Consider the following 72089-nt stretch of genomic DNA (forward strand, 5'->3'; position numbering starts at 1 on the left):
TTGACTATATAATGGACGATTTGTGAACTGCAATGTATATGTTTTCTGAACCGTTTTGTTTGTTTATGTTATACAATTTCATGAATAGTTTAAGATTGGCACTGGTTGCTTGTTTGGGGCACGTTTCACTCATTCCCCAAGGGTTTAGCAATCCTAGGGGCTAGGGTGTAGTATGGTTCAAGCAACGCAACCGTAACTAAAGTCCACGAGTATCAGTCCTTCTTCTATGGTTTAGTTATCAGCGTCGCTAGGGTAGTAGTTTAAGCCGATACACATAATGCACCAAATTGTATTAGGTAATGCATGTTATTGACTATATAATGGACGATTTGTGAACTGCAATGTATATATTTTCTAAACCGTTTTGTTTGTTTATGTTATACAATTTCAGGAATAATTTAAGATTGGCACTGGTTGCTTGTTTGGGGCACGTTTCACTCATTCCCCAAGGGTTTAGCAATCCTAGGGGCTAGGGTGTAGTATGGTTCAAGCAACGCAACCGTAACTAAAGTCCACGAGTATCAGTCCTTCTTCTATGGTTTAGTTATCAGCGTCGCTAGGGTAGTAGTTTAAGCCGATACACATAATGCACCAAATTGTATTAGGTAATGCATGTTATTGACTATATAATGGACGATTTGTGAACTGCAATGTATATATTTTCTAAACCGTTTTGTTTGTTTATGTTATACAATTTCAGGAATAATTTAAGATTGGCACTGGTTGCTTGTTTAGGGCACATTTCAATTATTCCCCAAGGGTTTAGCAATCCTTGGGGCTAGGGTGTAGTATGGTTTAAGCAACGCAACCATAACTAAAGTCCACGAGTATCAGTCCTTCCTCTGGGGTTTATTTATCATCTCCACTAGGGGGTAGTATTAATCGATAAATGTAATGTACAAATAATATCGTAAACTGTAATCTATCTAATCAGTGATGTACAATGTATGTACTGTAATGTATAATTTTTCCTGATATGTTTTTGTTATTATTGTATACAACAATTTAGTTTGCTCAGCACTTTCCCACCAGTGGCCATATCTGAGGCTGTATAGATGGTCGACCTTCCCCCCTTGGTTTCCTATGCTCAAGCTCTTCCTGAGCTGTACTTGTCCGCGCCTCTGCTAATCTCTCCCGGAATTTCTGGGCAATTCCAACTGGAATTACATCATCGACCGCTTCGTCGATGTCCAATCTAAGCTGCTTAACTGTTGTCCAACACACAACATCAAAACATGATTGAATGTATAATACTTGATGGTCGATGTATAATACTTGCTAAATAATGTACAGAAGCAATCAGATAATGCACAACGGAATATTACATTGCACCAACTAGATTCATATACACAAGCAGTCAAATAATGCATAATACTTGAGAAATAATGTATAAAAATAGATAAATAATGTACAAAGGCATTCAAAGGAATATGACATTCACCTATTCACCCATGTACACAAGCAGTCACATAATACCCAATACATGATAAATAATGTAAACTATTAGTTAAATAATGTACAGATACAATAAAATAATTCACACAAGAATATTGCATTCAGCCATTCACCCAAGTACACAAGCAGTCAAATAATGTCTAATACTTGATAAATAATGTAAACTTCTAGCTACATAATGTACAGATTCAATCAAAAATGCACACAGGAATAATGCATTCACATATTCACTCATGTATACAAGCAATCACATAATACTCAATACTTGACAAATAATGTAAATAACTAGCTAAATAATGTACAGATTCAATAAAATAATGCACACAGAAATATTGCATTCACCCATTTACCCATGTACACAAGCAGTTAAATAATACCTATTAATTGATAAATAATGAATACTAATAGTTAAATAATGTATAGATTCAATCAAATAATGCGCATATGAATATTGCATTCACCCAATCACCCGTATACACAATCAGTCAAATAATGGATAATACTTGACGAATAATGTGTAAACAGTGACTAATAATGTACCCAATCAATCAAGTAATGCACAACAGAAAATTACATTCACCTACCCCCCATTTACAAAAAAACCGCCGACGAATGCACCAAGGAATACTAAATGATGTACATCAACACCAGGAATTCTACATGCAAATGAAATAGATCCCTCACCTTCAGCCGGCGTTGGTTGAGATCTTGAAGGTCGGCCTCTCTTCATCATAATGTATCTGCGAAACGAAACAAATATCAAAACCCGCTAAGATTTCGTCTACAAAATCTGCAACTAAAGCATGGTAAACCAGAAAATAATTTCACACCCAATAATAGGCAGAACCCTAACAAAAAAGGAAAACGAATTTATGATTTCAGCAAATCGAGACCAAGGTGGGTTTGAAAACAGAGACTTTTTTGGGGATAAATTATTGAATCGACGAGAAGGTAGAGTGGTAGGCGGCGGATATTGCCGATTCACGGTGAGTATTACATAAAAATTAACCTTTTTGAAACCCTACCTTTTCGTCGCCTTCAACAAGATGGTCGCGCACTACGGGAATAATGTTTGGACGTCAAACCTTCCAAAAATCGCGGTCTCTTTGTAGATTTCCGGTTGCTTCAGGTGGCGGCTAGGGTTTAGAGAGTGGTGGGAATGTGGGGAGACAATTTGCAGTGATGAATTGAGGGAGTAGATGGAAGGTGATAGCAAAATCCCTCTTAAATTTCGCACATTCTGTTTTTGGGCGGTTTTGGTACTGTACATTTACTAATTTACCTATATAATGCACAAAAGGGCCCTAATAATGCGAGGGCGGGATCATTAGTAACCTTCTCATCCGGATCGTCCATCCCTCAAATCTAACAGTTCCAATTAAGAATGAACTTAAATCTAAGGGAGGAAAAGGAGATTAACACTACCATATATATATATATATATATATATATATATATATATATATATATATATATAAGGGTATGATCAAAATAAAAATGCATTTAAATCCAGAAATGCAGCCCAAATCTTGGCCCTATGATTAGATGATCTAATGGTCAATAATTAACTAAAAACACGGAAGGTCATAATTAAGCAATTTTAGGTCATATTATAATATTTGGGTTTAATGTCATGCTAAGATCATTTTAGGTCATGCTTTGTTAGCATGACCTAAAAATTAACTAACTATGACCTAAAAGTGCCCTACGTATGATATTGTTCTGCGTTTCTATATTTAAATTTAGTTTTGCATACATCAAAACCCTATATATATATATATATATATATAGGGGAGCGTTATTCTCCTATTCATCCGTTAGATCCTTTATTCTTCTTAATATTGGCCGTTAGATCTCATTCATCAGCGGTCCAGATGATCTGCATTATTACACTATTATGGTGCATTATTAGTCGGTGTGTATTATTCAACTGAAAATCTGCATTATTACACTATAATGGTGCATTATTAGTCGATGTGCATTATTCAACTGAAAATCTGCATTATTAAATGACACGTGGCACCAATCTAACCGTCGGATAACAAAATCGTGGGGCTGAGATTAAAAAGAACAAAGAACAAAAGATACAAAAAGGAAATGAATATATCCATATATATATATATATATATAAAAGTGAGACTCATATTCCATTGACTTATTCAACTCACTTATCTTTACATTTCGTAAAATTCGTGTCAAAATCAAATAGAACTCGGAGGGAGTACAAATAATCATAATTTCCTCCTTCATATATATGATATAAATATATGAAGTTAATTTAAAAAAAAAAAAAAAAAAAAAAAAAAAAAAAAAAAACATTAGTTTCTTGACAGAGATGAATGTGTATTAAATTATTTTTCTTCAGTTGATGATTTAAACGTTAACTTATTTGGACTGATCTCATCTAGGCTTCAACACCCAAATTACCTAATGTTTTGAACACTTTCCATCATTGCGAAGTGATAATGAGCTCATATAATTTGTTGGTATTGATTATAAATTACTCCATAATGGTATAGAATTATGAGTATTTGTAGACGTTAATTATTGAATTCAACATATTTACGTATGCAATCGGCAACCACCTATTCTCTTTTTTCTCTCCTGAAATACCAAGGTGAAAATTAATGGGCTAGATTAGGATATATAATGAATGAATTCATAATAGTTGGGCTTCAAAGTTGTTAATGACAAAACTTTGTAACATTATCAAAATCCTAACTTATATTTTTATTTTCAATAATACATGATTTATTTACGAAGCAACATTAATAGTTGTTCAAAACTACTACTGTATTAGGTTTAGTGGTTTACAACAAGGGCAATCAAATGTTTCATAAGTCATCAATATAATTGAGGAGGCTGCATGCAGTCATAAGGTGATAAAATATTTCCTTGTTCAAGTATTTCATCAAATGACATAAAAGAATGCATGAATATACAATAACACTCTGAACAATTTAGGAACATACATATATAAAGTATAAACCATCAATCATGCACACTGCACACACCTAAAAGTACATAAAATATTATGATAAATAAATCAAAGCATTAATTTTTCTAGTACTCTTGCATAACTAAATTACTTGGACGATAGATGCTAACTATATGCAAATAGTAAAAAACTAAAAATTACTGAATCTTTCAGTAGAAGCCATGCACCCAATGAATCAATATATAGGATTTCTATTTTGTATTTCTCTAGTACATAAATCTTATGATTAATTAAATTAATGCAATAGTTTCTCTAGTACATAACTGAATTACTACATGGTAAATAAATTTTAGTCTTGAAACTTTCAACAGAAGCCAAGCCTCATGCAATATATAGAAACTCTACACTCTGCCTCTTCATCATGTTCTCTCCTCATTCTTTCTTCCTCCTCTCTGATTATACTTACTAAGCAACATTGATATCTTTCAGCAGAAGCTTTCTGTTCATCAAAAATACTTTCTTGTTTCTTCCATCCCCTCTCGCATTCAGCATTGCAATGTCTTCTTCCTCAAGCAGCAGGTCAAGCGATAGCAGTGTAAATCTCAACAAGAAAAAGACGAACAGCGCAGAAAAGAAGAAGAAGGCCATTGCTGACTATTCCTGTGATTGGAATATTGGTGTGGTTGAGGTTCTGATCAACGTATACAAGCAATACGTTGATAAAAAAGTCGAGGCCGGTCACTCCAGCCACATCCATTTCGAGTGCAAGGAATGGAGGAGTATGTGTGACACATTCCAAGCCGAACTGAGACACCATTTCTGGTTCGACGAGAATCAGCCTATTGAAGTTTCAGAAATGCGCAGCAAGATAACGGCTATGAAAAACGCTCCATCTCCTGAACTGGTACGTTGGCTTCTATCCTTTAAAGGAATACATAAAAAGTGATGTTGAATATTGATGCAGGAGGCTATTAAAAATGATAATGTTGAGCTGTGGGAGAAGTGGTGCAAGTGTTGTTCTCTTACGGAAAACACTGGTAAGAGCGGCTCGATCAAAACACAAAGCTCCCGTAAAACAAGTACAACCAGAGCTGTGAAATCTGGTCTCCAAAAACTGGAAGTGACAAAGGTGTGTGATGATGCATTTGCAATCCTGAATGATATGGATATCAAACCTGATGTCTACATGCGAGCTGCGACAATGATAGTCAATACTGAAGATCATTATATAGTTAAGGAGTTCACTCAACTCAACAAATCTGACCGACTTTCCTATTTGATGAACGTCATGCTTCAAAACTAGATGTTCAAATTTGCTATCTACTACTCCTTTTATGATTTTTATCGCTGTTCAAATTTGGTAGCGTTTTCATTTTGTGGAAAATCGTTTAGTATTTTTTCCTATTAAAATATATTATCCGCTTTATGGAGAGAAGATAGATTCTCAGTGAGACAGGCCATATGGATAGACGAAAGATATAAACAACTGAAACAGGGAGTGACCTCATGGTGAATTAATAGTACATTTGCTTAAAATTAAGTTGAATCAATTGTATTATTTTAATTTTAATATTTTAATGTATTTAATCAATTATAAAACATGTAAAGTGATACAGGTATTCTCAAGCAATGGGAAGAATACAAACTGATGTTTTTATGGACAAATGGCCCAATGACTTCAAATAAAATGTTGATGGATTAAAGCTAGGACAATATTTTAGGAATCAGTTAATATACAAAAAGGCATAAAGTCTATTAATGATAAAGAGTACTAATAAGGCATAAAGGATGATTATTGATAAAATGAAGATAGAAAACTTATAACACAACTAACCCATTACTAAACAAGAAAAGTCAAGAATCAATAGAAGAAAAGATAATTTTACTATCTACTGAAGTTGTTGCTGTTGATGTGCTAGCTGATAAAACTTTTTATAACAATAGCGTTTATAATAGTCATATTCGTGATCTTCAACTTCGAAGGCAGAAGTACCAAATGGATCGCCACCATTGCAATTAGGCAACGGTACATCTAGTTGCACAATCTCCTGATATGAAAAAGCAAAGTTACAAGTTTAGGTCGTTTGAGATTTGGTGATCTGTAGAACAACAAATGATTAGATAACGTTAACAAATAGTAAAAAGAAGCTACTTTACAATGCTTATGTGATAAAATCAAGAGAAATGTTCAAAACAACTCAAATATCTTCTCACGTCTACTACATTATACTCCATTCTTGAACTAAAAATAGTCCCATGGGCAGGCAACTGAGTTTCAATGCTAAAGTAAAAGAGAAAAGGAGAAAAAATGTGTAAAATATGAAAAAAAGAAAAAAGTAGTATTTGAGAGAATCTTTTGATTTTTGGATGGACCATTTCTTATGGATGGATCAATTAAAATAAAAGATAAACTATTTTTCATGAACGGAGAAAATATGATCAATCGGGCAAATATAAGCTAAATTGAAGTAGAACGATAAATTCAATAAAAAAATGATTCTTTCTATCTACTAGAATGATACCACTATATAAAATTTACTAAGGCGAAGCAATACACAGACTTTTCACACGCCAATACCTGTTGTTGGAATAAATAGCAAAAAAAATAAAAATTGATCAAATCCTATTTCAACAATTACTCTTGAACACAATGAACATAAACACATTAAAATAAGGGCAAATTGTTGGAATAAACATGAATTTTGGTAAATTCACAACTTCGAAAATGAATGACAAAAGTATAATTTTACCGATCGGCGATGTAGTCCATGAGTGCATCGTCGCCGAACTACTGGATAGTGAGGTCGACCAACCGTCCTTGGCTACAATCCGCTGCGCAGCGACACATAGCATTGTATACGTCGTTGAAAAGCCCTTGCCTAGGGTTGGAGATATCGATGACTCCCACAAGACAGGATCCTTGGAAACTCTCAGCATCTCCTCCGCCCCCAGCCTCTGCAGAATATTGGCCGTTACATCACCAGGCAGTTCAATCCACGGAGGCGGAGGAGAGACTGAGGCGATGGATTAAAGTTCCGATTTTTGGTAAGAGACACTTTTGTACCTTCGATTTTTGCCATAAAAACACCACATAGTCGACGATTCACAGTTTTGTACCAACCAATTTCATGCTTTGCACAAATATTTGTTCGATTTTTTCTATAAATCATGAATTGGTGTTCATTTGTTTTAGTTTTCTGACCATTAATGAAGTTTTTAGTTGATTACTAATTTATATTTGTGTTTTGTTCGATTTTGTTGAGGAAAACTTACTGATTTTGGGTTGCGGTTGACTGTCAGTGGTTTGAATATAGTACTAATCAATCTTGTACTAAACGATTTCACGATTTTGCACAAACGTTTGTTTGATATTTGTTGTAATTCATGAAATGGTGTTCATTTGTTTTATAATTCTATCCATTATTAAATTTTTTAGTTGATTACTGTTTATATTAGTGTTTTGATCGATTTTGTTGAGAAAATCTTACTGATTTTGGAATGTGGTTGACGGACAGTGGTTTGAATAGCCAATATACAAAGATATGTCGAAGAGAGGGAGACCTTTTAAGAGCCAACCCTCCCAAAATGCAGGTGAGTAATGGCTTGGTGTCCTGTTTTTTATGCAGAATATCCTTATTTTGCCTATGTATTTTTCGTTTGCTTATACATTTTGGTAGGCAGAGGTGTTCATTATGTTGGTTTTAAAACCTACATGTATCGTTTTCGTAGAATTTTCTGTCCAACATGGTTGTGGTGCTGTAATTGCTTAATTGATGTTATCTCATGCGTACATTGATTGATTTAGTACCTTTTATAAGAGACATTATGTATACCCTCTTATACATTATTCATATAATTCTTGTAATAGAGTGGATGTTGTATTCAACTGGGCATTATTTGCTTCATGTTGTACATTATTTATTCAATTGTATGCATTACATTAGATTAATGTGACACATTATTGATTCTGCCGATTTAAATTCTGTATTGATGTCTTGTTTTGCACATCACCGAAGCAGCAAAAGGTGAATCTGGTATGTGTATTCATACAGTAGTTGTACATTATTGTAGACATGTGTTCACATTATTTTTAATACTTCTCTGCATTATTTGCGTGCTTGTGTACAGTATGTATCAAATATTTTGCATTACATTATAATCATGTGATACATTATTGAAACCGTCGAATTTAATTCCTTGCTTGTTGGAAAGCAGCGAAGCAGCCTAGGATGGACTTCGAGGAAGCTGTAGACGATGTTATACCTATAGCTTTAGCACAGAAGTACGAATTGCGATTGTTGTCCCCAAGTTTGTAGGTGTCAACCATATCTGTAGATGAAAAACCCAAAACGCAGCATCTGTCATTACCCTCAACAATTTCCTCTTGTATTTTCTTGAACATACTATCGGTGTACATCGTCGAAGCATGTTTCTCAAATGGCAAGGTAGTGGCCAATATGGGCAGGGCAGTTGCATCGTGGTAGTCCAACTTTGTTCTACTGTTTCGCTGAAATTCCATAGCATTGTTGAAATTCAAGTAGAATTCGGCGATGTTGGCGCGTGGCTTCAAAAAGTTTTTATAGAAGCTGTTCTCCGATTCAGATATCGAGGTAGTCCTAATCATCGACCCAAGTGGAAAATCTCTGAAGTACGCAGGTATCCAGACATGCCTACAGTCGTACAAGGGGTTGAACCAGTCAATGTCTTCCAGGCCATAACGTTCCACTACTCCATTCCACTCTTCTTCGAATTTGTGGGGTTCAAGCAAGTCCGATCAGACACATGCATTGAATTCTTTCTTGAAATCTCTGTCCCTCAGTAACCACTAACCTGTTCGGAACTTTGATGGCTAACTTATGCATAATATGCCACATACACCATCTATGGCGAGTCCCGACAATAACCTCTTCAATAACTGATCTCATCTCCAAATCTTGATCTGTTACGATCGTCTTTAGAGCAACACCCATGCATTCAACGAAATGTTTAAATAACCAAGCAAAAGCCCATGTTTTGTTGCACACCAAACCAGCGGCGAAAGTTACAGGTCTTCCATGATTGTCCTTTCCCGTGAATGGCGTGAAGATCATACAATACCTATGTATCAGAAGCACAGAAAAATGCATCATTACCTACGAATAATGTATAAGAGATGTGTTGTAATGCAGAGAGTAATGCACATATCCCAGTGTTGTAATGTAACCGTAAGTAATGCAGTTTAATAAGTAAATAATGTATACCTGTTTGGGTTGTAGGTAGAGTCAAACGCCACAATATCACCAAACATATGGTAATTCGTCTTCATCAAACCATCGCACCAAAACAGAGCAACCAACTGGTTAATAGCATTAACCTCATAGTGATATGTGAACGCCTCGGACAGTTCCTTCTTCTTAGCCATATCATCCAACACCATTTGTACGTCTAGCCATGTGCGTATGCTTTGATGTCTCGAGAAGCGTTCCTGATATCCCCGACATTGCAACCAACAAGATCAAAACCATCGAGAATTTCCTTCAACACCTTGAAGGTAAGTGTGGGGCCTATATTAGCCTTCGAACAATCAAGAATGAATTTGTGATGTACATCATCCAACTTTCGATTAAGTGACATAAACTGCTGATGCTGAACCTCAACCATATAATTGTTATGAACCTCATTGAACTCCTGAATAATATAACCTGGAAGACCTCCTTCAGGGAAGAACTTGAACAATATGCTCGCTTTACAACGACAACGCTTGGATAACCGTCTGCGTTTCATAGAAAATCCAGAACGTGCATTCATTTGGTCATCCTCATTTGTCTTCTTGATGTCTTCCCTACTGCATACAACATGATACAAAGTAGTAACACCGTCCGTCTTCCTTATTCCTTGTTTGCGCATATCAAATCCAACAGCGCGTGCATACACATCGTAAAATGCAAAAGCAAAATCTAGTGATTGGAACTTTTGACCGACGACGGGCTTCAATTCTGGAGAACACTCAAGTATAACCAACACTGTATAAAATCACAACAACAATGGCTCAGAAAAAATATACATTACAGAACACAAATCGTCCATTATTGAGTACATAAAATACATTACACTGAAATATTTGTACATTATATGTATCAGTTAAAACGATTCCTTAGATGAAAGGATATCTAAACCCTAAAGGAATGACTGAAACTCATGGACTTTGGCGACGTTGTGTTACTTACTCCATACTACACCCTAGCCCCATAGATTTCTAAACTCTAGGGGATTAAATTAAAACTTGCGACATACAATCACACACTGTTGTAAAACTTGCGACATACAAGAAAAATGGCTCAGCAGAATTTACATTACAAAACACACATATCGTCCATTACTCAGTTCATAAAATACATTACACTGAAAATTTTGTACATTATATTCATCGGTTAAAACTACTCCCTGACAGAGATGATATCTAAACCCTAGAGGAATGACTGAAACTCGTGGTCTTTGGCGACGTTGTGTTAGTTACTCCGTACAACACCCTAGCCCCAAAGATTTCTAAACCCTAGGGGAATAAGTTTGAACTTGCGACATACAACCAAACACTGTCAATGTTAAACTACTCATCAAGATTGTATAACATAACCAAACAAAAGATACCGTAAGTTTCTGCAATGAACGATAACTCCAACAAATAGGTATTTAGGTGAACAAATCAGATTCATACTGAGTAAAGTAAAAAATAAAATTACATTCTTCCATTGTTGAAGAAAACGCAAACAATAAACCAGTGATCCAACAAGTTGCGATTTTTAACAAGGATAAAAAAATGAAAAAAGTATAGAGAGAATGGATTCAGAAGCGCTCGTCTTCAACGAAGAATGTCTTCAACGTAGAAAAAAAGATGAAAGATTAGAGAGAGGAAATATTGTATCGTGTAATCTGTAGAGAAACTGTCGTAATATTTGATAGAGATAATCAAGGAACTTACCATAACCAACTGATTTGTGTATACCAACAACACCCTTTTCGGTTTTTTTATTAATTTAATTAAATACAAGTGGCACTATTTTTTGCCATTAGAACTTCAAATTGCGGGGCTGAGATTTAAGGAGAAAGTTGAACAAAAATTAGAAAATGGATATAAATACATCCCCTTATTGTTAATATTACATTTAAGTTTTAGTAGTAGTGCACGATCAATTTTATTTTTCTGAAACTAATTTTGAATTGTGAAATAATTTTATAAAATGATACTCCTCCGTATTCAAAAAATAGAAACATTTGAAACGGCACGGGTTTAAATGCACAATTGGTAAAGTAAGTGAGAAAAATTGGTAACGTAAGAGAAAAGAAAAGAAAAATGAGTAAAGTAAGAGAGAGGAAGAGAAAAAGTAAGAGAGAGGAAAAGAAAAAGTAGTGAAAGTAGAATTAGTGGATTGTGGGGCACATGTCCTAAAATAGAAAGATTCTAAAGTTTCTATTTTTTAGGAACGACCCAAAATGGAAATAGTTGTTATTTTTAAAAAGCGGAGGGAGTAATTTATATCATTATGACATTATACACAATCTAAAATCATAAATGTATACAAATTGGAGGAGGAATAAGATGTGATAATGCAACTTATTATTAAATTTGTATAAAATTGAACGATACGAATAGGCACGTTTAGGATTTGGGTCCTTATAGGGTCGACTCAATAAGAACCCGAAGGTAACGGGTCAGGTTGGGTCGGATTTGAGTTATTCGTTAAGAAAAAAATAATTATTTTATTGATTAAAAATATTAAACTTTAATATTACCTATTTTTATTAATTAAAAAATATTGTACTTTAATAATTAATTAAAAATTGTATCCTTTAATTTTATTAATTACCCAATCCACATAATTTTGATAGCCTTAATGAAAAATTTAAGAAACATGTTATTTTTTAATTTTTCTAATTTTGAAATATCGTAGTATCATTTTATTGAATTTGATCAAACATCATGTAATTAATTAATTAATTAATAATACAATTAAATATATGAAGTCAATATCTATGGATTACAGATCCCTACTAATTAAACTCATTAGCATTATTGTTCCTCCATTCAAATATATTACTCCCTACTTCCTTGAAAAATATAAATATTTGGTTTAACATGAGTTTTAATGCATAATTGGTAAAATAAGAGAGATAAATAGAAAAAAAAAATTTAAAATATTGTTAGTGGAGAATGAGTTTCATCTCATCAAATAATTTTTTTTTCAAAATTAGAATGTTCATACTTTACATGGATACTAAAAAAGAAAAAGTTCATACTTTTGATAGACGGATGGAATAATAGTTTTCTAATTCTCATAAATTAAATTCATTAATCATGTCTAAACATAAACAAAAGTCCATTTAATTCTGGAATTGATTTTGATTGCTGTTGAAATATGCTATCTACTACTCTTATGATTTTGATTGTTGTTGAAACTTGATAGGATTTTCTTTTGTGGAAAAGCATCAAGAATTATGCCACCGTTAGAGTAATATATTATCCGCTTTAGATTAATCCAGTCATGGTTTTGTTTTTAAAACACAAACCAAGAGGCTTCAGACTGATGTGAGATAGTTTGCAGAATTAAAAGAATAAATTGGTACGAAAAGAAAATCCAACGCCTTGATTGAATGAGAACGATAGAGAAACATGGGTTCGATGAGTTATCGCAATAATGAGATTGCAGAAATATAACATCTGGATTTGTCCTAATTTCACTACTAAAAAGCAACTCCTCAATAATCGAACTATTTAGCTTCTGTAAAACTAATTACAGAAATATAACATCTGGATTTTGCCCAACAAACCACATACCACAGTAACATCAAAGCCACTTGTTAAAATACAATTTTTTTTTCAAGGGAAAAAAAGAAGAGAAAGAAATGCAGCAGCATATACTTCCAAGACTACAAGGATGTGAAGAGCAACAAGCAGCAGCTCAGACATACCCGTTGAGAAAACCGTAGAATACCTCAGTTATCAACATTTTGTGTTGACTCTAACCTCATGGGTTGGGATGTCTCTGTATAATGCTTACGAGTTTTTGCACGATCTCTGACATCGGTGGCCTAAACTCGGGCTCAGGCTGTCCCACAAAAATAACATCATCAGAATAAGCCAATCTATGATATAATGTCAACTGATGCAGCTGAAAATAAGAAGGAAAGTAGCACCTGAATACATAGCGAGATTATATCTGCAACCCGTGATAAGGACTTGGACGGATAAGCGCCCTTCAGGGAGGGATCGACCATTCTGGATAACGCGTCTATATCATAAAGCTGCGTGAATGCCCATCTAACCAGATATTGCTCTCCCCGGGGACGTGACCTGAGTTGTTAGTACATGCTTGGTGTCAGTTTAACACATTTTTTCACTGTAAATATCATATTTAACACATCCTTTTGATGTTTTAATGACCTGTCATACGCTTTTCGCCCTGTTAAAAGCCGCAACATCACAACTCCGAAGCTGTATACATCGCTTTGGTAAGAATAACTTCCAAAGTCGAGCTCTGGAGCGCCATATCCAGAATTTTGCAGCTAAGAAAGGACTAATGTCAGCTGGAGTTGAAGAAGTTGCAAAATAAAAGTATCAATTTTTTTAACATGAGATTACCTGAACAACGGAATTGGCCGGCATAAGAGAAGACAAACCACAGTCCGAAACTTTTACAGAGAGATCGTCACTGAGCAGCAGGTTGCAGGACTTGAAGGTGCGGTGCATGATGGGTGGCTGGTGTGTCTCGTGCAAATATCTTCAAAGTGACATGAAATAGTCAATCTCCTAGTAATAGTACTCTAGAATTGACTGAAATTTAATTAAGAATTTAAGATGGAAGCAAATATAGAAAATAAAAGAACATAAATGGGTGAGTTTTTGCAATTACTGTTGCAGATTCTGTGTAGCACCAAATCCAACTGATTGGAAAGAACCACATAATAAAATGACAATGAAATTTCTCTGATGGACATACATAACAAAATGACAACGAAATTTTTCTGTGGACATACTCTAGGGCTTTGGCAGCTTGAAGCGCTAGAATCATGCGAGTGTTCCACGAGAGCTTTTTGTTGATCTCGTCATCCAAATTTAGTGCTTCATCGAGTGTCCCGTTGCCACAGTAGTTGTAGACAAGAAGGCGCTCTCCATGCTCAAGGCAATAACCTACAAGTTCAACAATATTTGCATGCCGAAGTTTAGAGATACTTGACACCAGTTCAAGGAACTCTTGGTCACTTAGATGCGCTGATGCAGCCTTATCCAGCTTCTTCACTGCTAGAACCTAGTGATGAAGAGAAGATTCTCAGTGAGACAGACCATATGGATAGACGAAAGATAGAAACAGCTGAAACAGGGATGCATAGTAGATGATTCATATGTGGTTAGCTCACCTATTGCTTCACATATAGCATGAATGATAACAATCAAGGCAGTTAAAATACTAAACCATTACTATGCAGCATACGTTTTCATATAAACAGAAACAAAAGATGCATTACTATCTGATACGGCAGGGGCGTGGAGGGTCTACCGCCGAGGAAATCGGGGGGTGGTTTGGCCAGCAGAGAAGAGTGAGGAAGCAGGCGAGAAGAATAAGGAAGCAAGCGCGGCAGACACGGCCTGCGGAGGAAAATAAGGAGGAAATCAAAGGAAACGGGAAGCGGCTAGTTGTTAAGTTTGTTCCTATTTTAGTGTGATTCAATTATTTCCTGTTATGTCCATAGTCTATAAATATGGAGACTCTAGTCAGATTAATGATCGAGTAGTGATCATTTGTATTGGACGACAGATTGTCGTAGGCCTCCGTAGTGAGGATTGTCTTTCGGTTCTTGAATTCTATCAATAAAGTCCGCAAATTTCCCTACAAACAATATTGTGAGTGTGCGTGCGTGTGGAGGGTACAATCAAAGGGGTACAACTGCCCAGCTCAATCGTGCTGCCTTTACTCCGCTAACAATTGGTGCGGTGAACGATGGTGAACTCTCGAGGTGATTCTCGCCTTGACGCAGTGGAGAAGGCAAACGAGGAACTCAACGAACGGGTCACATCATTGGAGTCCAAGCTCGACTCCTTGTTGGTCGAAATGCGCACGGGATTCGCGTCCCTCACCCCCGGTACCAAAGTCCCTCCGGAGGACGGGGCTTCTTCCGAGCACCGGGAATCAAATTCGATTTCAACTGGCAACAATCCCCCATCCCCTATGCCGACGTTTGACGGCACCGACGCCCTCGCATGGCTGGCACGGGCGGAGCAATACTTCCTGATTTCGGATACGGCGCCCGAGAAGCGGGTGGGCGTAGCCATGGTGGCGTTGGCTGGCGCCGCCCTCCCCTGGTATCAGCTTCTGCGGAGACGGAATCCAGACCTCTCCTGGGCCCGGTTTGCTCGCGAGTTGATGAAACGTTTCGGGGGAAATGGGGCCCTGGACGAATACGAGGCTTTTGCAGCAGTCCGGCACACGGGCTCCCTCGCAGAATATGTAGCAGCATTCGAGGCACGCCTCGCTCAGGTACCGGATATAGCCTGCCACCAGTACCTCGGATTTTTCATGGCGGCCCTCCGCCCGGAGGTGCGCCTCCAGATGAAGGCTGCAAAGATCACATCATATGAAGATGCAGTAGAGTTGGCACTGGACATAGATGTGCTCGCATCACAGCATCCTCAGAGGACAGCCCCTGCCCCCTCCCACACGGGGTCGCAGCCCTACACCGGGCAACAGCGTCGCCCGTCGACCACCGGTTACTCAAGCGCGCCCTCTCAGCTCTCTTCCACAGGATCGTCCCGGCCAATGTCCAAACGCTTCCGGAATATCTCCCCGGAAGAATATAGGCGGCATATCGCGGCTGGCACCTGTGTCAAGTGCGGTCTCAAGTTTAGCCCGACTCACAAGTGCCCGCCCAAGACCCTCAATGTCCTCATCTGCGACGACGACGAGCTGCCAACAGAGGACCTGGAGCTAGAGGAGGAGCTGGAAGATGCGAATAAACCGGAACTCTCCGTTCTATCCCTACATGGCTTGGACACGGCAAATACCATGAAATTGTTCGGCCATGTGGGGCAGCAGCAGGTCAAGATTATGGTGGATAGCGGGGCAAACTACTGTTTCATCTCCGAGCAATGCGCCCAACAGCTCCAACTGCGGATCACCCCCAACGTCTCCCCTACTCAGTCGTTCTAGGGGACGGCTCCACACGGCGTGCGGCTGGAATCTGCAAAGGGGTCACAGTGACAATGGCAAACGAGGACTTCACCATATCTTGCTATGTATTTCCCCTTCGCAACATCGACATCATCTTGGGAGTGTCGTGGCTCGCCTCCCTGGGGTACGTCATGGTTAATTGGCAACATTCCTCGATGGATTTCTCCATCCACGGCAGACCCGTGGCCCTCAAGGGGAATCCATCCCTCATGCGGCGGGCCTGCTCCACCGGGGACCTCCGTCGCCTGGAGGAAGGCGACTGCGGATGGGTCCTCCACTCAATAGACGCCACGCCATCAGCCTCTCCTTTCGGCATCGACCCGACCCTAGCGACCGAAGCCGTGGACCAGTTACAGCAGCTGATCAGGCAATACCCCGAAATCACAGAATCCGCAACCGACCTACCGCCCCGCCGCCAGACAGACCACAGGATACCGCTTCTACCAGGTACGGAGCCCGTCTCCGTTCGTCCATATCGTTACAATCATCTACAGAAGGACGAAATGGAAAAGCTCGTCGCGGAAATGCTGGAGTCAGGCGTGATCCAGCCCAGCACAAGTCCATTTTCCAGCCCGGTACTCCTCGTTCGCAAGAAGGATGGCTCGTGGAGATTTTGCGTGGACTACCGGGAGTTGAACAAAGGACGGTCCCGGATAAATACCACCCATTCCGGTGATACAGGAGCTGTTGGATGAGCTACATGGGGCTCGATGGTTCAGCAAGATCGATTTAAAGGCGGGGTACCACCAAATCCGGGGTGGCGACCGAGGACGTCCCCAAAACCGCATTCCGAACCCACTCCGGCCATTACGAGTTCTTGGTAATGCCGTTCGGCCTCACCAACGCCCCGGCAACCTTCCAGAGCCTCATGAATGATATTTTCAGACCGGCATTGCGGAAGTACGTCTTTGGTTTTTTTCGACGATATCCTCGTCTACAGTACCTCGTGGCCCGACCATCTGCACCACCTACACTTGGGTTTTTACGGCACTGCAGGCTCACTCCCTCGTGGTGAACGCAAAGAAGTGCCTCCTGGGCCGAGACAAGCGTCGAATACTTAGGCCACATCGTATCCCTCGAGGGCGTAAAGATGGACCCGGCCAAGATCTCAGCAGTCCTCCGCTGGCCCACCCCATCCTCGTTGAAGGGCGTGCGCGGGGTTCCTTGGCCCTAACCGGGGTATTACCGCCGTTTCATCCGGGACTACGGCAAAATTGCAGCGCCCCTCACGGATCTACTGAAAAAACCGCAGTCCGCGACCCCGAAGCGACCATGGGCATGGCCACCGGCGGCAGCCATCGGCATTTGAGGCACTCAAGACGGCTCTGACGTCAGCCCCCCTCCTCAAAATGCCAGACTTTTCCAAGGATTTCGTGATCGAATGCGATGCCTCCGGCCGTGGCCTCGGAGCGGTTCTCATGCAAGATCGACAACCGATTGCTTATTTCAGCAAGACCCTGGCCGGCCGCTGGTTAGCCAAGTCCGCGTACGAGAAGGAGCTTATGGCTCTCGTCCTCGCCATTCATCATTGGCGGCCTTACTTGCTAGGCCGCAGGTTTGTGGTCCACACCGACCAACGCAGCTTGCGGCAACTCCTAGCCCACCCTTTGGCGACCCCGGCACAACAAAATTGGGCAGCGAAGCTGCTGGGCTACGACTTCACAATTGTCTATAAGGAGGGACGGTTGAACAGGGCGGCCGATGCCCTCTCCCGACAAACGACGAGCCATTGGAACTCTCGGTCCTGTCCCGTCCAGCGTGGCCGGAGTGGTCAACCGTCCAGAGCGACTTAGCCGCGGATCCCGCGCTCCGAGGCATCAGAACGGCCCTGGAGGCGGGCCAGCCAGCCGCCCGGCACTACGAGCTGTTGCACGGCACCCTGTTCTACAAAGGGCGGATCGTCGTCCCTCCCCACTCACCATGGGTACCCAAGCTCCTCGCCGAGTTCCACGTGACCCCAACAGGGGGGCATTCGGGGGCATACCGTACCTATCGCCGGCTAGCCTCCAACGTCTATTGGCCAGGCATGATGAAGAGGGTCTCCCAGTTCGTCGCGGCATGTGCGACGTGCCAGAGGCACAAGTCCGACACGAGATCGCCGGCGGGCTTGCTGCAGCCACTTCCGATTCCAGCTCGGGTTTGGGAAGATATAAGCATGGATTTCATCTCGGGGTTACCTCGAGCCGGCGGGTTCGATTGCATCTTCGTCGTCGTCGACCGCCTGTCCAAGTATGGGCACTTCATCGGATTGCGACACCCCTTCACAGCCAGACAGGTAGCAGAGCTGTTTACCAATGAGGTTGTTCGCCTCCACGGCATACCCCGGTCCATCGTATCCGATCGCGACCCCCATATTCTTGAGCTCATTCTGGAAGGAGCTTTTCCGCGCCACGGGAACTAAACTAAAGATGAGCTCCGCGTATCACCCGGAAACAGACGGCCAAACCGAGGTACTTAACAGATGTTTGCAAACGTACTTACGTTGTTTCTCGTCGGACCGGCCGAAGCAATGGAATAAATGGCTTGCTTGGGCGGAGTACTGCTACAACACCAGCGTTCACTCTGCCTCGGGGATGACGCCATTCGAAGTGGTCTACGGGCGACCCCCCCTACCTTGCACTCGTTCATTCCCGGAGAGATTCGAGCGCAGGCAGTAGTCGACACCCTTCGCATCCGCGACGAAGTGCTTGGAATTATTACGTCATCACCTCCGGCGAGCACAGGACCGAATGACTGCCTCAGCCAACAAGAAGCGGCGGGATGTGGAGTTTGCCGCCGGGGATATGGTCTATGTCCGGTTCCGACCACACCGGCAGTCCACTCTGTTCTCCTTCCGCAACAGGAAGATGGCGCCTCGTTTCTTCGGGCCGTTTCGAATAGAGTCCCGCATCGGGGCAACAGCTTATCGCCTCCAGCTGCCCGAATCGACACGCATACACCCCGTGTTCCATGTGTCGCTGCTCAAACGGGCCGTAGGGGACGCCGCGGCAGAGGCTACTCTGCCCGAAGGCCTAGGCGGTAATGACCCCCCTTTTCTGCCGGAAAAGGTGCTGGACACCCGAACCGACCACCGGGAAGGGGAGGACCACAGCCAAGTCCTCATCAAGTGCAAGGGATGAACGATGATGACTCCACATGGATGGACGTGGCGGACGTACAAGGCCAATTCCCCTTCTTCAGCCTTGCGGACAAGGCTGTTTCGACGGGTGGGGCAGTTGATACGGCAGGGGCGTGGAGGGTCTACCGCCGAGGAAATCGGGGGGTGGTTTGGCCAGCAGAGAAGAGTGAGGAAGCAGGCGAGAAGAATAAGGAAGCAAGCGCGGCAGACACGGCCTGCGGAGGAAAATAAGGAGGAAATCAAAGGAAACGGGAAGCGGCTAGTTGTTAAGTTTGTTCCTATTTTAGTGTGATTCAATTATTTCCTGTTATGTCCATAGTCTATAAATATGGAGACTCTAGTCAGATTAATGATCGAGTAGTGATCATTTGTATTGGACGACAGATTGTCGTAGGCCTCCGTAGTGAGGATTGTCTTTCGGTTCTTGAATTCTATCAATAAAGTCCGCAAATTTCCCTACAAACAATATTGTGAGTGTGCGTGCGTGTGGAGGGTACAATCAAAGGGGTACAACTCGTGCCCAGCTCAATCGTGCTGCCTTTACTCCGCTAACACTATCACTACAACATCCATAGCACAAACAAATGATGGGCGATGACATATCAAATCCCATCAGATATAGTTCTACAAATGAGAGGAAAATCAGTCATAAAATTATGTTAGATTACATGCTTTGATATACTGACAATCAGGCGAAGCCTAGACAAATAATATCTCACGATTCTCACCAAACCAAGATGAACTAGTAGATGCTAACCTTTCCTTTCGGAAGCTGCATACTATAGACGGTCCCAAGCATGCCTTTCCCGATTAGATTTTCTTCAGAGAAACTATTTGTGTATTGTTGAAGCATTCCGATAGTGAAGAGCTTTGCAGATTCTACAATTTTACCAGCACTTCCTGCTGGAGTCAATGAAGTAAAAGTAGGATCCGCAGAAATCCTTTCAGCAGGAAGAAGTGGAAAAGGAAGAGGGCTTGGCCGTGGATGAGTGTCACTCAATCTTGTCATATCTATACTATGATCTGTTCCCTGCTTTAGTAATGGATTCCTCGTCTGACCTGCTTCAGCTGGCTGCTTATCCGCTTTTTTCAGACCTGCTTGGGAGCCTCAAAAGAGTTATTTACTCTATTTATTTAATTATTTATTGTGTGAAAGAAATTACAGTAGGGAATGAGATAAGAAGTTCAGCACCTTGGGGTATTTTATGAAATTGTGAAGACTCATCTTGCTTGTGTGTTTCTGACAGGTTACCATGGCCTATTTCATTGTTCTTGAAACTTTTCTCCATTGATCTCCTTCCTCTACGACAACGGGAGATAGAAAGAAACAACCCCAAAACAAGTACCAAAATCAAAACCAACCCACCAACAGCAATCCATGTGATTTTGTTTGATGTAGTCTTCTTTTCCTCTCCACTAGATTGTGGTAATGGAGTAACAATCTGGCCATGAGCATTGGATCCAGGACTAGGTGCAAGCTGAGGTGAAGGTGCCTTAGTGGGGGATACGGGAGGCAAGGCAGGGGGAGAAGGAAGGATAGTAGTGTTAAAAGGGTTTCCAGCTCTCCTGCCACAAAGAAAGAAGCTGATGAGCCACTAAGTAAAAGAAGACCCCATCCCGACCCCGCAAAGTAGATGATAAATAATTTTTTTTTAAAAACAGAGATGAAAATGATATTAACTCTTTGTTCACCTGAAACTGGGAATATTTAGCAGTTTGCTAGGAATGGGTCCTGAGAAGAGGTTGTTCTCTACGTTCCTACAGGGGGGACAGAGAAAGGTAGGTACATATTTAAAAAATCGATGAAATGAAGTATAGAGCTCTCAAATTCAACTGAAATAACTTACAAATCTGTCAGAGGAAGATCTTGAAGAACATCTAGCACTCCAATAAGTTGATTATTCTGCAAATGCCTGTGTGCAACTTTTAGGAGTGAGCACATGGTGAATTAATAGTAGATTGTGATACTACATTGATTAACCAATCAACTCTAGAAAAGGAAAAGGAGTTTTCTACAAATCTACTCAACTTAAAACTTATAGCTGTGGAATAAATGAAAGCATTTACCTAAGATAGTTACTTACAATGACGTGAGAGCTAACAAACTCCGCATTGAAGGTGGAAGCACACCAGTCAAGCGGTTCCAGGATAAATCCCTGCATTGTTAAGCTAAAATAATCAAAACATATCCACTCCAACTACGTTTCATGATAGCTACAATAACTATATGCAAAAACACACACATGTTAATCAAACCCGTAATTGGTTCAAAGGCATCTGGTATTGAGCCTGTCAGTTGATTGTTGTTCAGAGACCTGAATAGAATTTTAACAGCTCAAAGTTACAGTTTTGCTGATGGAGCAAAGAAATAAATGAATGAAAAGATAGTAGTAATAGAATATAGCTTACAAAGATTTCAATTGGCCTAATGAAGATAGAGAGTTTGGAATGTCCCCAATGAACTGGTTATCTGAAAGAAAACTGAAGTTTGTGGTCTCCAGGAAGGAGAGGAGCATTATCAGACTGATATAATATCTATAGAACATTCAATTAAACTATCCTCGATATAAGTATATCAATAATCTCACTTATAGAAGCAGATTTGGTTCAAAAACATACAAATTCTGAAGAGTGATAGGCAAACTGATTGGTATACTGCCGCCAATGTGGTTGTTGCTCAAATCTCTGCATTTCAAAATAACCAAAATCATTAAAACATAAGCACAAATTCTGAAAAGTGGTCAGCAAACTGATTGGATATCAAGAGAAGGGATTACAGCTGCAACTGAAATGAAGATAACCATCAAGATTGCACTTACATATCGATAATTGAGGCGAACATTCCCAAATCATCAGGCAATTCGCCTCCCAAATTTGCGCCACTGAGCTTTCTATCAGCCAGAGAACAAAAACTCAGGTTCATGGAAATCGTTCATTCATCATACACAAAAACGGAGAGGTGAACGTTGAAAGCTTACAGTGCAGTTATATTAGCATTCACACACTCCACCCCTTGCCAACTCGGAGGCCCACAGGGATCGCCTCCCGGAATCCATCCAGGAAGTAAAGGGAGGCCCAGAGAAGCATGTAACTGAGTTATTGCAAACACTGACAAGAAAGATCCCCAATAGACTCATTAAGGCAACCATCCTTAAGTGACAAATTCCAAAAACAAAAAGGCAGTAAACCCTCCAAATCGACTAGCTCAGCAGTCATAAAAGGCAGAATACAGAATACAAAGCTAGGCATTCAAATTCACAGGAGAGAACACAAAACCACCAAGAATAGGAATGAAAAGCATTATAAAAGGAGAAAAAACAAGAAATCGGTAAAATCGAAAGCTTACCATCACGAGGATCCGTTAATCCATGGTGGAAGGGAAATGCAGATAGAAATATGACAAGGCAAAGATTCAAAAATGAACAAGCCATGACCGGTTATGGCCACCTCAAAATCAAAGATTCTCTATTTCAGCCTGTGCAGTAAAACTGGAGCCAGCCAAGCAATAAACAAGTGTAAGAATTTAGAGCACAAAGCTTATTAGTATATTCAAGTTCGCACACAATGAATCTTGAAAATAAATAAATAAAAAAAACAAGAAACACAGAGAGTTCAGTAAAGCGAGTTTGGTCAAGCACGAAACCCCGAGTTTTAGTGGGAGAGGCAATTCAAAAGGCTTCAAGATTACACCTTTAATCGGAAATCCGACAAATAAAAAATTCCCTCTTTCTTTTAAAGTGAAACAAAGCAGCTAATAACAATACTGCAGGTGGATAGGGAAAGAAATGAACGAATGGAAATCCCAAGAGTCGGTTTTAAAATAGTTTGCTTCTTCTTCTTGCTTTGTCTCAGTTCGGAAAATTTTTAAAAAAGGCATTTTATATTTTCAGGTGCGCACCTTTAATCTCATGAACATACAGCTAGCTGTGATAGATTGTACACAAAATATGCAAAGGTATTTTCTCCATAAAATAGCGGTAATTATTGAGCTTTGGTGAGTGGCTTGCCCAAATTTTTTAAATTAATTTGAAATGCTTATATCAGTGTACCGTTGAAGCAAATCCGTAGTATTGCGCTTCTTAATTACTGATATAGAGCCTCCGCCACATTAGATACAAAATTCATGTAGCAAAGGTGTATATAAAATTTAAAATTTTCAAAGGGAGACATCAATTATAGGGTAAATGTTTATGTCATCCGCAATATTGTCTCTTATCCTCTCTTAACCGTCTCATCTCTTCACTATTCATGGACTCCACTGTACTTTTCATCTCATCTCTTAACTAAGAGACAGCACTTGCAACTCTTCATCTCTTAACCATCTTTTAACCATCTCATCCCTTAACTAGTCATTCAAGTTTCATTTTTTATTTTTATTTCTATTTCCAACAAATTCAATTAATAAAAACATACTTCATTAAATTAAATAAAATTACAACTTAAAATTCTAAAAAATAAAAAACCACAATAATAAAATCCTAAAAAAAATAAAAAAAAATACATAATTTAAAATCTTCCGCTCACTCTCTCTAAATTCAAAATCTCAAAACTCAAAGAAGCAGAAGAAAGAGTTGTCTAATGGCGATCATGTGCGTCTACTGGTTGCCAAATTTAGCTCAAATGTGCTCCATTAGATCATCCTGGAGTTGGGCGTGGGAGGTAGAATCACGTGTCCTTGTCCGAACAGACAACCGATCTTGCATAGACGGATGCACTCCACTGCGAGGCGGACTACTTGCGGTAGAGCTTCCCGGGGTTTCAGGGTCGAACCAATTTCCCGCCTCAGGTCCTTCGTCTGCGACAATCATGTTGTGCAAGATTATGCACGTATACATGATGCCGACCATATTCTTCATAAATCACGTACGAGCCTGGGCTTTGATAATATTGAAGCGAGCTTGGAGAACCCCGAACGCTCTCTCCACATCCTTGCGAGCAGCCTCTTGCTTCCGCGCAAAAAGAGCCTGTTTTTCATTCACCTGCCTGTTGAACGTCTTCACAAAGGTTGGCCACTTCGGATAGATGTCGTCGGCAAGATAGTACCCCATTTTATATTGTCGGTTGTTAGCGATGAAGTTGATGGCCAGCGCTTTACCATTCAAAACTTCGGTGAAGAGGTCAGATTGGTTGAGCACGTTGACGTCATTGTTCGATCCGGGGACCCCGAAATACGCATGACAAATTCATAGCCGATAGTTGGCAACGCCCTCGAGTATAACGGTGGGGTGGGTGCCTTTGTGGCCGCTCGTGTATGACCCCCTCCACGCCACATGGCAATTCTTCCATTGTCAATGCATGCAATCGACGCTGCCAAGCATCCCGGGGAATCCGTGCACTTCTTCGTGAAGTCAGGGCAGAAACTGACAATCTGCCGTGCTTGGCTTCCGGAGAAATTCGTCGGTGAAGGCTGCCCGGATGCCTTTGCAGAAGTTTATCAAACACATTCTCCCAGTGCTTTCCCAATGTGCAGGTATTCGTCGAACACATCCGTCGTTTGTCCAGTAGCAAGCTGACGGATTGCTGCAGTATATTTCTGCAGCGTCGTGTGACTGGGACGGCCAACGGTGTCGAACCCTTCTTGGAAGAACTCTTCCCGGGCTGCCAATGTATTTGCGATGTGCATAAATAATCGTTTCCGCATGCGAAAACGGTGACAGTTGCGGGTTGTCACAATAGTTGTCGCGTACCAACCTTGCGGCGGCTTCCTCCCGGTTACGATGGATGTAAGTCTGGGATCGCCTTTGAGGCGCCGCGGCTTCCTCCTCTTCCTGACGTCTGCTAGCGATTCTTCTATTATTCGACGCATTTGCTCAAATGGATCCATGAATGGATTAAATTTGGGAGAAGAATAATGTTTTGAGATGAAGAATGTAGAGTGTTTGAGTAAGAATAGAGAGTTTTTTTGTGGATTAATTTGTGTGAATGATTTGATATTTATAGAAGTGATTGGGGGCTTAAAAAAATTTCAAAAAAAAATAAAAAAATTGTAAAAAACAGCTAGTATAATTTAAGGATTTTTTTTTTTCAAATTTTTTCTGAATTTTTTTAAAAAATAATAAAAAATACATTTTCAACGGAAATAAACGACACCCACTCGCTGGCCCGCGAGTGGGCGTCACGGACGAACCGCAGCTTGCCACGTCGCCAATGCGAGTGGCGAGACAGCTCGCCGAGTATCTCTCCGCGACGAGTTACGGGACGGGATGGGGACGAGACGGAGCCCGCAACGCTGTCTCGCTGCCGTCTCGTCTCTCCGAGACGAGATAGGGACCGCAACGAGACGCGTTGCGGATGCCCTTATGGCAAGGACTCCAAAATCTGCCACAACCCGCAATCTATTTGTCTCGGACATTTCTAATTCCAGTCACAACACTTCAATAAGAAGGCCCATTTTTAGCAACAGTCACAACTTATTTCACCATTTTTCATATTTTGTTCTTCCTATTTTCGATTTAATCAACAAATAACAGTACTAGGTTAAAATACTAATAAGATGTAAAAAACACTAGAATGATAATATGTTATTTAATTAAAATTCCTACATTAAACTTCTATTATTATGTATTCCCTCCGTCCCACTAAAGATGACTTACTTTCCTTTTTGGTTTGTCTCATCCAAGATAACCCATTTCTATAAATGGAAACACTTTTATCTCTACTTTATTCTCTCTCTCATACTTTACTCTCTCCACTTAACCCACAAAATAAAACTGCATAAAACTTCGTGTCGTCTAAGGAAGGGGTCATCTTCCTTGGGACGGAGGGAGTACCTTATAAATAGAAGGATGGAGGTATTTAGAGTTAGAATAATGTATTGAAATTTAAAAAACAAAAATATAAAAAATCTAATTTTAGCCGTGGCTAAAACGACTTGCAATAAGGCCGCAATGTCAGGCGTCCGCCTCATATGCGGCTGTTTTTTGCGGTGGCCGAAGCTGCAATAAGGCACCAAAATCAGCCGTATACCCTTAGGCTACGTTTGGTAGCTATGTCATGTTTCGACTAGACATGATAAAATTTAAGATAGTTATCATAGTTTCAATAGTTTAGTTATCTTGATTGTGTGTTCGATAGCTTAAGATATCTTGATTGGTACATAAGTTATAAAAATGAAAAAATTATAATGGTCAAAATTAACCTCACTAATTTAAGTTAATAATTAAAGTACCATTGAAGAATAATTGCTACTCCATCTCTCTTCTACGGCTCTCTCTCTCTATTGTACTTCTCCAATTTCCAAATATCCCAAAATCACCATCTTCCTCAATCTCCTCTTCACAGACCGACGATTCTCCATGACGCCACCACTCCACCTTCCCTCTCCCTTCTCCCTCGTCTCCCTCTCCCAATATCCCTCTTTTTTTTCCGGCGATCTGCGCCGCTGCTGGAACCCATCGCCGTAACACCTCGGTTCGCGCTGCCTACCATCTCGTTCAGAACCCATCGCCTCTGGCCGTCGTCTCCGTCACACTGCGGTCCCGTCGCTTCGCCGCACGTGTCGGCAGTCCGTCTCTCTCTATTTCGGCATTGATCTACTTCTCCCCCAGTTCCAAAGTTTAGATTTTTACTCCTGCTCAGATAAATCTTGAAGAGTAATTACAAAAATTTTAACCTTTGATTCAAAAATAGTCGCCGGAAAAGATATATAAACGGAATCGTCGAATTTCGTCGTCCGGAGGGAGGCAGATTGAGAAAATGAAAGGAGAGAGACAATAGCGATTTTGAGAAGAGGAAAAATATGGAGGCACGTTTATATTTTGTTTAAGGATAGAAAAATTGATGGGTAAAAATGTATTTTACTAAAATTAACTATGTACCCTGATATGTAACATAACAAAATTGGGGATTACATATATGGTTGAAACATAGATTTTTCAGTGGGCTTTGTGCTGACCGGATATAAAACACGGGCTATTCAAATAAGTAATATTGCTACCAAATGCAGAAATAAACCCATATTACTCTTCTTATCTAACTGTAACATAGCTACCAAACGTAGCCTTATTTCACTAAAAAGGTTTTACTTTGATTAGACTAAATTAATTTATAACTATCATTTTGATAATTTAATGAATTTTTTAAATTTTTAGATCATTTTATTATTTAACTTATAAATTTTTATTTCATCTATATAGGTCCGTATCACTCGAAATAAATATACGTTAATCAACACTCCCAAAGTAATTATTTGCTCAGAATCATAAATATAAATATGAGTGTAGATTAAGCCATTATTATATTATGTCCTAAATATGAAAATCTCCTAAACTTAAAATAGTCTGGCCATGGAACATATTGCATGCTTAAACTGTCCCAATATTTGTAATTGCGCATAGGCAACCAATTTTATATTCATTAATAACTATTCTTCATTTCATGTTAATAAAGTTATTTTAATATTTTTTTAAGAAATTTAAAATTAATTGAGTCATTTCTATTTTTAGCAAAAGGTAATCATTTTTCTTACTTTATTCTCTTTTCATCTCTCTCTTAGTTTATTCATCATCCACTTAACACGCTATTTCTAAATTCCAAAAAGAAATGTCTCAATTAACAAGGAACGAGACGAGTATTTAGCAATATCTTAAAAAAATAGTATTAGGCCATCCGCAATGGGCGGACGATGGCACGCCCGATGGCGCGCATCGTCCGCGCCATCGATCGTCCGCGCCCATTGCGGATACGGACGATAGGTCGCGGACGATCGTCGCGGCCGATACTAAGGGCGCGGAGGATGGCGCGCCCGATGCCTATCGTCCGCGCCATCGTCCTCCCCATTGTGGCGTACACGGACGATGGCCGCGGACGATAGGCCGCGATTGTCTGAAGCGCTTTTGCCGGGGGATAGTAGAGGCTTATGGCGACACATATTTGCGCAAGCCGACTGCCACTGATTGCCAGGGTCTGATGCAGATGCACGAGACGGCGCACGGGTTTCCTGGGATGCTCGGGAGCATCGACTGTATGCACTGGCAGTGGAAGAATTGTCCGACGGCGTGGAGAGGCCAGTTCACAAGTGGATACAAGGGCAGCCACCCGACGATGGTCCTCGAAGCCGTCGCTGACCATCGGCTATGGATCTGGCATGCTTACTTCGGCGTAGCCGGGTCGAACAACGACATTAACGTCCTCAACTCGTCCACCCTCTTCACCGATCAATGTAATGGCAACGGCCCGGCCATCGAGTTCACTGCCAACAGACGCCAATACCATATGGGGTACTACTTGGCCGATGGCATCTATCCACGGTGGCCTGTTTTTGTGAAGACGGTTAGCTGCCCAATTGGTGAGAAGAGGGTTTTATTTGCGCAAAAGCAGGAGTCGGCGAGGAAGGATGTCGAGCGGACATTCGGCGTGCTCCAATCACGGTGGGCAATTGTGAAAGGGCCGGCTCGTTTCTGGTTCAAGGATGTCATCGCCGATGTCATATATGCGTGCATAATCATGCACAACATGATAGTCGAGAATGAAGGCGGAAGCATCACCGATTGGAATGAAGATGATCGTGCATCTAGTTTGGCCGGCGCGTCGACCGAGCCACCCGATAGAGGGTTACCGTTAGGCTTCAACGAGGTTCTATCTAGACAGGCCTCAATGCGCAACCAACAGGATCATGCGCAGCTCATGAACGACATGATCGAAGAAGTGTGGGCTCGCAACCGCCGTTGTTGAGTTCGCGTTTTTTTAATTCGCATTGTAATGTATTAATTTTTATTCAATGAAATGAAGTTTTTGAAATTCGTATTTTAATGTATTAATTTTGTTAAATTCGTATGAGTTTTGTAATAAATATTAAAAAAATGATGATGTGGCGCGCCATAGGGCGCGCCTTAGGGCGCGTCTTAGGGCGCCCCACTGCAGGTGAGGAGGTAGGAGGATAAAACTGCTGACGTGGCGCGCCATAGGGCGCGCCTTAGGGCGCGCCTTAGGGCGCCCCATTGCTAATGCCCTTAAAGAACTGTTGTGTGGTAACGGAAAAACATCTGTTTTAAAGTAAAATCTATCGGAACCTTAAACTAATTTTATAGTTGAATTATTGAAGGAAAAGTTGAGATGTCATGTCATAGTCCACAATTTTGTAAAGCAGTAGTTCGGTTGAGACAACCGTAAATCAGGCTTACTAATTCTGCTCCTTTTCATGGGAACCTTTAAATTGCACCTCCATTATTGGCTGCCCAATGCTTTTTTCTTCTACTTTTTATGTCATAGTTTCATTTCATTTTATATTTTTCTTCTCTAGCTAGTGGCACAATTGCGAATTTTATTTTATGCCTTCGCTAGCAGATTGAAGAGGAGACTGGGTGGGGACATCTTGTTTATTCTTATAAAGTCAATTATATTTTATGTGAATTGTGTTAGAAATAATGGGAAGAAATTCTCAAGCCGTGTACAGGCGGTACTCTAACTATTACAATCAAAAGGAAACTTGCAACAAAAAGAGGAATGAAAATTACAACGGAAATAAAGCAAACCAAATTTATAAGTCGAGTCGAGGAAAGCCCTCTTTCCGCAAGACAAATTACGCCCCGGCTAGTGCTCACGGAATGGCGTATTGCCCCCAAAGATAAAACGACTTCCTCCTAGCGTGTAGAAGCACCTCAAACCCGCTAGGCACCGGCGAACTTGATGGAGTTCCGAGAATCGAGCTAGACAATGCTCCTAAGATGCACACTATGATGTAGAGACCTTAGAGAGAAAAGATGATGATGTTTGTTGTTGGTGTTCGTCTCTCTACAACTCCGTGCCTTTTATAGGCATCAAATGTGGACATGGAAGGTCATGGAATTAACCACCATAAACCACAAAATTAACACAAGAACATGAAACACCAAAGGACATGAAAGTGAAAGGTTTGAAACCTTTCAAATGTCACACGTTTCCAACAATCCCCCACATTGGTTAGAGCATTGCAAGCTCAAACCAACACAAGACGTGTATGCATGCATGCAGACTCTTTGCTCAATTCTCGAGAAACAATATTGCATTTGGAATAGTAGCTTGGGGCTTTGAACTTTCCATAGTCAACACTATCGGGCATACCGGCGGCCTGGTGGACGTGATGCCTTGAACCATTCCTCCTTGGTGTATACCGAGACAATAATATTGACACAATATTATTTACAAACTCATCAGTTCTCACGTTTGTGTCCTTTACTGGCCATGGAACACCACTTTGGATTCATAAGTGATTCACATGTTGAAGCGGCCCACAATTCTTCACTTACATAGGTGATTCTTTTCTAGGTATCCTGCAATACCCACCTCCTCGAGGTTTCTAAGAATCATTAAAAGTCAAAACTTAGTCTCTTACCACAAGCAGGTTACAACACTCAATGCTTTCTAAAGAATGGGCGAAGATAAAAAATCTTCCGAGTGTTACAACTAGATTCATATAGCTTCGTTTTCCCATTGAACCAAGCCCATGGGATCTCCAATCGTATGGTTGGGTTACCACTATAATCATCTTTTAAGATGTGGTTTTCAGTCCCATTCCTTTTAGCAATTTATGCATTTGATCACGGTTTAAACCTTTTGTTAACGGATCCGCTAAGTTATCAACTGACCTTACATAGTCAACTGTGATAACACCACTTGTGATCAATTGCCTGATGGTATTATGTCGCCGACGAATATGTCGAGACTTACCGTTGTATAAGCCACTATGTGCTCTCCCTATAGCTGCTTGGCTATCACAGTATATCACTACTGTCGGCACTGGCTTCTTCCAACATGGAATACATTCTAGGAAATTTCTGAGCCACTCGGCTTCTTCCCCTGCTTTATCCAATGCAATAAACTCAGATTCCATGGTGGAACGAGCAATACACGTCTGTTTCGTTGATTTCCACGAAACAGCACCACCCCCAACAATGAACACATAACCACTCGTCGAGAACGAGTCTTTTGAATCAGAGATCCAATTTGCATCACAATACCCTTCAAGTACTTGGGGATATCTTGTGTACAGCAGCTCAAAGTTAAGAGTATACTTCAAGTATCTCAAAACCCTACGCAGAGCTTTCCAATGTTCCTTGCTTGGGTTGCTCGTAAATCGGCTCAGCTTATTCACCGTACACGCAAGATCTGGTCGGGTGCAGTTTGTGATAAACATCAAACTCCCTATGATCCTTGCATATTCTTCTTGAGCTACAGGCTCACCCGTGTGCTTACTCAAATGCACGTTGGGTTCCAATGGAGTCTTAGCTGGCTCACAATCGAATGAGTGAAATTTCTTTAGCACTTTCTCAATATAATGAGATTGTGTCAGAGCAATTCCCTCATGATTCCTTTTAATTTTGATTCCGAGAATCACATCAGCTAAACCCATATATTTCATGTCGAAATTTCTCTTCAACATGTTTTTGGTTTCATTGATAATGGCACTATTGCTGCCCGTAATCAACATATCATCTACATAAAGACACACAATAACGAAACCGTTATCTGTGTTCTTAATGTAAACACACTTATCGCACTCATTGATAGTGAAACTATTTGCCAACATCACGTTGTCAAATTTTAAATGCCATTGTAATGGTGCTTGCTTCAACCCATATAATGACTTTACCAGTTTGCATACTTTACGCTCTTGCCCAGGCACAACAAACCCTTCGGGTTGTTCCATATATATTTCTTCTTCCAGATCACCATTCAGAAACGCAGTTTTCACATCCATTTGGTGAATCTCAAGATTGTACAAAGCAGCAATCGCAAGAAGCACCCGAATGGAAGTGATTATGTTATTTCTCATGATGGATTCAATCTCACTGTTGATAGCTTCTTGCCACCACGCTGCGTCTGGGCCAGACAAAGCTTCCGCCACTGACTTTGGTTCGTCATCCAACATAAAAGTTATGAAGTCGGGACCAAATGTCTTAGCAACTTTAACTCTTTTACCACGTCTTGGTTCAACATCCTCAGGACTTGACCTCGTCCTTTTTGGAGGATTAGAACTAGTGGATTCATCCATCATTCTTTCACTAGAACGATCCTCTTGCCTCTTACAAGGGTAAACATTCTCAAAGAATATAGCATTCCTTGACTCAATCGTTGTTCCTTCAGCCACGCCAGGCACAGCTGACCTATGGACTAGGAAACGATAGGCACTACTATTAAGTGCATGGCCAATAAAGATGCAATCGACTGTTTTAGGGCCTATTGCAACTTGTTTCGGAGGTGGCACTTCTACCTTCGCTAAACACCCCCACACTTTGAGGTATGAATACGAAGGTTTCTTCCCTTTCCACAACTCATAAGGAGTTACATCCCTATTTTTTTGGTGGAATTTTGTTCAGGATATGATTCGCTGTTAACACAGCCTCCCCCCACATGTTCTGGGGTAATCCTGAATTAATCAACAAAGCATTCATCATCTCTTTTAGTGTTCGATTTTTGCGTTCAGCAACACCATTTGATTGAGGAGAATATGGAGCTGTGGTTTGGTGAATTATACCACTTGCATGACATAATTCTGCAAACGGAGCTACATACTCACCACCTCTATCACTTCGAACACACTTAATTCGACAATTAAGTTGATTTTCGGCTTCATTTTTTAAGTCTTTAAACGCTTCAATTGCCTCATCTTTACTTCTTAATAAGTAAAGGTAACAATACCTTGTGCAATCATCTATAAATGTGATGAAGTACTTTTTACCACCTCTTGTTTGCACAAATTTCAAATCACATACGTCTGTATGGATCAATTCAAGAGGTTTTGTGCTTCGCTCTACCGAATGGAACGGCAGTTTAGCCATTTTGGCTTCAACACACACTTCACATCTTTCTTGTGAGTTAAACTTATCTACTTTTAGTAAATTAAGATTTACTAATCTTTTTATAGCATTTAGATTTACATGTCCCAATCTATTGTGCCATAAGTCATAGCTTTCAAGCAAATAAGAGGATGTGTCATTTTCCTTATTGCTTATTCCTTTTCCACGGTGAATGACCGTAACATTCAGCTCAAAAAGCCCATTCACTAGGTGACCTTCACCTATGAACTTTTCATACTTGGTCAATATAACCTTTTCACACTCAAATTCTAGTGAAAATCCATGATTTACTAGAAGTGAGCCTGACACCAAATTATTTCGGATGTCTGGGACATGCAGTACATCCCTAAGGGTAAGAACTTTTCCAGATCCTAATTTTAGGAACACATTACCCACACCAACCACCTTAGAAGAGGCTTGGTTTCCCATACGTACTTTTCTACCTCCAACAGATTTGTAGGTAGAAAAAACGCTTCTTTCGGAGCACACATGACATGTGGCACCTGTATCAACAAACCATTCATTTGGATTGTTACCATGGTTCACATCGGAGACCATTGCGATCACCTCGTGATCTTTGTTGTTTATAACAACACGTTCAAATAATTTGCACAATATTGTCTCCAACAATAAGTACACAATTATATTGAACCATATGTGCATTGGTATATTCAACAACCCATGCATCCAAATTATTACTACCAAGTCAAAATTGGTCTTGCTTGTCAACTGACAAACGATAAACACAATTCTCAAGAGAATAGATCTCAAGGAATTAACCATTTCGTAGCTCATGAACATTGGTACTGTTCGTTTCTTCATTCCAGCTTTGGTGCTCATGTTTCCTCCAACTTCAATTGGTATAATCCTGTCTTAGAAGAGTACACTAATTTGTCTTGCGACTGTTAGAAATAATGGGAAGAAATTCTCAAGCCGTGTACAGGCGGTACTCTAACTATTACAATCAAAAGGAAACTTGCAACAAAAAGACGAATGAAAATTACAATGGAAATAAAGCAAACCAAATTTATAAGTCGAGTCGAGGAAAGCCCTCTTTCCGCAAGACAAATTACGCCCCGGCTAGTGCTCACGGAATGGCGTATTGCCCCCAAAGATAAAACGACTTCCTCCTAGCGTGTAGAAGCACCTCAAACCCGCTAGGCACCGGCGAACTTGATGGAGTTCCGAGAATCGAGCTAGACAATGCTCCTAAGATGCACACTATGATGTAGAGACCTTAGAGAGAAAAGATGATGATGTTTGTTGTTGGTGTTCGTCTCTCTACAACTCCGTGCCTTTTATAGGCATCAAATGTGGACATGAAAGGTCATGGAATTAACCACCATAAACCACAAAATTAACACAAGAACATGAAACACCAAAGGACATGAAAGTGAAAGGTTTGAAACCTTTCAAATGTCACACGTTTCCAACAAATTGTTGTTTGATTAATTTTATTATAAAATTAAATTACATAAATTTATTAAATCAGACTTTAAAAAAAATAGTATCTTACATCCGGTTCTCTACAGGTTATGAGTTCATTGCATAATACAAAATAAAACAAGGTATTTGAGCGGCTATAAGTGATAATAACCCTAAATCTTTCGGATTATCAAAATACACCAAATCGTAAATGGAAAACTTATAACTTATCTTCATAACACAAAGGTAGGTAATTTAATGGAAAATTAATTTATGTAGGTAATGATTGCATTTTTTCCACAGAACGGGCCCAAGAGTACTTGCTTGAAACATTAATCTATATTCTTTAATCACGTTAGTTTGGATCATAGGGGAGGATTAATAAATTTATAAAATGAGACTGCAGCAACAAACCTGTAGGCTTTAGTTGCTTTTTGAGGAATATTGGTTTGTACTTACTAAATTGCGAGTGAGTGCGACAATGTAACAATAGCACAAATAAATTACGGTAGTAAATTAGAAGGTTCCCTTACTATTGTATTTCATTTATGCCTTTTTTCTATTCCTTGCAGTCGGGGTAAGATTGTGTATAATTTATTCACATGGACGAAATCATTTCCTTACGATTTTCCCAGTCTTCAAAAATTAATTTTATTTTATTATATTTACATTTGCCTTGTCACATAAAATTAGTTTATTTTTATTTAAAAAATTTGCACTAAATAATGCTTGCACTACTATTGATGTGGATCTCATTATTCATTAATACTACTTCAACACTATTATTTTCCTTTTCATCTCTCATAATTTATCAATTTCACATAAAAACTCGCGTCATCCCAAAAATTATATTTTTAGGCATACTTATTAGCGGACTTTATAGAAAAAAAAAGTTTATATTTCACCCATCCCAAATACTCAATTTTTAGGAGTACTGATTAGTGACTTTATAGAAAAGAAAAGTTTATATGTCACCCTTTGATTTTTTTAGCAGATACACAAACCAATGTACGAATAATTCAAACTATTACTCCCTCCATCCAAAAAAATATAGACAATTGATGGTACAAGAATTAAAACAAAATTATTAAAGTAAGAAAGATGAGGAGAATGATAGTTAAAGTAGTGTTAGTAAATATTGAGACTCACATAGTGTTTAACGGTGATATAAGTTGTAAATAAGTTGATGTATAAGGGTAATAAATTGAGATATTTTTTTAAAAATGGAACGCACATATTTTAGGGGGATGGACGAAAATGGAAAGTGTACATATTTTCATGGGAGTAAGGGATTATTTGCGTCGGATGATCGGGATTTGAACTTGGACTAGAATAGAGATAAACACGTACTCATTGGCCCAACTGTGTTGAGTGAGCCCAAAAAGAAATTAGTCAAAATGGGCTCACATTAGACAACATATTGGGCCTACCCAACACGGAGTTTAGATTACTACTACAACTAACTTAAGCCGTCGAAACTATGTCACATACAAAAATCCTTCGCGGTAAGATGCATAGGAAATTTAGGGCGAGCCTAAGTACACATTTTTAAAAAGTTTATGCCCGAAAGAAATGTTATTGGTCCACGTTCCCCCTTCACTCGTTGGCGTGAGTCACACAGGAAGGGAACACTTGCAACACTTTCCCCATTTCATTCGGCCAGTACATAACTACTCCGCAGCATTACAGATGCTCTAAGCTTAAGTAATAAGTTGTTGTGGAAATTGTCTGCTGATAAAATACTGAGGTTAGCTAGAATACTAAAATCTAATTGAATATAGTAAACTATTTAATTTACTATAGTTTGATATCATCTTATTGCATATGGAGTAGTTGACATTCGATTGTATCATATCATTGATTAATGTCAGCAATAAAGATTTTATTAGTTTTAAAATCAGAATAACTAAATAATTTGAAACTTATAAGACATTATCAAAGATAATATGCGAAACAAAATTTGCAATAGACATAATTATATTCGAGATTTTTGTTATAAAAAGGGAGATATGCTATAGTTCATTCTCATTTAAATTCGTACATTTCACTAGGGCAGAGGGAACATAAAAAAGACTACATAGTACATACTTCCTCTTTTTAATTAAAAATAAACCATTTTTTTCTTTTTGAATTATTCTATTAAAATTAAACATTTTTTAAAATAAAAACAATAATATCTCTAGTACTTTTTCAACTGACAAAACAACATTAAATAAAATAATACTCCCTCCGTCCCGGATTATCACCTACAGCCGCAATTGTTGACTTTGCTATACACTCATTCCTTAATCTTCGTGCCGAAAAGAAAATGTGCGAGTAGTCCGGGACGGAGGGAGTACGTCTCCTAAATATACAGTGGAAGTACAAAACAAAGTATTTTATGATTGCGTGCATAGCTGGAATAACTTGGAAGTCATGGACATTAAGAGTGACGTGAGCGGGTGAGGGCTACCAAAATATAGATTGGTCGAGTAAATCTTTAGGTTGATGCAGTGCAATCAAAGTAGCGTGAAGTATTGAGTACTATTGACTGTCAAGTAACCAAAATTACAGCATTGCCTCACTAATACTCCCTCCGTCCCCGAATAAGAGTCGCTAATTTCCTTTTTGGGTCGTCCCCCATTAAGAGTCACTCTTCATTTTTACCATAAATGGTAGTAGGTCCCACATTACACTAACTCTCTCCACTAACATTTTATTATAAAATCAATATAAAAAAGTGAGTCTCACGTTCCACTTACTTTTTCAACCAACTTTTCTTTACATTTCTTAAAACTCGTGCCCGGTCAAACAACGACTCCTATTAGGGGACGGAGGGAGTAATGAATTATTACTGTCAGTGGGCCATGTATTTTCGTGTCTTTATAATAACTGAAAATTTGTAAAACCATCGCATATAAAATTAAGAGTAAACTACAAAAATAGTCTCTGAACTATGCGTTTATCTCGCCAATGAACTCTGGACTTTCAAAATATTTCCAGACGATCCTTGACTAAACATTTATCTCGAAAATGGTCATTTTTTACTGTTTCATGACGAAAATACACTTTTGGGGGTTTTGAGCAATTTGGTGTTTTTACATTTTAAATCTGATATTATTTCAGTGATATACTAAATCTGATATTATTTCAAAATTATCATTCTTCTTCCCTTTTGTCATCCTTCACTTTGTTCCCTTATTTCAATATTAGATTTAATAAACGAAAATTATATTAGGCTTACATTAGATGCATATTTATTTCGGAATAAATCATGTTATATGATCTATTTATGATTAAAACTATTAAATATTAGACACATATTAGACACTATCAAATATTGATTAAAACTATTAATTTGTTATTTAATAGTAATTTTAATAATTAACAAAATTTATTGATATTTAAAAATTGAAATTTAAAATTTAATTTTATAAAATTAAATCTAATATTGAAATAAGGAAACAAAGTGAAGGATGACAAAAGGAAAGAAGAATGATTATTTTGAAATAATATCAGATTTAGTACATCACTGAAATAATATCAGATTTAAAATGTAAAAATACCAAATTGCACAAATCCCTAAAAGGGTATTTTCGTCACGAAACAGTGAAAATTGACCATTTTCGAGATAAACGCTTAGTCCAGGGTTGCCTGGAGATATTTTGAAAGTCTAGGGTTCATTGACGAGATAAACGCATAGTGCAAGAACTATTATTGTAGTTCACTCTAAAATTAATCACTTTTATCGCTAGATCACTTTGCAAACAGTATTTAAATTTGCTTAATATTGTGGTAGGCCTCACTGAGAGTAAATATACATTAGCTGAGTAGTATTAGAATTAACCGTTTAATTATTAGTTATATAAAAATTAATATACCAATCAAATAATTTTCATCAGGCAAGATTTAATTTCGACCTATTTTGTTATGAGTATTTCATTATTATTTTATCCTATGAGATTTCTATGAGATTATCATAAGTTTCGCAACTCCTAACTAGAATTCTGAAAATGAATTGATGGAGGTATACATAATGAAGAATTAAAAATGAATAGAAAAATTACTTTTAAAAATACTACTAGTACTTTACTAACATTTCCATCGTTAGAAACTTAGAATCCATATACTACTATAAAACAACTTAGTAAAGGTGAAATGATATGGGTTTTGTAATTTTGTCCAATGAGATTTTAGTTGTTAATTTAAATAATTTGGAAATGACATATATTTAGAGGTCGATTCAAAATAACAAAGGTTGACTATTTTTAAAGATGAAAAGACTACATGCATTTATTTATAATTGTGAATACGTTCAGATATAACTAAAAAAGTACAAATGTGATATTGATTTTTATATGAGACAAAATGAAAATAAATTAAAATTTAGATCATTTGAAATACGTAATTATTTTGAAATAAAAAAAATAAAACCTAAAGTATAATAATCATCATAGTTTAGTGTAATTTGATCATTTTGAAAATAACTAAATAATAAGTAGAGTAAAGTTTAAATGTGGTCCCAAACATATGGTCGTTTTATGAATTTGATCATGAATATTATCTTTTTTATATCTGGTCCCTCACAAATGAACTCGGACCAGAATCAGTTCTTAATCAACGGCGCAGTCTAAAACAGACGGTCAACTGCATGTAGCAGGTTTTGACCAAATTAACCATTTTAATTAATATTTTTAATTTATTCAGAAAAGTGAAAAAAAATTGTAAAAAACACAAAATGACCAACGACGAACACTCACTTCTTCGTTTTTTCCTCCCTCTCTCCAGCGACAAATAGAGGGTCCAGCGATGACTGCAGTTCGTGAACAGTTATGGAGCGTTCTTTGTACAACAGAGGGTCCAGCGAGAGTAGCAGTGGTCGCGACCTCCGATTTCGGTACGAATTTTGCAATTGCAAGAAACTTGCTTCACTCCGAATCGTGAGAAGCAATGAGAAACCGAGTAAAGGGAAGCTCTACTTTGTTTGTGAGAGAAAAGATTGCCAGTTTTTAGGTGGTGCGAGCCAATCGACTCAACCGAGGAGGACGACGATGTCGTGACCTCTTCACCGTCGTCGGGTGAGACTGAAACTGATCGTTTAGACTTGATTTTGACTGCAATCGAAGAGAATAATCAAGCCATGAAGAAATTACGCAGTGTTTTTATGTCCGGATTAGGGTTTTTTTTGTAATGCTTGTTTATATTTTCCAGTTGAGGTTTTGAGGCGGTGGGGGTTGCAGCGAGTTTTGAGGTGGCGGGGGTTGAGGCGGCGGGAGGCGGCAGGCCATCGTCAGAGTGGGACTTCTTTGGGAAAAAGATCAAGAATTTCTATGAAGGAGTCAGTCATTTTCTAGTGGCAGAGTGAGGAACTTTTGATTTTGAAAAAGTTTTATTTTGCTAATCGATATAAGAACTTAATTTGGTGTAACTAATTACAATTAGTAATTTAATTTGGTCAAATTTGAATTACAATGCAATCACCGTTATTTATTAACAGCGTCGTTGATTTAGGACTGATTCTGGTCCGAGTTCATTTGAGGGACCGAATAATAAAAGATAATGTTCAGGACCAAATTCATAAATGTGTCACCCACAAGTGTACGTGATAAGTAGCACGTGGCAAGTTAAAATTATCGATCCTCGAATACTAAAAGCCGGTTTGAGTACTACGATGCAACTTTGAACACTATCTAGACTAATAAAAGGGGTTTTTGGTTTTCTTAACTAAGATCAAAGAACAAATAAGCAATAAAGGCAAATTAACTAAGTAAAACAAATAAAAGATGGTTTTCACACAAATTGGGAAAGTTAGGGATATGGATCCGTTAGAATGGATCAAGGATGTCATCTAAGGGTCATGCTCATCTATTGGGCCTCAATTGTGGTTAGGAAAGTCGGGAAGGTTGGTTAGACCCCCTCTCGGGTGCATCTAATATATGGATCAATCTCTAGAGTATGAGTCTCCTCCATACAATTCGAGATTGACTCCTAAGAACAACGGACCCAAGCCCTCTCTCTAACTCATGCCTCTTTCGATCACATGTAATGCACGGAGTTGTTGATTACACATCTATCCTAATCATGCATTTCTCAATAACAACAATTAAACAAAAAGAATGTATCTAATTGCTAGCTAAGCAATTAGATATTAAAAGTTCAAGAATTAACAAAACCAATAAAATGAGATAGATAAGTATTAAACCATAGATACAATCCACTCAAACTTCACAAAATCCCTAAAGGAAATCTAGCTACTCGTACTCAAACACAAAACAAAAGCAATACAAAAGAAATAAAGGAAAACATAATGGAAATGGAAACTAGAACTCCCTAAGGTGGAATTGATGTTGGGAAGAGTCTTCTTCTTCAATTTCTTGAAGATGGAAGTCTCCTTGCCTTCAATCCTCTTCAACCTCTCTATTTCTCTCTTGATTTTGCAGTGTGGGAGGTTAGGGCTCGAATGTGTGAAGTCCCTTATATATCCGGAGTGAAAATCAGAGTCAAATGAGTAACAGCTGAAAACACCTGACTAGGTGATCTGCAAGTGGAAAAACACCCGGCCGAGTTTTCTCTCTGGATACCGCGAATTGTACAAAAAAACCTGACCGGGTTTTCTGGCTGAGCAAAAACAGCCGGCCGGGTGAACCTACTAGAATTCTCCTCAAAATCTGCCTCGGCTCGTTCAGTCTGTTTTCGGTCCGTTTCAACCTGTTTTCATCACAAAACTACGACAAACTCATTAACTCACGTAATTAGTGTATTTGTGGTGAAAACCCCATATTAAACACCTTAAATCATCAAAATCATTATCTAATCACTCACAAAACAATCCTAAACTATGAGTTTGTCAACGGCCATATGTTTGGGACCACATTTGGCATTTACTCTATTAAGTTATTATAATCACCTCATTTACAAATAAATACTAGTAGTACATTTTAATTAAATTCTAGTTATGAATATCTTAGAAACTTTTATTAATCTATTTTAATTATGTCTTTACAAAATACTCATTTTAAGAGCACCCACAACCGTGCTCTTGCCAGCGAGCACGGTTGTGGGCCCGACCCCACTATTTCTACCTGCTCTCTGGCAAGAGCACAACACCCACAACTGTGCTCTTCCGCAAGGACGAGCACAATTCAATTTAAAATTCAATTAAACAAAAAATATTTCCATAATATTAAAATTCATTAAAAAACCTAAATAATATTACAAATGACAAATAAAATAAAAACGACATAATTAAAATCATAAAAATTAAAAATTACATAATTAAAATACTAAAAATAAAAAAAATCACTACTCGTTGCCGAATTTCGCTCACATGTTTGATTAGGTCTTCTTGTAGCTCAATGTGGGTTCGGGTATAGCGGGAGAGACCTCGCGGTTGAGCTTCCGGCTTCATCCTCGTCGTAGAAGCTAGCCGCCCTCGGTCCTTCGTCGGCTATGATCATGTTGTGTAAGATAATACACGTGTACATGATGTTGGCGATATTATTCACGTACCAGAGTCGAGCCGGGGCCTTCACAATGTTGAATCGGGCTTGAAGGACCACAAAGGCTCTTTCGACGTCTTTCTGCGCGGACTCTTGACGCTGCGCAAAAAGAACCCGTCTCGGGTCGTGCGGGTTGCTGAGCGTCTTCACGAAAGTCGACCACCTTGGGTAGATACCATCGGCGAGATAGTAACCCATGCGGTATGTATTTCTTTTGATGGTGAAGTCGATCGCCGGTGCTACACCATTCATCACATCATTGAAGAGTGGTGAAGAATAGAGCACATTCAAGTCGTTGTTGGATCCGGCAACGCCGAAATATGCAGGCTAAATGAATAGGCAGTAGTCGGCGATCGCCTCAAGGATAAGTGTTGGGCCGTGGCCTTTGTGACCGCTTAGGTGTTGCCCCCTCCAAGCAGTCGGGAAATTCTTCCACCTCCAATGCATGCAGTCAATGCTGAAAAGCATTCCGGGAAAGCCATGGACTGATTCGTGAAGACGAAGCAACCGTTGGCAATCATCGGTGGTGGGTACCCGAAGGAATTCATCACCGATAGCTGAACGAACGCCATCGCAAAAATTTTTAGGCAGAGGATTCCAGTGGACTCACCGATATGCAAATACTCGTCGAAGAGGTCGGCCGTTTGCCCAGTAGCGAGTTGTCGGATGGCACACGTACACTTCTGCAACGGCGTGATACTTTGCCGGCCGGCTGTATCTGGACCTGTTTGGAAGAATTTAACACGTGCGGACAATGTGTTGACAATTCGCATAAACAAGCGCTTTGATATGCGAAAATGACGCCTGAAGTAATCTGCCAGAAACCGCGGCTGGTCGGCAAAGTAGTCGGCAACGAGCCTTTCGTGGGCTCCCTCCCGGTCACGATGGATGTAGCGGCGAGTTGATCTAGTTCGTTGAGGATCAGGAGCGGGGGGTATTCGCCACGACATATGCTTCGTAAGCGGCACGGTGTTGTTCGTAGTATTCTTGTTCTTCGTGCTCCGCTTCCGCCATAAGATGAGTGTAATCCATTTGAGGTTTTGAGTGAAAGTTGAAGGTGTAGATAGTATGTATGAGAATTATGAATGAGAGATGAATGAGAGATGATTTTGATGTGATAAATGGATGATGAATGTGTGTATTTATAGTTGATTTTGGGGGGAAAAAATAAAAAAAAATCAAAAAATTTCATAAAAATGGGTAAAAAACGGCCATATTTTTGGGATTTGGAAAATATTTTTTTATCGATTTTTAAAATTAAATACCGAATAAAAAAAATATTCAAAGGCAACTGCTATGTCGTTGCCCATCGCGTGCCGCCACGTCACCTGCTCGCTGGCACGGACGTGCTCGATGCATCGAGCAGCGCCGTACCAGCGGCGCGAGCGACCTCCTCCGTGCCCAATCGCGCGACCTCCTCCGTGCCCACGACATATGCATCGAGCGACCTCCTCCGTTGCCCAATCGCGTGCCGCCACATCACCTGTTCGCTGGCACGGACGTGCTCAATGCATAGAGCAGCACCGTGCCAGCGGCGCGAGCGACCTCCTCCGTGCCACTGGCACGGACGGACGGACGACGTTCGTCCACCGTTGCAGATGCTCTAAGTTACTAAATTATGGATAAAAAAATTGTGTTTCCTAATTAGTAGTAGCAGTAGTAATAAATACGTTAAGTAAAAAAAACAATTGATTAGACTTCCGATCTTAAGGAGTACTCTCTCATACTATAAAAAAAATCATATTTTTCTTTTTAGTTTATCTATAAAAGATGTCACATTTCAGTTTTTTTTTTATAAATTATCTCTTACATTATTACAAATATAACTATTTTTTCTCTCCACTTAACACACAAAATAACATTTTCTAAAATTTCGTGCTATTACTCAAGTGTGTCATCTATTATAGACGGAGGGATAACTAATAATAATAATAATAATAATAATAATAATAATATTATTATTATTATAATATTATTATTATTATTATTATTAATAGTAGTTTATTATTATTATTATTATTATTATTAATAGTAGTTTATTATTATTATTATTATTATTATTATTATTATTATTAGTAGTAGTAGTAGTTAGACTTTTGATCACATTTTGGATATAGATATAGATTTAGCAAGACTGAAAGGACACTAGATTTGTATAATTTAGTATTGATAATTGATAAGTGACAGATTTAATGACGAAGGGCTACCAGGATCGCATGTGTTTGACAAGAAAACAAAAATTAAAAACGACAAAGGCGAATATGATTTCGTTGGTGCATGTGATCATCAAACAAAATATTACTGCTAACTTTTAATTTCGTTGGTGCATGTGATCATCAAACAAAATACTTACTACTTCAAGTATCTTATACACCATCGTCCCATAGAAATAATACACTTCCTAATTTTAAAAAAAAATTCTCATGAGATGAGACTCATTCTCCATTAATAATACCTTAATTACTTTTTTTTTTTTATTTTTCTTTTAATTTACTAATTTTATAATAAAACTCGTGCCAAATTCAAAGTGTATATTCTTTGGGCAAAGAGGGGGTAATCTGGATGGTTCATGCTCGCGAAATGAAAGAGTCACTCCATCCCTTGCCATACTAATATCATTTTACTATTTCAGATTTTCTTTGATAAAAAGTCTCATTATGTTTTACAAAAGTGGAATTAGTATTCAATTAACTAATTTTATTTATATTGAATGATTATATTAATAGGATTCACATGATCACTTCCCACTCATTTAAAATTTTTGGCAAAAGAAGTTAATGAGTAACGAAGGAAAAATCAAACAGAAAATTGTGTTATATTTCACGATATTGAAATCTATATGCACAAGTTAAATGAATCTAGATTTGTTGTTATGAGAATAGTTATATTGTAGCAAATATTGTGTTATATTTCACGTAATCCACAAGTCCTAGGTTAGGCCCCAAGTCCCTATCATGTCATCATTTCTCTCATTTTTCATGCACAACCTTTGTGGACTCCATCCAAACCACAAATATTAAGTTGCACTATTCACAAATCACAACTACTAATTATTTTGGTTGTAAAGTTTAAAATGTTGAACAATTAAAAATCGAAAAATTCATTGTTCATTTGGAAATTAAAAATTACTCCCTCCGTCCACGAATAGGAGTCTCATTTCTATCCGGCACGGGTTTTGAGAATGTTAAGAAAAGTGGGTGGAAGAAAATTAGTGGAATAAGGGTCCCACTTGTATATATTAGTTTTAAATGATATGTGAGTGGAATGAGTTAGTGGAATGTGTGGTCTCTTTACCATTTATGGTAATTATGAACCGAGACTCCTATTCGTGGACGGACCAAAATGGAAAAACGGGACTTCTATTCGTGGACGGAGGGAGTACAAACCTTAGAGATTAAAAATTACAAGTCCAAAAAATTCAAAATTTACAATTCCTAAACAATTAAAGAAAAAAACTATTTGTACTAATGTATACTTAAGCGAATGATATTTATAGAAAAAAAATAATTTTTTTAGAAAAACGAGTAGGGATCCAGCCTGTGCACCCACAATGCCCGTGGGACGGGCCGCTAGTGGGTGCAGCCCCAAGCCCCTCCACGGTCACGAGGCGTGTCCTAGCCCCTTCCACGCCACCTTTAACGCGCCAGGCGTAAGGCCCCATTAGTCTATAATTTATAAGTATTATACCTAAAATGATTATTTGAAAAGCCATAAAAGGAATTTATGTCAATGTTAACTTTCACTTAGAGCATCCACAATGGGGCGGACGATCGGGCGGAATATCGTCCACCACTATAGCTTTGCGGACGATGCCCGATGCATCGTCCTCGCCCTATGCATCGTCCGCGGTATCGTCCACCCCATTGGGGGCAACGCGTACGATGCAACGCGTTTTCAATTTTTTTTTAATTTCCTTTATCTATATATACCTCACTTTTCAATCCATTTTTCCACACTTTTCTCTCCCATCTCTCATCAATTATCTTTTCCCCACACACCAATCTTTCTCTCACTAAAAATATGAGACCCGACGACGATTGGAGTACCTCGGAGGGCATTACTTGGGCCTTGACTCGGGCCTTGTTCGATTGCATTCATGAGGCTGCAGGGGAATGCTTGGCCGAAATGGAGCGCGAGAGTGAAGCGGCGGAGCAGGCCCAAGCGGAGCAGATCTAGAGGCCGATTCGCCTTGAGACGTTTGTCCGCCGCAAGCACAACATAGCTCACCAACGTTTATCGCAGACTAATTTGCGGAAGAACCACGGTGGGGCCCGACGGTTTTTCACCGCCGGTTTAGGATGAGGCGAGATCTTTTTCTCAGCATTGTCCACACGTTGGATGCACGTGATCCTTACTTCTAGTATCGGGAAGATGGCATCGGGAGACCCGGACTTACGTCGTTGCAGAAGTGCACGGTTGCGCTCCGGCAGATGGCCTACGGCACCACGACGGACATGTTCGACGAGTACCTTCACGTCGGGGAGATAACTGGCCGCGAGTGCTTGATGAAATTTGTAGGGAAGTTGTGGAGAGTTACATCGACACATATTTGTGAAGGCCGACTGCTGACGATTGCCAGGCCATGATGAAGATACACGAGACGGCGCACGACTTTCCTGGAATGCTAGGGAGCATAGATTGTATGCACAGGGAGTGGAAGAACTGCCCGACGGCGTGGAGAGGCCAATTTACTAGTGGATACAAGGACAACCACCCGACGATGATCCTCGAAGCCATCACTGACCATCGGCTCTGGATCTGGCATGCTTACTTCGGTGTGGCGGGGTCGAACAACGACATCAACGTCTTGAACTCCTCATATTTCTTCACCGAGCAATGCAATGGCAACGCCCCTGCCATTGAGTTCACTGCAAACGGACGCCAACATCATATGAGGTACTACTTGGCCGATGACATATACCCGAGGTGGCCTATTTTTTTGAAGACGATCACCTGCCCAATCGGTGAAAGAAGAGTCCTATTCGCTCAAAAGCAGGAGGCTGCTCGGAAGGATGTGAAGCGGGCATTTGGTGTACTCCAAGCGCGGTGGGCTATAGTGAAGGGTCCGACGCGGTTTTGGTACAAGGTCGTCATCGCCGATGACATGTATGCGTGCATCATCTTGCATAACATGATAGTCGAACACGAAGGTGGAAGAGTCACCATTTAGGGCGATGATGAAGCTGTATCTAGCTCCAGCAGGGCGACTCCACCCCACGTTCGAGGATTACCGGCGGGCTACAATGAGGTTCTAGCTAGACAGACCTCAATGCGCAACCAACAAGACCATGTTCAGCTTATGTTCGACATGGTTGAAAAAATTTGGAACTGCCATGCCCGTTGAATTTGTATTTTTTTAGTACTGTACTCTATGAACTTCTAATGAAATGAAGTTTTTTATTCAAATTTTGTAGTGCTTATTTATTCAAATAAATAAAATGCTAAAGGGAAGATTATAGGGCGGACTATAGGGCATCTCACTGCAGGTGGAAGGGTATGAGGATAAATGCTGAAGTGGCGGAGGATAGGGCGCCCTATGGGGCGGGCTATAGGGTGCCCCACTGTGGATGTTATTATGCAACATTAATGCTATGTGGCCACAATATGGCTGGCCATAGGGTGACATTTTTATAAATAATTGGAAATTATAATATAATAAAATAATAGTTTTAGATAGTGCTTTAGTACTTTTACATAATCGCCCTTATCCTTTAATTTTGGGGAGCGAATTTACATTGCATTTCAAATTTATACTATTTGAAATCAATCTCTCTCTATTAATTACAACTCTCTTTCCCAAAAATAATTATTATCGGATCTTTAAAGTCATGCATAATTAATCTTGAACTAATGAAGTATGTACGCTTATTGCATAATGTCATTAGTTAAGATATTTAAATTGTAAATTTATACAGTATATATTTTATTATACGCATTAATATCAAGTGCCATAATATATTATGGGGTATAGAATTATTATTATGAACTACTAATCGATATATTATAATATGTTGTAATATATTAATTAATATTAATAATATGTATTTGTATTACTGTTGTATAAAGTTATTATTATGGATTAATAATATTATGAATTATTAATGTTGCAAATAATATACCGTATATGATGCTATTATAATTAATAATATGAAATATCATAGTTTTACATATTGTAATATTATGAATTTTTATAAATTGATAATCTACTTATTACTATAAGTTATTACCAAAACTTGTTAGATTAGGCAAATAGTGGGAAAAATTGAAGATTCAATCAAACAACTAGACATATGGTTGATCTGAGCTTAGATTTATCAATTTAACTTAAATTGAAAATTCAATTAGAAATAAAATTGATTGATTCAAATTGATTGGTTGGGGACTCATTAGATCAGTTGGGAAAAATAAACGATTGGATATTCTATCGATCAATAGGATTTAAAAATTATAAATATGTAAATTGATATTAGATATTAATTGATTATAATATTAATATTGAACCAAAAATTTTATAAACAAAGGAGAATAGTTTGACAAATGGTTTAAAAAATAAATTTTAATATAAAAAATATTGAAAATGTGAATATATAAACTAAAAAGTTAATAAAAAGTAAGCAAATATTCGTTTTCCATAATATATTAGTGATCTTACTTTTAATTAGAAACATCTTACTATTTTTTTATTCCATTTCCACCTCCTTAATTGAATCACCTCTAAGAATAATATACTATACCAATGTCATATTTGTTTGACGGAAAAGTAAAGTTGACAAAAAAAAATTCCTAAATAATTGAATCATAGGAATAAGATTTCTATCAACTTTATTTTCATGTGATTGGAAAATTATCAAACTAGAAAAAAGAACATCTTAAAAAAATTGGGAATCAGAATCTTGAAAAATTGTACTACTATCCTTAGAAATATTCTAATTACCATCTGATTCCAAGATTATAGAATTTAATTAAAAACCACTGATCAATTGAAAATATATAAATGAGATATAACTGTTAAATGAGCGATAATATAACACTATAACAGTATATACTGATTAGTACATATACTACATGCATTAATTAGTATTACCTCCTTCTTCTCATTTAAGATTTACACATTTTTTTAGTTTGGCTCACCTAAGATGTCCACTTTTTACATTTATAATAAAAATGGACCGAACAAGAGTAGTTATCATTATATATATTTATATTATATACTTAGTACACATATTAATAATTATTGTATATTCTATAAAATTATTAATTTATATTTTTAAAAGTAATTGATAACATCAAAATATGATAGGGTACTAATCATATGAAAGTTGTAATTTAATATAATTTTAAACAATTAAATGTGATATAATAATAATAATAATTATTATTATTTATTAATGTTTTTGCTATTGTCCTAGACTTTATTATACTGTCATAACATTATCTTTTAAATCATCATTAATTTCAAATATTAACTTTGTATTTTACTTTGTATCATTAGATTTATATTAATTTATCATATATTATTAGTATTACTATTATTTAATTATTAGTGCAAAACGTGACACTACACTTTAGACATGTACATTAAAAGGAATTTAAATATTTAAGTTATAATATTATGTTATACTGCATGTACTTAATATTGTTAGTTCTTTTTAAAATTAAAAATCTGAAAAAATAAGGAAAGAAATATTAAGTATAAAGCGTACGTAAGTAAGTACATTTTATTGAAGGCTAAGGAAAATATTGTTGGATAAATTAAGGCAAGGGGTAGCATAGTCTTGAAAATTTTGATACTTTCTAAGTGCATTAAATGACTCAATTTTCAAATTAAAAATTTGATTATGGCCAGCCATAATATGACCATTTAGCATCACTCATTATGCAAAATGAGTAACTTAGTAGTAAGAAATTAGTTTCATGAAATTTGCTATACATAATTTGCATAATTGTGAAATTAAATGGCATGTTGGCGGGACCATTTTTGTAAGAGATGAGATCTAATGATTATTTAGTCAGAGACAAAATACGTCATGCAAAATTAATTGAGACAGCAATGTCCATTTTCTTACTCTTAATTTCACAATTATTAAATCTAATTCCCAATCACAAAAGCCCCCATCCTCCAAACCCAATAAATTCACAATATTCACTAACTCAACCACTTCTTCATTCACCATTCAATTCTCCCTCATCTCCGCCGCGACTCCATGTGAAAACCGCCCACATTCCTCCCAAACAGCCTAAAACACCAATGGGCTGCTGTATCAGCACAAATAAATCCACTCCACCTCATAAAACCGGCCACATTCCCTCCTCCACCACTATAAACGGCAGCGTTAGCAAATCGCCGCCCCCGAGCCACCCAATCGCCGAAGAAGAAACAGTCAAAGAAGTCCTCTCCGAAACCCCCAAACCCCCAATTCCGATTCCGAATTTCCAGGGCAAGCGTGAGAGCCCTTTCATCAAATCAGCGCCTCTGCTCAAAAACAAGGACCGCCACACCGCCGTCGGCATTAAGCCTCCGTTCTCCGCCGATGATCTGTCCGAGGCATCCGAGATCTGCAGCTCTCTCAGCGAGAGCGTCAGCGCTTCCACCTCCGTCACGGACAGGAGAGCCGAATTGCGGGAGCTACGGCAGCGGTCTCCGGCGAGGTCAAGGAACCGGCCATTCTCCGGCGAGTTGCCTAGAGAGAAAACGGTGGGGAGATCCCCTGCAAGGAGATCCGAGCCCTCGCCGGGTCGGGCCCGACCCGTTCCCGCATCCGGATACGGGAGGAGAAGGGAGAATGGGGAGAGCTCCGGGAGAAGGTCGAGGTCGCCGGTGACGCGCGCGGATCCGGGTCTCGGGCGGGCGCAATCAGCGAGGAGAACGGGTAAGTCACCGGGTCGGGTCGCGCCCGGGTCCGCGGAGAAGGTCCGGAAGTTGGATGGAGGGAAGGAGAGTGGCGGTAGCAAATGGCCACCGACGAATGGGAGCAACGAGTCGCTTGATAACCCGCTTGTGTCCTTGGAGTGTTTCATCTTTCTCTAGTGTAAGGGTGTGATTTTGGAGCTACGGTAGGGGTAGTTTTGGAATTATGTAGAAAGGGCGTGTCCAAAATATGTGATGGTGCTGTAAATAAAAAGTCAAAGGTAACTTGCTAATTTTAATGAATTAATCCGTGAGTTGTTGCGGAAATGGCTTCGTCACTTTATTGAATGAACTGTCTTTACTTTTTTCGGATCCGAAAATAATTCTGTAATTGTGTCGTTATTAATGAGATATACTCATAGATTCACCTTTGATTTTGTTTTTCATATCATTTCCTGCAATAAAATCTTTCTTTTTTCTGTTTGGCCTTGTCGAGATTTCCTCTCCTAGATGAAATGATGCAAGTCAGCCAGCTTGCTTAGAAATTCGTCACATATCATTAGAGCATCGGTAACGCTACGGGCCGGGCCGCAAATCGCGAGTCCCAGCCCGTCCCACGCGTTAAACGGGAGAGAGTCACGGCCTGGGCCGGTCCCGGGGCCGCATTCCCAGCCTAGTGACCGGCCCAGCGGCCCGTTAAATGGTGCGGGACGTGACGCAATGCGGCCCGGCCTAGGGTTATTTCGGGTTCGGGCCGGGCCTCAACGGAATTTATTTATTTTTTATTAAATTCGATTTTTTTTATAAATACTACTGAATCCATCCATTTTCATACACATTCCACTTCATTTCAACATCATATCTCTTCCTAGAATTCGAAAAAATGCCTCATCGTCAAAAATTATTCGAATCTCAAATGTCCCGTTTGTTAGCAGAGGCGGTACCGACAATCCAAGAAGAAATCAACAACGAAGTAGAACGCTACCAAGCTGCTATTCAAGCTTGGAACGAACAACAAATCCGGGTACCACGTACTCGGATGTATATTCACCGAGACCGTGAACAAGCTGCCTTGCAGTTTTTCACGGATTATTTCTCTAGAGATCCGCGATGGAGTGATCAGATGTTCCGTCGCCGGTTCCGGATGCGGAGGCCTTTGTTCCTACGCATTGTCAATGCAGTTGTAGCTCGTGACACGTATTTCTGCCAAACCACCGATGATGTGGGCCGACAAAAGTATATTGACGTTGCAGAAATGCACGTCTGCCATTCGTCAACTCGCTTACGGAACTACATCAGATATGTTCGATGAGTATCTTCATGTAAGCGAGCCTACTGGACGGGAGTGCCTAGCTAGATTCTGTCGGGCAGTCGTCGAAGCATTCAAAGATACATACTTGAGAAAGCCAACGACCGACGACGTTAGGAAGCTGGTCGACATGCACGAGCGGGCCCACGGCTTCCCGGGGATGCTTGGAAGAATCGATTGTATGCACTGGCAGTAGAAGAATTATCCAACGGCTTGGAGAGGACAATACACTAGCGGGCACAAGGGCACACATCCCACGATTGTGTTGGAGGCCGTTGCCGACAAACGATTGTGGATCTGGCATGCCTACTTTGGTGTCGCGGGGTCCAACAACGACCTCAATGTGTTAACGAGTCTCCATTGTTCAACGACTTGTGTGCCGGGCGAGCGCCGAACGTAGAGTTCACAACCAACCACCGTCGGTATAGTATGGGGTATTATCTGGCAGACGGGATCTACCCTCGATCGCCCGTGTTCGTGAAGACTATCACATGTCCGACAACGGATCGTAGGGCGTTGTTTGCTCAAAGGCAAGAGGCAGCTCGGAAAGATGTCGAGCGTGCATTCGGAGTCCTCCAAGCATGGTGGGCTATCGTGAAGGGAGCGGCACGTGGTTGGCAGCGGTCACTAGTCGCTGACATCATGTATGCATGTATCATAATGCATAACATGATCGTTGAGGACGAGGAAGATAATGTCACTTTGTGGAGCGACGATCCGCTCGCCAGCAACAGGAGTGACTACGTTGTCACCGACCCGCCCGTGCAGGGCCTTCCTCCCGACATCCGCAATGTCATGGCCCGGTCAGCTGCGATACGCCAAGAGGAACAATACACTCGCCTCCAAGACGATCTAATCGAAGAGATTTGGACTCGCACCAACGTTTTCCAGCATTGACATTGTGTTTTTTTATCGTTTTTATTTTGTATTTTAAAATTTTTATGTTGTAATTTCCAATCTTCGATCGAAATTAACTTTTCCGTGTTATAAATTTCCGGCGTTTTTTATTTTACGTTTAAAATAAATTTCCGTGAATAGTGTCATTTATTAGTTGCGGTCCGGGTTGTGGCCTGCAGGGTTAGAGCAGTTGGGGCCCGGGCCGCAACTGTAGAGGAATAATCACATGTAGGGGATTTGGGGCCTGAAACCGGTCCGGGGTTATTGATGCCCTTAAGACCACACAATTTATATGACTATTCATTAAGACCACACAATTTATATGACTATTAAAGAAGAGTATTAACATTTGGTGTTTGTAAATTCCATTCTTAGAAAGTACAGTTATGAATTTGCTTAGGACATCCACCATGGGGCGCCCTAAAGTCCGCCCTAACGATGTTCATTATAAGCTGGATACTTCCAATAACCCCGCCACTTTTTTTGTCCACAACCCCAATTTATTTGTCCGCGCCCACAAAAAAAAGTGTCCGCAGCTATAAGCCGGATACTTCCAATAGCCCCGCCACTTTTTTAGCCACTTTTCATTTTATTTCATTTTTCGTTTATTTTAAATCAATTGTAATTAAAATTATCGGAATGTAAATAATTAGAAACCGAGGTAATACTGAAATGTAAAAAAAGTATTGGGACCAAATATTCGTTGTATTATGGAACCGGGAAAATTAATGGAGAGAGTTTGAAATGGGTGCAAAATGGGTGGTGGAGAAGTGGTATTTATAATACAATTTACGAAAGAAAAAAAAATAATTTCCGGGGGGCGGCCGGCGCGCAGATGACTGGCGCCCTATAGGCCGGCTCGCCTAAAGTCGCGGCGAGGCGTGCCCGGCACATCCTCGCACTCTTTCTTACCGGAGGGCCTTCCGCCCCAGATATGGCGTTCGTCTCGGGGCGGACGCTGCCTGCACTATAGGCCGGCGGAAAGGGGCGGCCGGCCCGCCGCCGCTATAGTGGATGCCCTAAAGGGCGTCCTATGCTCCGCCACATCAGCATTCTATCCTCCTATCCTTTCACCTGTAGTGAGACGCCCTTAAGTCCGCTTAAAGTCCGCCCTATAGTTTTCACTACTATTTTGTTAATAAATTTTTTATGTTTTCAAATTTGTCGTGCAAAATTATAAACAAAAAAACACCACGATTACTAATTAAAAAAACAAGTTACAAGAGCTAGAAATAAAAAAACAAGTTCACTAATTAAAAAAAAGTTACAAGAGTTAGAAATAAAAAAACTAGTTCATTAATAACTTGCGGCGCAGATCATCGATCATCTACTTGAGGTATTCGGCTTTGGCCGGGTCGTCGCACTGCATGAGGGCGTGGTGTGTGTCCAACAACATCCTCCGGTTGGCGGCCGCCATCAACTCCGCGTAGGCATGTCCCGCAGCCGAAGTCGGGGATGGGGTGGGGGTCGCGATCGGGTCGGGGTCGAGGCCTGTGAGGATGTCGCCTTCGCCTTGCCCTTGTTCTTGGCAGCCTTGCTGCCAATGGGACGCCGGGAGGACATCGGTGTGCCGGAACTCTCATCCTCGTACACCGGCAGATTGAGGTCCATCGGAGGTGCGCCGCTGTCGCTGCTCGTATAATCACCGGCGGCGGTATTCTTCGTCCTCTTTCCCGCAGCTGAGGGCAAAATCCCTCCTTAGAACTTCTGCTTGTCCTTTAAGAGGAGCCAGGCGTTGTAATGCTTGAAATCGCCGTACAATGAAATGTACGACGCCAGCGCTCTATCGCGCACATCAGTCAACCTCTCGCAGCTGCCCTGCTCCCTATGGCGCTTGAAGGCGCTCGGCGGCTTCGCCTCATTATAGCGATCAGCGATGCGCTCCCACTACGCTACTTGCTTTTGGTTGTTGGCAAACACCTGGTCCTCTGAGATATCTATCCAACACCTCGCCAACACCATGGTTTCATCCTAGTTGTAGTTCGTCCTCCTTGGGGCGAAATCTTCATTTCTCTCCGGAGGTGGCAACTTCTAGGCCCTTTGCCTGTTCCGCTTCTTTTTGGTGGCAGAGCCCGAGGCGGCGGCGGCTGAGCCAGAAGCGCGGCGGGGTGGGGCGGGGGCGCGGGTGGGAGAGGGCTCTATGTCTGAAAGCCCGTACGAATCCGTACTGAAATTGAGATCGTACTGGGTGTTGGAATCAAAGGGCCGATATTCATTAGGGTCTGTACCCGGCCACCGTGCACCACTACCAAACATCGGACTATTTGGACTTGGGTAATCACTGAGATTCATTTTATAAAGTGAAATAGAGAATGATGAGATGAAAGAGTGAAATGTGAAGAGTGAAAATGAAGTGTAAATTGTGGTTATATATATAAAAAAATTTGAAGAATAAAACAAAAAAAAACGGAAACGCGTTGCATCGTCTGCGGTATCGTCTGCCTTGCCCACAGTGGGGCGGACGATACCGCGGACGATGCATGGTCGAACGCGTATCGTCCGCGGACGATGGATGTGCTATCGTCCGCATACTCACAGTGACTGACAATAGCCCGCCAGAACAAAATGTTGTCATTGTTCATCTAGTTAAATTTTTCTAAAGAGTTATAAATGTCCGTGGTCTATATTAACTGGGTACACAAAATAAAAAAAAGTTGTGAATTGTATTTATAACTTATATATGGGTACATAAAATAAGAAACTTGTGTTTAATTTGTGATTTATGACTTATCTATATTAGTATTTGAGTACATTAAATAAGAAAATTGTGTTTAGTTTTAGTATTAAATTAAATAAAGTTTTTGTTTGTAAATTTTTTGTGTTGTAGAGATAATGCTGCATTTTCGCGATTAGTTAAAGCATGTTGTCTTAGTCATATAAATTAGTTGGTGGATGAGCCGTTATTAAAGCACTAAAACCGTAAAATGGGTCGCAGCACAGTTGGCAGCGCAGAGTTGTGGTGACCTTGAGGTTACGGGTACAAACTTCGCCACCCGCTGGGGGACTTTCGGCCTTAATCCGCAAGCCTGGTCGAGCAGGATTAGTCGGATTCCGCCAGGTTCGGCCTTAATCCGCATGCCCGGTCGAGCAGGATTAGTCGGATTCCGCCGGGTTCGGTACACCCGTGGTTAAAAAAAACAGTAAAACCAAGATTCATTTGAAGGATTTGACGGGGAATCACGGCCATGTTGGATTATTGCTATTGTTTTTTCTGAACCTTTTCTCCGACATACTTAGATTTGGTGAAATCAGATGATGGAGTTGAGTAGGAAGATAAATTTTGGAGGTTTCAAAATTCAAAGTTTGTTGTGGGTGAATTTTGTAATCTTGTCTTGTTTGGAAACTGTTGCACACAAAATAGTATGATTACACATTTTGTCCACATCGCCAAATCTTTTTATCTTATGAAGACCCATTCCTCTATTATATATCCAGCCTCGTTTGTATTTGGGCTTATACATATAATTCTTTTGAGCAGTGCTATATGATCATTCCAAAAACATTCATATTAAAATTATGGTTTAAGGAGTGAGTCGGAATTTTCATAAAATATTAGACCAACACATTAGTCCATTTATATAACTACATATTTGCATATATGGATATGATTAAAAATGATACTTCCTCCCTACCATAAAATTATATGCACTTTCCATTTTCGTTCGTCCCATAAAAATATAAGCATTTCCATTTATAAAAAGTTATCTCATCCCAATTTATTACCCTTATACATCAAGTTATTTACAACTTATACCACAATTAACACACTAATAATAATGCGGTCTCACTATTCACGTGCTATATTATATGCCCATATTTTTATCGGATAGCAATGTTGTGGCTATGGCTGAATTTGATCACCTACCGCCACCACCGCCACGATACACGCTGAATTTGGAACCGAACCTATCGATGGCTTCCTTGGTTTCACAGCTTGAGCGCCTAACCGCAGATGTCGAGCAATTGGTATCCCAGATGGATGCAAAAGAACGCCGCCTAGGCGATCCACATGCCGCAACGCGACCTCCATCAGCCACTCCGTTTAGCATCCCGTACACAGCACCGGTATTATGTCCCCTACAGCAACCGACCGCCGTCGCCCCCACTGTTCTCCATCACAACCCACACCAGGTTTTGATGCTGGACTCGCCCGATCTGTCTTCCTACTCCGATGCACCCTACGTCGTGCAACCGCACATGGACCTTGACATCACTGTAGGATGCAGCTTGTCAGGCCCTTCACCAAGGTTGCCGCTCATGTCGAGCATCCCCTTGCTTCAAGCACCAAATTGGAGTCTCGCTTGGATAACACCGACCGTCGCATGGGAGAATTGCACGCCCAGCCACGACCTCCACCAGCCCAGCCCAACGGACAACTGTCAGGCTCACATTAGGGTCCCTTTTTCGAGTTGCAGAGTGAACAGTTGGTTAAAGTCAAAGAGAAATGGTTAGATGATGAAGAGGATGGAGGATCCAACCCCCTATCCGGTATGGACTCCGATAATTCACCACTTGAGATGGAAGAGAGTATGCATCACCAGAACACATCGATATGCAATGTTGTGGCTATGACTGCTGTTGAATATTTGGGCTGATTGATTGGTGGACTATTATTTAGGCTGGTGAATTGTTGTGGCCCAAATGGATGAATTGGGCTTGTGGCTGCCCTAGCCTAATTACCGGGTGATATACACCCCTGCCTCTTCCACTTGCCGCTTGACATTCGAACTCTCTCATTCTCTCTCTGCTCTCTCTCGCGTCTGTTGATTCCCTGCTTCTTCTTCTTCTTCACCAATGAGTCTCCGGTTGTTTCACGGTTATTTGAGTGATTTATCTTGTGTGAGTGTGGGAGAAAGCAACTACTTCGGTTGCTTGGGTGTTGGTAGGTTTTCTGGTTTGAGGGTTTTCTGTGAGTTTGTGTTCGGAGAGGTTTCAGATCTGGTATAGTGGAGTGGTTTGGGGTTGGTATCCGGTGTGTGAGGTGAATCACTGGTGGATTCAACGTTGCTCCCTTGGATCTGGTTTCTGGAAAATAGATTCGTACTATTAGCGGGTGGCTGAGCCATAGCTAAAGATCTATTCGATTCCTTTGGATTTCTTTGTTTTTTTGCACTGACTTGGTTTAATCTTTCTAATCCGAGAGGATCTTTGTGATATTTATGACTAGGGTTTTGAGTGTGCAGGTTCTCGGTGGTCCAGTGGTGCATCCGGTTAAGGATTGCGTGGTCCGAGTGTAATAACTAGTTCTTGTGTATAGCTAGGTTTCTTTTGTATAAATCAGCCGCGTGGGTGAGAGTTTGACTGAGCTCTCTTGTATAAGAACATAGAGGTCTTGGTAAATAGTGAACCCAGACTTGTATGATCCCTATAGCTCTGCCTTTATCAATGCTACTCTAAGTATTCCATGTCTCTATTTTCATAGTGATTGTAGAAATTCAAGCAAATTCAGTTATATATATGATGAAGTTTTTGTGAAAACGATGGAGCGCGATGTTCTGGTTAAGCTGCTTGACGAAAAGATTAAGAGATTGTTACCCTTTGCAACTCGGCTATCGACTGATGCTCCTCCACTGAGAATGGTAACTAAGATTTCCGATCTCGTGAAGCCTCCTTGTTCTCGTCATTGGGTGGAAGGGTGTAGCAAATGACATGATCTCTACCCATAAGGTCCCTCAGGGAGCGTATACACTCTACTGAGAGCAACCTCGAGGAACTGACAACATACCAAGTGTGTCCATAGCAGCTGCCTTGATTGGATTGTTTAACAGAACCAGAATGAAGCACATCGATGGCGATGATGCGTGGACATTGGAGGAACTTTTCCACTGCGAGCGTCCGTATGCTTTGTCAGCTTTGTGCAAGTCTTAAACATTGGCATACATTTGATCCAGGTGGGAAGACTTTGCCAAAAGCTTCTGTTCGCGACACTCTTCGTTTTGTCTGGTTTCCACCTTGAGGGTAAGGTGGATTTCAACCGCGGGGAAGTTGATACGAGTATATCTACAAAATATTTCAATATCTCTATTATTTCATATATTATTGAATTAGCATATCTTTCCTTTTTCTTGATCACTAAGTTAGGTTATTAGGGAGTATTATAAATATGAGTCTTTGTTATCTTTTGAATTATTCATTGAAGAAATACAATTATTTTTTATAGTATTTTACTTTTCTGCAATTTATTTTTTCCAGTCTTTGTTCAATAGTTGCTCGGCGGAATTCCTTCCGCGAACGAACCTCTTTTATCAGGCGATTTCTTGCCATTATTCTCCGATACGAGTTTACTCTGTATGATAATATACAAAGGATCGTCAAAATTAGGGGAAATCCTTCTTTTTACTCACTACCACCGTTGCTTTTCTCCTTCTATTATTTCATTGGATAAGCTTCATTCATCTACACTAGCGCTTCTCCATGAATGTAGCGTTTGATCTCATGCCTAATTTTCGTAAACAAATAGCATTCTCTTAGTTTTAAATAATGATCATAATAATTAACAAAGTTTTGAAATTATGGATTACATTCAATTATAATAAAAAAATATTATATTTATTATTATTATTATTATTATTATTATAATTATATATTATTATGCTAGTACTACATATTAAGAAAATCTTAATCTAATTATTAAAATTATGCATAATACTAATAATAGTAAAGGTAATAATATACTAGTAGTAATTATTAGTATGTTTTTAATTACTCTTACCGTCCTACAATAATTGTCACTCTTTTCCATTTCGGTCCGTTCCACAATAATTTTTTTTATTATATCAATTAGTTAATTGAGCTATTATTTCAATTATTTAATTGAATTTAATTAATCAATTTAAAATTTACAATTTAAACAATTTTAAATTTTCAACACATGATATGTTAATTTTGGATTTCAGGTATATTTCTTTATTATAGTATGTTTTGTTATTTTGTCAAAAAGAGAAATGACTCGACTTAATTGGTACATCCTAGAAAGGAATACGACCTTGGGATGAATGAAGTATTAGTTTTTGTTACAAAACCATTCAATTTAAATTTACATTTAAAATAAGACTCTTTTATACACAGAACATTACAAATCATTTAATCAAACCCATGTCGTCGTCCACAATCAGTCAGGTTTTTGGTGGATTGAAAGGAAACAATAGCGTTTGCTAATGCTTTCTAAAATAATTAAGGAGTTAAAAGATATAGGAGTGTAAGAATATTTGTTTGCACATATGGTTTATGAAATATGATTAAGAATGATAATTCCTTATCGAATCTCAGACTTAGAGCTTATATAGCAAATTTGATCTAGTCTTTGAACTATTACAATTAAGAACTGATTTTTAGTAGTACTCTAAAAAATTTGATTCGTTGATAATTTTAGTTATTAAAAGTGTAAAAGCTCATTTTGGTCCTTAACATATTGTGATTTATTGATTTTGGTCCAAAACATTATCTTTTGAATTATTCGGTCCCTCACAAATAAAAACGGGTCACATTTGGTTCGAATTTGACGGAACCGCTAAAAGTTAACTGTCAACGCAAATAAGTGAGCCCAAATTAATATAATAACCTCAATTAATATAATAACCTCAAATGAATTAGAATTTCAATATTTCTTAAAAATTAATCAAAAAGAACGTGTCTTCTTCCACATTTCACCAAAAACATTCTACAATCCAAATTACTCTTTCTTCTTTTTGGTTTAAACCACTACTTCGGCGGCTTCCTCTCCCCCAGCTATGGTGGCGCCACACCCTTCCTGCAACTCCCCATTCTGCTCCACCGCACACTCTTCCTTCCCCTCTTTCCATCTTTGCGCTATCACTAATTGCCCTCTCAAAACCATCAAAATGAGCACTTGCCACAAGTTTCCTGCCCCTCATACTACGCCTACGGCGACGGCAGCTTCGTCGCTAAGCTATACCATGACACCCTCCCCTCCTCCCCAACCTTAAACCTCTCCAATTTCACAATTGGTTGCGCGCATTCCGTCCTTAGGGAACCCATTCTCCGAGGAATTGATCGGGCTCTGCTGTTGGTCTTTCAAATTAGGGCTTTCCGAACCCTCCCCCTTGAACTCCCGAAACTCGTCGTTGTTGTTATCGTTCTCTTCGGGAAGGAAACTCGTGCTCTCAATTCCGATTCCGCCGCCATTGTGGGCGGCGGAGGGGTCGAATTTGTTCCAATTGATGCGTGTCCTTTTCGTGGGCTTCGTCACTTTGGGCTTGTAGTGGCCGAAATCGGCGAAATTCTTGGCGATTTGGAGCGAATCGTGGAAATTATCAGCGGCGGCAGCACCGTTGACGAGGTTGGTTAAAGGTCGGGTCTTGGAGGTTTTGGCAGGAGGGATGGGTCTTTGTGGAAACCCCAGGTGGAGGTTTTAGTGGGGCGGGTCGCTGCCGATCTCGCCGAGGCGGACGCTGGGGCGGCGCTGGCGTTTGGGGGGTTGGATGCGGCGGCGGCGACGGTTGTCGAGTGGAGGGGGGTCTAATTAAAACAAATAATATCAAATAATTTAGAATTAATCTATGTTCTTGTTTTTTAATTTTCTATTTTATTTTATTTATTAATCTATTTTTTAAATTATTATTTTCTAAATTATTTTAAAATTCTAATAATAAATTGTTAAACCAGTAAAAAGACTCACTTATTTGCGTTGGCCGTTAACTTTTAACGGTTTCGTCAAATTCAGATCAAATGTGACTCGTTTTTATTTGTGAGAGACTGAATAATTCAAAAGATAATATTTTGGACCAAAATCAATAAATCGCAATATGTTAAGTACCAAAATGAACCTTTAGTCTTATAAAAATAGTCTACATATAAATAAGGCGCGTCACATCGATTGATGGAAATTTAAGGGATCTTACTTGAATCTCTATCCAAAGTTGAAATTTAAGGGATCTTTCTTGCCACTCTATCCAAAGGTTGATTTTTGTTTTGCAATTATCACAATAATATAAATTTTGTCTTATTTCTCATGGCCTATATTCTTATGGGACGAAGGAACCAATTTTTTTTATCGAATATCAAACATAGAGCTTATATTTGCAAATTGGATCTAGTGTTTGAACTACTCCCAATTAAAAACTTAATTTCAGTACTCCCTCTGTCCTAAAGTAGTTGAGTAGTACCTTTTTGAATTGTCCAGGTAGGTGAGGTATTTCTTTTTTAGGTAAAAACTTTATCTTCTCTCATATTTTATTATCTCTTACATTATTATCTCTATTAATTTACTTCCTCTACTTTAACCATTAACACATCTATTTATTAAATCTTGTACTTAAAATAAATGCTCCAACTAAATTGGGATGGAAGGAGTAGTAATTTTTTAAAAATTCGATTCATTGATAATTTCAGCTATTAAGAATAGTCTACATATAAATAAGACGTGTCACATCGATTGATGGAAATTTAAGGGATCTTACTTGCCACTCTATCCAAAGTTAAATTTTTACAAAAATGGAGGGTAAAGGATGGGGCAGGCTGCCAATCCTATCCCTTTGTTCCACATTAAGCCCAGACAGGGGCATGTTTGCTGTCTGTGTTTGGATTGAATTATAAGGCCATGAATATGATCCTCATCCAACTTCAACAAAGAAAATACTGAAATCAAAATTGAAGACTGGTATGAGAATGAGCATAGTATAATACATAGAGAGAGGCCATTGAAATAATGTGTTTCCATGTTGCAACTGCAGGAAATGAGATGAGAGTAGAGAGATTTGTACAAAAACTATGATCCCATTTCACAAAAAAGCAATGGTAGTAGAATGTGCATCCATGGTGACTCCCCATCCTTATACTTGATGTGGCGGCCACTGCACTCGCTCCGGTGGGCAAGGCACCGGAGCAGGATGTGCGATAAAGGTCGGGACCTTGTTGCCCGGCATCACCACCGATACTTCTCTTGCATTTACACTTACCTGCAACCAATTTATTCTCTCAAGTTCTAAATGTTGTATAGAAATGTCACATGTTAAGTGCCATCAATTACTCTGTTTTTCAACTCTCAAGATTCTAAACATATGCTCAAAGCCTCAAATTAGTACTTCTCCACAAATTAGTAATGCATTTTCTTTTAAGTAACCTAATTAGATGCTCTTGTGGTGACAGTAGATAAACACAAAGACAAGAACATTGTCTAGACAAGTAATCTGATTAGGACAATTCAATTAAAAAACATAGGCAAGTAATACAATTGAAGGTGGGGTTGTATTATTGAAAATAGGAAGAGAGAAAAAACAAAGGGAAATAGAAGGTTGGGAGGGTGTCCCCAAAACAGGGATTCGGCAATAAATATAGGTATGTGATGGTCCAAATATTAAATTAAGTGGGTCTCTATCCAAGAATGAACAATTTCATTTATTTACAAGATTATAGAAGAAGAATACTATAGAATTGAGAATAGCTAAACTTGCCATCAATGCAAATAGGGACCATTTCCAAAATAATGACATATCCTCTCTATTCTCCCTGCACCAACACATGCACTTTATTTTTCCATCTAATGAAAAGAGAGGTTAAACTAAATGGGACTCACTTTGGGAGATGAGGGGAAGCGGAGCTTGGAATTGAAGGCGACAATATGGCTCTGGGACTCGAGGTCGGAGTGGCGGCGGCGGGAATCGGGGGGAGAGGTGGTTCTGAGGAACTTCTCGAAGATGGCCATGACAAGGAACATGGAGATGAGGATGGCGGTGGCGACGAACCCAAACGACACCGCATTGACAGAGTTGTCGAAGTGGGTCCAGTGATCATCTTTCTGGATGTAGAGGGGAGCGCCGCCAGGGGCCGGCGCCCAACCGCCCCAACCCTCTTCTACCACGCCCATTTAATGATTGAACTCTTTGATTTGGAAGGCTTTTTGGAGGGTTTTAATGGGGGTTTTGTCGTGCCATCAAAGCACCAGTCTTTTAACTGAAAGCTCCACCCACCGCTACTTCTCAAATTAGATTCTCTCTCTAGAGAGAGAAAGTGAAAAGCTCGCCGGAAGTTTATAAATGTAGGGTGCTTTGGGATTTGAGAGATGAGAGAGAGAGAGAGAGAGAGAGAGAGAGAGTGAAGAATGAAGATGTATAGAAATAAAGAAGAAAGAAAGAGAGTAATCTCGAATTGGAGCTGTGCTCTATTTCTGTTGAGACTCGAAAGCAACGTCATCAAATATATATAGTTGACTCGCAGTTGCCCAACTTAAAATTTTAAAAAATTTACTACTAATAATTACTGCAGAAAATAGTACTCCAGCAACATAAGGCCACCAGCAACGCGCCACGCGGGTGGCTCGTATTCCGTCACGGAGGGACGGGACGGCGACGTGACGCGTTGCAGCGCCCCGTCTCGTCCCCAGCCCGTTCCGCGTTCCGTCACAGTGTGACGAGTGGCGAGACGTCTCGCCATGAGCCGAGGTGACGTGGCGCGCCCCGGCGCCATGCGTGACGCCCACTCGCCGGCCCGCGAGTGGGCATCACCACGCTGACGCAATAAATCATTTAAAAAAAATTGAATTAAATAAAAAAAATTAAAAATTAAAAACGGTAATATTACTGTTTATAGCCGTTTTCCATTTTTTTTTATTTTTTTACTCTATAAATACTCCTAATTCATCCTCATTTCACACGCAACTACACATCTATTCTTCCAAATCATCTCAATTTCCTCTCCAATTTTCATCGAACATTTCATCACAAAATGTCCGGTGATTGAATCTTCGACGGTGGCGGCTCCGACGGGTGGGATCTCAACGCGTTCGGCGACTGGGGGAGCATGTACAACACATTGGGTGGTTCCATTTCGTCAACGCCGGGCACCCAGGGTTCGTCGACGCAGGGGGTACCAACCACCCAATTTTGACGTGGATGCATACGTCCGTCCCTCCGCCCCGCGGTATTCGCAGGGATCATCCCAGATTCGGGAGGATTATTCCGTTGAACCCACTCCGGAAGAAGGCTGAGGCGGTGGAAGCTCCAGGACGGAGGCGGACGAGGAGGATGAGGAGGATCTAGGCCGGCATCCGTACGGCCCCAAAGAAAAGCTGGCGGTGTACAACGTCTGGATCAACGTCTTGTACGATCCCATCGTCGGGAATCAACAACCCAGGAAGTGCTTCTGGGAAAAGGTCACCGAGGCCTACCACCAGATTAAGCCGAAGAGGTCCTCCCGTCGCACATATAAGATGCTCAGCGCTCACTTTGACCCAGTCGACAGAAAGGTTAAACGATTCTGCGCCATCCACAAGAATGAAGCGGCTCATTACCAAAGTGGAGCCACGGGAGCCGTCATTCTGAGGTCGGCTTTATTGGTCTACTACGATGACACCGGGAAACAATTCAAATATGTAGATGTTTGGGAGGTCGTCAAGGATGAGGAAAGGTGGGCCGGCGGTGTGTGGTCCAGCACGGGCTCAACCTCGAAGCGAACGAAGCACACGGCGAGTGGACAATACTCATCTAGTGAGGGAGATTCGGGCAGCGGGCCACAAGAGTTTGCCTCGCAGGAGGTTGAGACCCCGGCGGACGATGCCGGGGGTTCCTCCCGTGGGCGCCGTCGGCCGCAAGGGAGAAATGCGGCGAAGGCGGCTAGAGGGAGGAGGGGCCGAGCCGAATCAAGCCAGGCGGCTCGGGCTCGGGGGACCCCCAACTCCCTTATAGCCATGTACATGACCACCACAATGGCGAACACTTCCCGCATGACGTCCGTCCAAAACCAAGCCTGGCTTAACGGAATTACGTTTATGCCAGCACACCTTGGCATTTCGCCTCCTCATGGCTTCAGTGCACCTCCACCGCCTTCGGGGGATGATTCGCTGGCGGAGTAGTTTTTTTTATTTTCTATAAAATTGTATTTTAAATTATGTCATTTTTATTTTTTTAGGATTTTAATTATGTCTTTTTTTTTATTTTTTTGAATTTTAAGTTGTAATTTTATTTTATTTTTATTGAAGTGTGTTTTTTTTTATTGAATTTGGTTGGAAATAAAAATAAAAAATGAAATTGAATGAATAGTAATTTAAGGGACGGTTAAGGGACGGAGGGTTGTAGGTTCCGTCCCTTAGTTAAGGGATGGAGTAAAAAAGTACAGTGGAGCCCGTCAATAGTAATTTAAGGGGCGGTTTAATGATAGCGTTGTGGATGACCTAAGATTAGTAGATTACCACTCTTAATCAGGAATCACACGTACTGAACTTTTTTCTGAGAATATTTAGACACTTTTTTCAATATCTAAAAGATATAATTACAATTTAAATCTCTTGTCAATAAATAAACTTTCATGGCCATATTTTTATAATTATCGGATACTTTGTTCTTTTTCTTTTTTTTTTACTTTGATTTCAAATCGTAGTCATTGATTCACTATAACAAAAAAAAATTGGTAAGGGCATTTTTTTTAATTCAATTTTGGACGTTAATTTATATTTCTAAATATACCACTAACGATTCAAAAAGTGTCCTTATTGTTGGTGTCCCAACTAAAATTAGAGGATGCAAATGAAAGTGTCATAAAAAACATGAGTAAAAACTAAGTTAATTTGTTCTTAATTTGGGGACGCTTTCCTTTGTGTCCTAAATTATTGTTGTTATTTTTTAAAATTTCTCAATGCAAGTAATTGCATCTCAATTTTTATGTCCTTAAAAGATAATATTAAGTTTTTTTTGGAGTGATTCACCGGATTTATCTTGAGTTATCAACAGGGTAAATATCGAGTTTTAACTATACTATTATTATTGACTTTCAACAATATAATAGTGGAGTACTAATTAAGGGAATGGATCCCGTGTTGTGGAGGGGTGCACAGCAGGGGGTGCTGCTCCTCATACCCTTAATAAAATAATAGGGTGTGAGGAGCAGCACCCCTGCTGTGCACCCCTCCACAACAGAGGATCCATTCCCACTAATTAATGAGGATCCATTCCCACTAATTAATGAATGAATATCGAGTTTCAACCACACTTTGTCTGCCCTAGTTAATCACCTAATCTTTCTCTCTGTGTACTACTATCTAATTTCTCAAAATGTTATTTAACCCAAATAAACTAATTATATGGGTTAAATAACATTTGGTGTGAGTTAAACTAATTAATTAACATGTAATCAAAATATGGGTTAAAATAACAGTTGGTGTGAGTTAACTAATTAATTAACATGTAATCCAAATCCAATCATAGTGAATCTAAGATGATGAGTATTCGTTCTTAATTCGGTCCTACGCATAGGAAGCATCAGCCGTTCGGCCTATTTCGAAGGTGGACATCTTGCAAAAATAATACTCGAACTCCAATACATTCTAGAAAATATCACTCATTTAACATAATAAATTTAATTACTATGTTCATATATTAACTAGTCCACAATACACAATACTGTGTGTCCAGAAATATATAGAATCATAGATATATTGAAACAAAGACCTTCTTTAAATAAGAATAGATTTATACCGAGAATGAATTTACGTAAAAATATACTTGGTGCACGTAAAATGTCATACACATGTCCAAACAAGTTTTAATAATATTATTATCACAGTTACATAAGCACGAATAGACCTGCCCAACAGGGGCGGACGCAGAAATAATTATCGATAGGGGCTGAGACTTCTAAATTTTATTTTGATGTATATTTTTGAGTAATTTAAATTATTTGTAGGGGCTTTTACATTATAATTTACAACTAAATTTGACTAAATTTTAAAAAAAAATAAATAGAAAAAATTAAAAAAAATTATTTCATTGAGGGCTTAAGCCCCACCCCCTTACACCTTGGGTCCGCCCATGCTGCCCAAGGTTTATCAAACTGGCGGTTAAAACCAAAACCGTAACAGTAACCGTCAGTTACGGTTCCGAACCGAAATCGTCGATTTTTGAACTGTGGTTCGGTTCAGGTTCAAAAAATTTTGAATCGAAACCGAGCCGGAACCGTAAAAACCCATCGGAAAACCGTGAAATCAAGCCGGAACCGCAAAAAACCGGCGGTTCAAAACCGTGAAAAACTGCCGGTTCGGAATCGAAACGGAAACCGGCTGTTTTGGAACCGAAACCGTAACCGCGAAACACCCTCGCGGTTCGGTTCTGGTTCGGCAATTTCCAAAGCCAGAATCGGCGGTTCCGAACCGTAACCGCCGATTCCGGAACCGTGGTACCTCTGAGCACAAACAGGGGTAGAAGCAGAAAAAAAAATGATTAGGGGCTGTGATTTTTAAATTTTTTTCTAAAGTTATATTTTTGGTGTTTTAGATCATTTATAAGGTATTTTATATAATAATTTACATTAAATTTGAATAAATTTTAAAAATTTATAAAAGAAAATAGTTTAAAAAATATTTTTATTAAGTGCTTTAGCCCTACCCTATTTTTACATGGGTCCGCCCCATGAGCACGAAGTAAAATGGTTTCATGGTTTCTTAGATAGTTGGAAATCGATGCACAATATGTATAAATTATTTTAAAAAGTACAGCATGTCATTGTGAATTTGTGATTAAAGATGACTACACAATTTATCAAGAGAACATTGCAAGATTTCAAAATCTTTAGTAATGGATAGGCGATGCTTAGTCGTCAATGAATAGTGTTATTAATAGCAGTTAGAACAACGTCACTGCTGATTTCCTAGCAATTCCGATTCTTTCGACATTGATTACTTGAACAAACATGCGTATTTATCTTTAATAGTATTAGTATCTATCATTGATTCTCTAATTCTTATTCTCTTGTTACTCTTTCCATCTCTATCCATCTTCTAGTCTCCTCTCACCATTGGCGAATTTGCTTTCAGCAATGTCTACATTGAAAAATACTACTGGTATAAGCTCCTAAGGCTCCCAATATCAGATGTTGCCACTGAATGCAAGTCATTTATAAGTGCATAACGAGTATATACCTGATCACATTTTTATGAAGATTTTCATTTTAACCTAGCTATACAAATAGTGTCGTTAATTTAGTCTTAGGGTTTAAGACTTGTTTGCCCTTTTGGGTGTCACAATCATTGCCGAAATGCTTAGCAAACACGTACGACCACATTAATTAATGGTGTGTATATTAGTTTATCTTTGTATAGCCTAATCTAAGACATGGAGGGCCAAGTATACTAGTAATTCATATACTACTTACACATGACTCATGTTCCTTTTCCTTTTAGCAACCATGGAATTATTATCACATTTGCCACACGAGTTTTCATCAACTTTGGAGTATATTGTCACATGCTTATTATGGAGCACAATTAATTTCGTGAAGTAGAACATCTCCAAGGGGAGTGAGCACAATTAATTTCGTGAATTAGAACATCTCTAAGGGGAGAGGTAAATGAAGAGGTAAACTAATATAACTACCATATTTACCTTTTTTCATGAAAAATCATTCTCCAAGAGGAGAAGTATTTGAGAAGGTATTATATCTTTTCCCATTTTGAAGAGGTATCTTTACCTCCACATCAATGGAAAGGTAAAATCTTATAACTACCATATTTGCCTTCTTTTCATGAAAAACCCTTCTCCAAGGCGAAATGTATTTGAGAAGGTATTACACTTTTTTTAATGCATTTTCTACTATTATTTTATTTTTAAAAAATAAGTTACCTTTTTGTATACCTTTTCTATTTAGAATGTGTTACATTTTAGAAAAGTATATTTCACTTTTTAAGAAGATAAATACATAATATACCTTTTATATATATCTTCTCCCTTGGAGATGCTCTTAGTTAGAAGAAACCATTACTTTGTCCATTTCGATGTAAGCATTTATCACTAACAGAAATTTGTTTATGGGAATGAAGATAACATTGGTAATAAATAATAATCGCGGAAGAAAAACAGTTACTCATATAGAATGAATTATTTACTTTAGTTTATAAAGCATTATTATTATGCTTTTAATTTCCGCATTCTTATTTATAGTAGTAGTATCAGTTAGAGCATCCACAATGGCGCCTAGCGCACCGCCTAGCTGAGCGCCGGCGCTAGGCGGTCGCTAGGCGAACCATTGCAGAAGCCAAAAACTGCCGAGCGGTTTTTCGAAAATGAATTTTGCCTAGCGCTAGGAGGTAAAAAACCGTTGGGCTATGCGCTGGGCGATCCGCTCGGCGCCATTGCAGCGCCCGGATCGCCCAGCGCATAGCCCAGCGGGTTTTTTTTTTTTTTTTTAATTTTCGAAACATTATATATACGCGATTTACACTTCATTTTCATTCGCACCACTTGTATTAACGAGTACTCTCTCTATCTTAATTTCTGTACAAGATCAACACCGAGAAATAGATCTGAACAACGAGCCTAGTTCAGGGACGAGCGGTTCTCAAACTCCCCCAATCCCCGTTGGAGGCGGATGGAATCAGATGCCCGGGTACTACAACATGTACCCGTGGCAGCAGATGCTACCCGGGATGCCGACCGGAGGGAGTCCGCCGGGGGGGTTCCCGGCGATGCGGGGTTGGGCACCCAATATGCAGATGATGCCGGGGTGGGCACCCAATATGCAGATGATACCCGGGGGAGGTTCGGCGACGGCAACGACGGAGGCGAGGGAGCTGACGTGTGAATTTTTTTAAGCAACGTACTTTTTCGATTATGAATGTAATTTTTTTTTATTAATGTACTTTTTTAAAAATTTTATACTTTTTTAAATTTATTGTACTTTTTTTTAAAAATTAAAATAGTATTATTAATGTTTCTCGTATATGTCTCGTAAATTAAATTCCGTATATTGTGTTATTAGTGATGTGGCTATTGATGTGGCTGGGCTATTTATGGTATGGCTAGGCTATGGCTGAGCTATTTCTGATGTGGCAGGAGGATTTTTAGTATTGATGATGTGGCAGGAGGAGTTTGTGGCTGAGTTATGGCTAAGCTATTGCTAGGCTATAACCATTATGGATGCTCTTATAAGTGAATAATCTATGGATGCATAATTAATCGTTGGCCACACAACCAAAGAATTGTACAACAAAAACAAAATATTCATGTGTGATCGGGTACGTCGCCTGTATCAAGGGTCCAAATCTGTTGAAGCAAGAGGAAGCAAGTATGAGCCGTCGATGGAAAGATCCGACCCGACAGAGTCAAAGTATGCGCGTGCAGGTGGAGCAGCACGGCACGTGAGTATGAGCGTGTGTAAATTCAACCAGTCATGTTCATGTGTATAAAGTAAGGGGCCCCACCTTTGGTCGACTGAAACAAATGATTCTCTGAAAACGGCTTTCTCTTCTTTTTATGCACCTCTAATGGGCCTATCCCTACCTTTTGTTTTCTCTTGGACTCACCATATCTTGGGCTCATACACTATATTCTAGTGGACTTCTCTTTTATAATTTCTTTTACCTCTAATTCATTTCTTCCCTAAAATTATAAATTTTGACTAAAATTTAATATTTCTTCTATTTCAAAGAAGATTACCTATTCCTGAAGCAATATGAAATTTTATATAACTTTATTTTATATGTTTAATTTAGAAAGTCAATTTTTAAAAAAGAGAATAAATAGAAATAAATGTATTTCTAATTTTAATAATAAGTTATTTTAGTTGGGACAAAAAATTGAATATCTTCAATGGAACAAATGGATTATTTATTTTAAATAATTAATTTAATTAGGTGTTTTGTTCTTGACTTATATTATAAATGCAATTAGATGTATGAATAAAACACTAAAAAGGAAGAAGAAAA

At 39.5% G+C, this 72089-nt stretch overlaps 5 protein-coding genes and 1 long non-coding RNA gene across 8 annotated transcripts; 3 read left to right on the plus strand and 3 right to left on the minus strand.

The window, feature by feature from the left end:
• The first annotated feature begins 4906 nt into the window (after nucleotides 1-4906).
• LOC121810718 lies at nucleotides 4907-5696 on the plus strand. Its single transcript, XM_042211467.1, has 2 exons — nucleotides 4907-5297; nucleotides 5358-5696. Exons 1-2 carry the CDS (start codon nucleotides 4950-4952, stop codon nucleotides 5694-5696), a joined length of 687 nt encoding a protein of 228 aa, XP_042067401.1. The 5' UTR covers nucleotides 4907-4949.
• Nucleotides 5697-6753: 1057 nt separating this feature from the next.
• Nucleotides 6754-8319, plus strand: LOC121811575. The gene is made up of 2 exons (XR_006052722.1): nucleotides 6754-7438; nucleotides 7909-8319. It is a non-coding gene; the product is annotated as an uncharacterized LOC121811575 (long non-coding RNA).
• Nucleotides 8320-8582: 263 nt separating this feature from the next.
• Nucleotides 8583-9809, minus strand: LOC121810720 (protein FAR1-RELATED SEQUENCE 5-like). The gene is made up of 3 exons (XM_042211468.1): nucleotides 9634-9809; nucleotides 9224-9490; nucleotides 8583-9063 (listed from the first exon to the last, which is right to left on the minus strand). The coding sequence occupies exons 1-3, from the start codon at nucleotides 9807-9809 to the stop codon at nucleotides 8583-8585; spliced, it is 924 nt and encodes a 307-aa protein (XP_042067402.1).
• Nucleotides 9810-13130: 3321 nt separating this feature from the next.
• LOC121741609 (protein STRUBBELIG-RECEPTOR FAMILY 3-like) lies at nucleotides 13131-23628 on the minus strand. 3 transcript variants are annotated; one of them, XM_042134457.1, is made up of 17 exons: nucleotides 23610-23628; nucleotides 23058-23199; nucleotides 22690-22819; nucleotides 22531-22602; nucleotides 22331-22396; nucleotides 22121-22192; nucleotides 21955-22026; nucleotides 21796-21867; nucleotides 21559-21624; nucleotides 21404-21469; nucleotides 20904-21277; nucleotides 20469-20806; nucleotides 14405-14676; nucleotides 14010-14148; nucleotides 13812-13933; nucleotides 13565-13721; nucleotides 13131-13476 (listed from the first exon to the last, which is right to left on the minus strand). In XM_042134457.1, exons 2-17 carry the CDS (start codon nucleotides 23140-23142, stop codon nucleotides 13396-13398), a joined length of 2184 nt encoding a protein of 727 aa, XP_041990391.1. In that variant the 5' UTR covers nucleotides 23143-23199; nucleotides 23610-23628; the 3' UTR covers nucleotides 13131-13395. The 3 variants fall into 3 exon arrangements, with proteins under 3 accessions (XP_041990391.1, XP_041990389.1, XP_041990390.1); XM_042134455.1 differs by lacking the exon at nucleotides 23610-23628 and adding an exon at nucleotides 23402-23568; XM_042134456.1 differs by lacking the exon at nucleotides 23610-23628 and adding an exon at nucleotides 23355-23568.
• Nucleotides 23629-50637: 27009 nt separating this feature from the next.
• On the plus strand, nucleotides 50638-51417 carry LOC121810721 (pre-mRNA-splicing factor CWC22-like). The gene has a single exon (XM_042211469.1). It carries the CDS (start codon nucleotides 50638-50640, stop codon nucleotides 51415-51417), a length of 780 nt encoding a protein of 259 aa, XP_042067403.1.
• An 11621-nt stretch (nucleotides 51418-63038) lies between these two features.
• LOC121811503 lies at nucleotides 63039-64554 on the minus strand. The gene is made up of 2 exons (XM_042212379.1): nucleotides 63978-64554; nucleotides 63039-63360 (listed from the first exon to the last, which is right to left on the minus strand). Exons 1-2 carry the CDS (start codon nucleotides 64266-64268, stop codon nucleotides 63235-63237), a joined length of 417 nt encoding a protein of 138 aa, XP_042068313.1. The 5' UTR covers nucleotides 64269-64554; the 3' UTR covers nucleotides 63039-63234.
• Between the last annotated feature and the right edge of the window lie 7535 nt (nucleotides 64555-72089).

This window comes from Salvia splendens, chromosome 7 (assembly GCF_004379255.2).
Source record: "Salvia splendens isolate huo1 chromosome 7, SspV2, whole genome shotgun sequence".
Taxonomy (NCBI): domain Eukaryota; kingdom Viridiplantae; phylum Streptophyta; class Magnoliopsida; order Lamiales; family Lamiaceae; genus Salvia; species Salvia splendens.

Coding starts and splice junctions, on each gene's coding strand:
- LOC121810718 (XM_042211467.1), top strand. CDS start 4,950: ATGTCTTCTTCCTCAAGCAGCAGGTCAAGCGATAGCAGTGTAAATCTC. Junction 5,298..5,357: donor ACGCTCCATCTCCTGAACTG/GTACGTTGGCTT, acceptor ATATTGATGCAG/GAGGCTATTAAAAATGATAA.
- LOC121810720 (XM_042211468.1), bottom strand. CDS start 9,809: ATGGTGTTGGATGATATGGCTAAGAAGAAGGAACTGTCCGAGGCGTTC. Junction 9,491..9,633: donor TCTACCTACAACCCAAACAG/GTATACATTATT, acceptor TCTGATACATAG/GTATTGTATGATCTTCACGC. Junction 9,064..9,223: donor GCCATCAAAGTTCCGAACAG/GTTAGTGGTTAC, acceptor GTACGACTGTAG/GCATGTCTGGATACCTGCGT.
- LOC121741609 (XM_042134457.1), bottom strand. CDS start 23,142: ATGGCTTGTTCATTTTTGAATCTTTGCCTTGTCATATTTCTATCTGCA. Junction 22,027..22,120: donor TTAGGCCAATTGAAATCTTT/GTAAGCTATATT, acceptor AATTCTATTCAG/GTCTCTGAACAACAATCAAC. Junction 13,722..13,811: donor GGGCGAAAAGCGTATGACAG/GTCATTAAAACA, acceptor CTAACAACTCAG/GTCACGTCCCCGGGGAGAGC.
- LOC121810721 (XM_042211469.1), top strand. CDS start 50,638: ATGGGCTGCTGTATCAGCACAAATAAATCCACTCCACCTCATAAAACC.
- LOC121811503 (XM_042212379.1), bottom strand. CDS start 64,268: ATGGGCGTGGTAGAAGAGGGTTGGGGCGGTTGGGCGCCGGCCCCTGGC. Junction 63,361..63,977: donor GCTTCCCCTCATCTCCCAAA/GTGAGTCCCATT, acceptor AATTGGTTGCAG/GTAAGTGTAAATGCAAGAGA.